Source organism: Lutjanus erythropterus, chromosome 4 (assembly GCF_056507025.1).
Source record: "Lutjanus erythropterus isolate fLutEry1 chromosome 4, fLutEry1.hap2, whole genome shotgun sequence".
Classification (NCBI taxonomy): Eukaryota; Metazoa; Chordata; class Actinopteri; order Lutjaniformes; family Lutjanidae; genus Lutjanus; species Lutjanus erythropterus.
In genome coordinates, this window is record NC_139320.1 from 13,557,048 (window position 1) to 13,629,136 (window position 72,089).

General features: G+C 39.1%; 1 protein-coding gene across 6 annotated transcripts; it reads left to right on the forward strand.

The window, feature by feature from the left end:
* The first annotated feature begins 465 nt into the window (after positions 1 to 465).
* On the forward strand, positions 466 to 40,038 carry pax3b (paired box 3b). Of its 6 annotated transcripts, none has more exons than XM_084717030.1 (9): positions 466 to 927; positions 2,067 to 2,302; positions 2,504 to 2,633; positions 3,152 to 3,295; positions 23,264 to 23,463; positions 24,977 to 25,142; positions 26,144 to 26,358; positions 32,419 to 32,703; positions 38,160 to 40,038. In XM_084717030.1, exons 1-9 carry the CDS (start codon positions 843 to 845, stop codon positions 38,175 to 38,177), a joined length of 1,479 nt encoding a protein of 492 aa, XP_084573156.1. In that variant the 5' UTR covers positions 466 to 842; the 3' UTR covers positions 38,178 to 40,038. The 6 variants fall into 6 exon arrangements, with proteins under 6 accessions (XP_084573156.1, XP_084573154.1, XP_084573159.1 ...); XM_084717028.1 differs by having other exon boundaries at positions 32,419 to 32,698; XM_084717033.1 differs by having other exon boundaries at positions 2,504 to 2,561.
* Positions 40,039 to 72,089: the final 32,051 nt, after the last annotated feature.

Genomic DNA, 72,089 nt, shown 5'->3' on the forward strand with positions numbered 1-72,089 from the left:
AGGGTGAGTCAGTCAGTGCATGGCAGTATAGTCCACAATAAACTACACGAGTCTACCCACTATTATTTTATAATAGAAGATTAATCGATAATATTTATTGAAAAAAACTTAAGCTAAAATCAGGACCAGTGTGGACCAGTGACCACATCAACCAAACAATCATACGTTTGTTGCTCCACTTTCATCCCAGCAGTTGACTCAACACATAAGCATATTTTGAGACGTTCTGGTTAAACAGTACAGTCAGTGACTCTTGCCATCGCTTTGGATTTTGTGAATTGACTCCCCTGTCCTGTCCGAGCACAACTGTGACAGCGTCTCCCATAGGACGAAAGTTTTTTTGCCTCAGCCAATCGTCGCGCCCGGCTGCGTACCGGGTGTACCCTCTCCACCAATCACAGCCGGGAGCGCTGACGGGGAGCGAGAAGAGCTCCGCTACTTGTGACTGTCTCTTCTCACTTTGAACCGGTGTCAACAAACAACAACAACAATATTTTCATCCTAATGCTACGCAGCTTTGGCAACCACATGTCCAAGAGCCTAAACACTGGCGAATAAAACCGAGGAGACCGACAAGCTAACTCTTATTGACGCCCCAAAATCAAATTTTCTTGTTTTTTTGTCGACATATTTGACTCCTCGGAGGGTTGTGATTATCCCGGGACACTGGTGCTCGGCTGTGGCCCGGCTGAGGCTAACCCTGACCGAGGCTAACCCTCCAGGAAACTTCCTCAGAGGCGAAAAGGCAACTTCAGCGACGTCCCCCAGCTATAAACTCGGTGTTGGAGCAGCAAACCTCCCCGTCAGGAGGAGGTATCTGAAGGCAGAGGGGTGGTGGAGGTATGACTGCGTTGGCGGGGTCAATACCCAGGATGATGCGACCCACGCTGGCTCAGAACTACCCCCGCAGTGGCTTTCCTCTGGAAGGTAAAACATCACATTGGCAAAGGGAAAGTTACAACCCTGGATGTTGACGGAAGATATTTGGCTTTCAGGGCTAGTTAGTCAACTGTTGCTTTTATGTACCTTTCATCCAAACCTCGGCTTAAAAACACAGAGCTTGTACTGTTATAAGACCTGAAAGTTAGGCTACAATGTGACTTGACTGGGAGCTGAACTGACAATCTATTCATTTTTTTATCGCTATTTTGGTGGCTTATTTTACTGTGTTTTGCCCATATTTTTTGGTTTAGCAACTTTTAGTGGACTACTTGAAATAATTAACAAATTTTGTAGTTGTTTCGATGCGATAATTGGGTACCACTCGGTACAGAAAGACTTCCCTTACAAATGATTTATAAACGGTTCATAATGAGCTAATTAATTAGGTTGTAAAGACTTTATAAATCATTAATAAGCTGTTACAGCACATTAGAGAAAAGGACAACAGTGACTTTTGCTTGCCAGATAGAGAGCCCGCATTTATCTGTACTGTTCAGCCTCAGATCTCATTGCTTACTTTGTTTTCTCCATTAGCAGCGTTTATATCTTCATCATAAATTTCTTAACATACTACTAACATTTAACCACCGTCAGCATATCTGAACAGCCCAAAAGTTTAATTTGAACAAATTATCAGATTCATACACTGAGGCTCATGCAATACTGTTTACCTTCACATTTTCAGCATGCACCGTTTTACACTTTACAATAAGTCTCCCTGTGCCAAATTTAAATGGTAGTGACGCATTAGATTACGGATCTTGCCAATCGGTGAGCCCACAATGACGTATGAAAACTGTTTTATAAGTTGTTTATTAATGATTGTGTTTACAACCCAATTAATAACCACTTATTTAAGCCATTTATGAGGTTAGTCTTGTTGTAAAGTGTTAACGACTACTGTATAACTTTGTAGCTATAAGTTACTGCCTAAAATGTAATAATCTTAAGATTTACTCTCGGCTCTTTTGGAGCACACAATTATAATATCTTGTTCTTGTTATATTCAGTTGCATCTGGGGTCTGTTAAAACTTCTCCTCCTTTATGTTGTGTAGCCTATGAACAGCAGCATGCACTGCATTACTTTAGTGACACATTCCTCTTATATTTTGATTAAATGTAGTGTCTACCCCGTTGGGTCAAGGCCGAGTGAACCAGCTCGGAGGAGTTTTCATAAATGGCAGACCTTTGCCCAACCACATCCGACATAAAATCGTGGAGATGGCCCACCACGGCATCAGGCCTTGTGTCATCTCGCGACAGCTCCGGGTCTCCCACGGCTGCGTGTCCAAAATCCTGTGCCGGTACCAGGAGACAGGCTCCATCAGACCCGGAGCCATTGGTGGCAGCAAACCCAAGGTATCAGAGACTCCTGTACCAACACTTGTATGTGCAGAATTGTAAAATGTATAAATCATTTGGATCTAAATTCATACATTGAATGCTTAATTGTTAAAATATGTGAAATAGTTTATTTTAAAGTATAAATGAAATGTATGCATTGTGCCCCAAGGGCCACAACAAAGTGAATAAACACTGCGACTCTTCTGACCTTTGAAGCAGGGGACAACGCCGGACGTAGAGAAGAGAATAGAAGAATACAAGCGGGAAAACCCGGGTATGTTTAGCTGGGAGATTCGGGATAAATTACTGAAGAATGGGATATGTGACCGCAACAACGTTCCTTCAGGTAAAAAAAGACAGAAATAAATGATTAATAATAAGAGTAATTCTTATTATATTATTATAGTATTGTATATAATAATAATAATAATAATAATAATAATAATAATAATAATAATAATAATGAATATACTATTAGCAGCAGTAGTAGTAGTACTCTTATTAGTAGTACTATATATTTTTTTTCCACTTAGATTTCATCTGTTAAAATATAGAATTTATTATTTTCTAACTCAACAGGTCATTATATGGCCTACTAAACATGAATTTATTCGATTATGTATTATTAAAAAATAATAAGTAGGGTGGGAAAAAAAAATCACAAATCTGATATATCTACCGTTCCTTTCAGTGTTTGGATTTTTATAGGATTTTAACAATTTTATAACTCTAATTTATTATTCATTTCACATAAATTCCCATTAGTAATATAATATATGAATGTAGTGCCAATTAATACTTTGTGAGTAACATTGGGCTATTTTTTAATTAAGTAATTTCCACTTTCTGAACGAACTTTTACAGTGAGCTCCATCAGTCGCATCATGCGGAGTAAGTTTGGTGGAAAAGGTGACGAAGAGGAGGACGAAGACGAAATCGAGAAGAAAGAGCTGGAGGACAACGAGCGGAGGGCCAAACACAGCATCGAGGGCATCTTAGGAGACAGATGTGAGTGAGCTGCTCCAGTTATTGTGGCTGATGTGGGAGAAAGTAGTTGGCACTTAACTTTAGCTGGGGGTTATCTTTTTTATATCAGTGACCCCACACGCGTTAGAGCCCAGCGGAGTCTTGTTTGATCAGATACCATCTCAGTGAATCCATATGGGAAGATTTTTAGTATTCGATTTCTAATCTGTACTTTAGAAAATATATTTGCACAGTGAAGGTGAAAATTTTGCAGGCTGTCTATTCACACATGTTCTGTAATTGGAACAGTTTAGAGTGAATTAAATTATAGATGAACACAATCCCATTTTGCAGGGAAACCTCCTCAAGAAATCTGTGAAACTCTAGTCCTCAGCCTCCTCCAACCTGTTGATTGCTTTTGAGCAGCGTGTAAAGGAGAATGGTTTTATTTAGTCGTATAACTAGCCTCCATGTGAAGTTTTAGCATGCTGTAAAGTTGTTGGATGGGGGTGGAAAGTGCGTGTCGTCCTTTGTTAGGAATTCTTTATCGCCCATATCTCTCCGGCTAATGCTTTTCCCATGAGGCCACACCGTAAATCAAACAGCAGGTGATGGCTCTTTGCGGGAAAGGAGAGTGTGCAGTTGGTGTGTGTACGTGTGCGAGGATGTGTGTGTGTGTGTGTGTGTGTGTGTGTGTTCAGCAGTGGTTTCAAAGCACTGCAGCATGTTATAGCAAGTCTGCACATTAGGATGCACATATTTTGAAAACTCTTTTATCCTTGTTTACGCAAATTATTGAGACAATCCTTCCACAACATTATAATCTCATCCAATACATTCAAGTGTAAAACATGCTCTTGCTCACACTTCTGTTGCTGTTTGTTTATAGTTTGGCTTACATTTAATGCAACAAATCAATTTTTATGTGTGTTTCCAACAGGCAGCGTCCACTGTAAAAAGTGACCACCTATACAAGCTATCCAGTTTTACATTTAGTTGAAGTTCATAGGTATTTTCTTTTAATTAAGTAAAATAATTCTAAATGCATAGTTATTACTAGTTAAATAGTTATTCTTTTCAGTGCATTTATGTTTTTTTAAACTTGCTCTCTACTGTGTTGAAACGAAACAAATTCATTTTTTTCAAAGTGACTTACATGAGAAACAAGTCGAATTGTCTCATTCCATCAGAGAGTTTATTTTTGAAAAAAAAATTAATGAAGGAAAAGAAAATTTATTTATTTATTTATTTTTTATTTTTTAACAGTACAGGTCCGTCCAGTTTTTGGTAAAAACTGTATGGTGCCGAGTGTGTTGCAGGCCAAGGAATAAAACATGCCATATTTTCTTCATTTCCCTCATTGCAGTTCCACAGACAGAAGCCTAATTGGAGATTTGAAAGCGGTTTAGCTACATTGGGTCTAATTAGCCTATTTTGAATGCCACGACCTTATTTTTCGCCTATTCTTTAGAGTGGGAATAGGACATGCTTGCCTACTCCTTAGATGTGGAACTTTCCAACTCATTTTAACCTCTTTAATGGATACCTTGTCGTTTTAAAGAGCTGGATAACAGTTGTCTCGCCAGTGAGTTTGTGTCTTTGTAGAAACAAATCGCGCTGTCAATGTGCCTCTCGTCATTTCCTCGTTGAAATATATTTAAATATTTTTCTTTTCACCCTGGAAAATGTAATTATACCTTTCCAGGCAAGCTCACAAGTTCCGGTGTGTGCCAGCAAAATTGATCAGGGTCAGAATAATTCCTGGGAAAAACACTGGAGGTGTGACAATAAACCTTTTTCATGGCAGCCATATATATATATATATATATATATATATATATATATATATATATATATATATATATTTGGGAAACACTGATTGACTTTTCTCAACCAACTGATTAATCGAGAAAATAATCAATAGATAGTTGACAATGAAAATAATCATTAGTTGCGGTCTAATTAAATATTTCACGTTTTAACACTTAAGTTTGTCACCTAATAGGACTATTTTAACACCTCCGCTTCTCGCAGCAGAGACTAAAAGCTCCCCAAAATCAGCTGTTCAAATTAGGGATGCACCAATATGATCGGGTATACTGTGCACACGTGCTCATATCCATGATCATAAAACGTATCTGATACTACCACACTCAATATCAATTTCTTAAACACGAGCAATTTGATAAAACTAGAGAACCAACACATGCAGAGTTCAAGGAGTTTGCTAATGTTAACAGTGGAAGACAGCAACAATTCGTTACAATTAGAAAGCAAGGAAAATATGATGAAAATAAAACATGTTTTTTGAAGTCACTGTGAGAAATATAACGTCATTATTAAGTACTCATATTGGTACTCTATATCAGCAAACATAAGCACGTTCTTGGTCTGAAAAATATAGATCTAGCTCTAGTTCAGATGTATGTTCAATACTTTTCTCTTCATTTAAAACAGATGAAATGTCAGCATTTAGCCTGCACCATTTCCCTGTTGGCACTTCTTCGTCCCTGCATCAGTAGAGTAGGGGAGGAGAGATAAAGGACTCTAGTCTGAGGAGACAAAATGTCCCCCAGATGAGTTGATCAAACATTTGTTCAACGGTCTCCAAGTCCTTACAAAGACACGCCTCGCGCGCACAACGGGACGCTCGCGGATGAACTTGGGAGACAAAGGCGCGAGAGTCTATTTGACGCTCACGCTTGGGCTGCGCGCGGACAAAAGGCCAGCTTGGAAACAGCTTTTAAAGAAGAAGAAGAAGAAGAAGGCAACCTGTTTATAATTCAGCCGGAGAGAAAGAAGGGGAGAGGAGAGCTCCTTCACAGAAAAGCCCGACAAAACACACTATGAGGCCGCAATGAAGGATGAATTATTCAGGGAGCGCTCCGGCACGGTTTAGACCGAGAGAAAATGGCCGTTTTCACCTACAAAATGTTTCCTTTTTGGCTCGGCTAAAGAAGCCGACTGCCATTCAGAATGACAATTGAGGCCTCTGAAATCCACTCACGTATTGACCAAGGATACGTGCTCGCCCCCAAACCGTATGTACACGCAGTTACACACGTGTACGCGCACAAATAGTTAAACTTGCACGTAACAAAATGTGGGATCTAATATGAGGAAAGGCGCATGTTTCCTGAGAGTGGACACACGTATTTGACAAGCAGAGAAAAAAACTGACAAGCAAGTAAGAAACATATGACACAATTTTTTCAGGGGTGTCAAACATACGGTCCGCGGGCCACAACAGGCCACGGTCATTATTCCACACCAGAATCTAAAGATATTGTGCTAAACATATTTCACCAACTTAAGTACATTTTTTTAAAATCAGACTTTTAATTTAAAAAATATTGGTGGAGACATGTTGTTACAGCACAGTCAAAACTTTTGTAGCCTTTGTAGTAATTTGTGGGGCAGGCAATAACTTCTTCCTCATTAGCTTCCTCTTTAGTTGATGATGAGTGATGCCAGCATTAACACACAGGAGTGCAGAAGTACAGGAAATTAATTAAATTAATTTCTTGAAGTTGTTCAATTCACAAGGAAGTAAAATACTGTGTTATTACAAAATATATAAATGTTTTGGGGCTTTGTAGATCTTGGACATAGTTGAAATTGTACTTATTTTTCTCAGACATCTCAAGTTTTTCATCATTTGTCTTGTAAACAGATGGTGCATTAATTATGAACATTTTCAGCCTGTACTTGTACTTCTTTACACCAAAAAAAAAAGGGAAAAATTAAGATGACTTAAATTATAGGTTATTATGCAATGGTTTTACTGGTCTGGCTCACTCTTGATATCATATTGGGCTGTGTCCTGTAAACTAAAATTATTTAGATTCTCTGCTGGCTCTTTGTATAAATTATACATCCATCTTGTGGCGAGTCTCTGCTGGGTTTTTATATAAATCATACATACATTTTGTGACTTTTTTTTCTGATGGCACTTTGAATAACTCTTTTTCTATGAATTCTTCTGCCCTGTTGCATTTCTGAATCCAGTGCTTTAAAAAGGAAAAGGCAACATTGTCCGAATGAGCAGCCTGTGTTGAAGCTTAATTGACGTGTGTGTCATAATATTCAGACTGTAACTGCTCAAGAAAACAAAGTGGCCTTCCCCGCCTGGAAGAATGATGTTAATAATACAGCGAGTCTGAAACTCATGATCTAATATTGATTCTTTGATGAGTCCCCGGCCTTGCCCCCTTGAACATTAATAATGTCTCCTAAATGATGTCGATATTGTGCTATGTCACATATAATGACGGACGGAGTGTATTAAAGAGTGTTTTTAGTGAATGGGGACCAATGTTCTCCCCGGAGAGCCTCGCTCTGGCCCGGAGCGCAGCTTCACAATGGGGGCCCCGGCCACCCGTCCGTGCGCTGCGCACAACTCCGAAAACACCCCCCCCCCCCCCCCCCCTCCCTGCCCCGCTCCACCCCCCTTCTCCACCACTTGCTCCCCAAATCTCTTCAAGCAGATTAAATCGACTCTTTTATTTCATCTCACTTTCATCTGGAGAGCAACACCGCCCCTCTCCCTCTGTTTCCTACTCTGTCTCTGTGTTTCTCTCAGCCTGCGGCGCTCAGCTCGTCTCATATCTGGGCTGCATCCTCCGGAGCGCACAAAGGAAAGTCAGTCCACTTCCATAAAGTTTCCAATTAAGTCCTTCACGAACCTCTTGCAGTTCGATTATAAACATATTTAATTATAGTTTCAAAATATCATGCCTAAAATGGACTGCACTGACGACATTAGATTAATAGCAAAGCCTTTTATTTAATTTAAATTTTATTAGTTACACTGGCCACCACCTTTATTTTGGATACTTGTAAAACTGTCTGCTTTGGAACTAGAACTGTAATCATTACTTTTTAATCTGCTATGAAATGAAGCCTAATTATTTTGATAATTGATTTATCATTTCATTTTTCTTAAGAAAAAAAGAATGTCTGATTTCAGCTTCTCAGATGTGAATATTTTTGTATTTTTTTACTCCTGTGTAACAGTAAACCGATTATCTTTGGTTTGTGGACAAATCAAGACATTTGAGGACGGGCTTTAGGAAACAGTGATGAACATTTCTCAGAATTTTCTGACATTTTATGCACTAAACAACTGATTGATTTATCAACAAAATAATTGACAGATTACTTGAAATGATGAAAATAATCATTAATTGCTGCCCTACTTGGAACAACATATACATTTGTGGTAACTTTTTAATACAAGACATCCTGATTTATTCATTTAATTATTTATCAGCAAACTGAATAAACAACACCAGTATATTTAAATTAGCAGATAAATAGGCTAACCAAAACTTTTTCATTTACCTGTTGGATACTTTTCTTGATTAGCTTTCTTGAACGACTGTTTTAAGTTAACGTTTAAAGTTCTGGTTATAATCAAATGTGAGTGAATACAGCCTGTTGATTAATTATAAAATATTGAATTTTAGTCATTAGGGCTGCAACTAACAATGTTTTCCATGATCAATTAATCTGTGGATCATTTTCTTGACCAATCAATTAGTTGTTTGGTCTATTAAACGTCAGAAAATGATGAAAAATGTTGAACACTGTGGCCTTCACCCCAAGTGGATGTCCTAAAATGTCTTGTTTTGTCCACCACCCGAAGTTATTCAGTTTACTGTCATAGAGGAGTAAAGACATCAGATAATATTCACATGTGAGAAGCTAAAATCAGACAATTTAACTTTTTCTTATAAAATGACTTGATGATAAGACATGACATGATAATGATTAATCAATTATCAAAATAGTTGCTAACTAACCGATTGATCGACTAATCTTCACAGCTTTAGTAATAATTAAAATGTTGTCTTTGGCATATACATTTTCTTCCAAATCCTCATACAATAGCCAAAATAAGTTAAACTAGAAAGGAATTCATAGTCAAACATCCCCACCCTCTCTCCCTTTTTGTTGAAATCTTTATATATTTGGCAGTACCGTTGGCCCTGCAGGCCTGTTGCTGGGCTGTACCAAACTCCCAGCGTCATAGTAATTAACCCTGAAGACAAAGTTAATGATTAAAACAGTCACGGTGTCCCCGCCTCCTCCCTCCTCCTGCTTCACATTTTCACAGTGTATCTTTTAGAGTCCATACTTCGTTAGGTGAAATTAGCCAGATAATACAGAGGAGCCTTGTTGAGGGCCAATACATTTCCATTTAGCCCAGCCGCGTGTGTGCACATGCATATGCACACACACACACACACACACACACACACACACACACACACACACACACACACACACACACACACACATACACATTCCACTCTGCAATGCAAACAGTCAAAGGGATAACTTTATTTGGTGAAAGGGGATCCTGGAAAGGGCTAATTGAATAAGCCCGGGATCTTTGAAAAACCTCTACCATGGTGAGCGCAGTCATCATGTCATAATTAGGTTTATTGAGGCGCATTCCTTCAATCTGCCTCCATTCCCCCGGGCTCATTGTATCCAGGGCCCAGGCCAATGGCCAGGGGACAAAAGGGAACCGTGAGCAGACAATACATGAAAGAGCCATAAAGATTTAGCTGGCTTTGTCACAGAAACGGAGTAGGACTTTGTTTGTGTAAATAATGTGAGTGAATGAGGAACTTGGGTTTCTCTGCCACTTGGGGTGAAGGATGGCGTGCTGCAAATGTAATATGTGGGCACACACTGGACCTGTGCCAGGGCAGAGAAGAGGAGGAGGAGGAGAGGAAGGAGAGGACTGAGGGAAGAGAAGTGATAAGAGGAGGAGAGGGAGCAGAGGTGGAGGCAGAGAATGAGCTGAGAGCACAGAAGGTCTGGTGTGTTTAGTGTGTGAAGATGGTGTTTGCAGAGTTATTTGGGTATTTGCTAAGTTCTATACCAAGGAACTTTAATATTTTATTGTATTACACGGAGAATGAACTTTTTATAATCTAACATGTTATGTGAATGATTTCAGTAAGTTGTAAAGCTAAGGTAAATTAATTAAAAAATAATTAATAAATTAATCAGTAAATCAATTGACAGAAAAATAACAGACAACTATTTTACCCTTTAGGTAATTTTTTCTCAGCAAACTGCCCCAAATCTGATGGTTTTAGCTTCTCCATTGTGAGGATTTGGTGATTTTATCCATTAAAAACTTAAGGTATTGGATTCAGACAAAATAAGACAGATGATGACACTTTGGACTTTTTAATCTGCATTTTTAACAATTTCCAAACATTTCATAGACCCAATGATTAATCGAATGATGGAGAAAATAATCAGCTGACTAATTGATAATCGTCAGTCATGTGAATCATTAGTTGTTGCTGTGATAAGCTGCCAGTTTCTGTTTCTGTCTCATCAAATCTGACAAAGACAGAAGCGATAAGCTCTCGATGGATCTTATAATAGCTATTGGCAATTGCTGGCCTGAGCCAAGTGTCTGGTGAAGAGAGCTCTGTCTGTCCGCTGAAAGAATGAATGTGTCACTCAGAGAGTCCCTGGGCACGAGGGCAAAAGGGGGCACGAGGGCCAAGTGGCGAACACCAAATCACTCTCCTCTACCCCGGGGCTCTCTCTGCCTCTCTGTCCCTCTCTCCTCATCCTCACTCCTCCCTCTCTTGTGAGTTTTTTCGAATAAGCTCATGCATGATGACTATTCAAGCATGAAAACATAGTTATCTGCAAATGAATGGCTGCTCTATGCTTCATTAAAGCCTCTTTTTCCTTTCACACTCTTATTGTGACCCTCTGATATCAATTCAAAGGGCAATTAATGAATGCACACCAACTTTGAAGTCAGGGTGATTTCGGAGAGGGAGGGGGCATGTGCGTGTGTGTGTGTATGTGCATGTGTGTGTATGGGGGAGGGGGCAAAGGGGTATTTGGGGTATTCCCCCTTCAAGACCCGCTGTAGCGCCCCAGCCTTCACCCGTGATGGACTAGCCACATTGAGCTGAGAGTGAACGAGCCCCAAAGACGGTTTGAAGGGAGTGAAAGAGTGAAAAGGCCCAGCGAAGGTCAAGTAGAATGGCTCGCCTTAGAATAAGGCCCCTCTTTATCTGCTGCGAGTATGCACTATAGGCACAACAGCTGGGGGGAGAGGAGGGGGGAGAGCTTGTTTTTTAATGTGCATGAGTGTGTTTGTGTGCACGCTTAGAAATAAGGGTTCCAAAAGGGTTCTTGAAGGGCTGAGGTTCAGCACAGAACTAGCTGCTTCTGAAGAACACTTTTTTGAAGAAAGGGTTCGTCAAGGGTTTTTTGTAAGACAAGAATCATTTCCATCCAAAGAACCCTTTTTGTCAGAAAAAGTTCTTTGAGGATCGTGTAAGAACTTTTTCATCAAGGGTTCTTTGTACCATCATCATCATCAAACTCCCGGAATATCAAAAGACTCTTTGCAGAACGCTTTGATACCACTGACACCAATATTAAAAGGTTCCTGGGAGATCCCCCTGAATGTGTTCTAGAGAAAACCCCCGGAATGTAAAAAGGTTCTTGATAGAACCACCTGAGTGGTAACTAGATAAAACCATTTAATTATTATTAGGTTCTCAGTAGAACCTCCCTGGCTGGGTACTTGATAAAAACCTTGGGAATATATAAAGGTTCTTGGTAGAACCACCTTGGTGGGCTCTTGTTATCACCCTTAAAAGGTGGTACAGTTCTGGATAGAATTCCCAGTGTGAGTGAAACCATTACACCATAGAAGGGTCCTCTGTAGAACCTCTCATAGGGGGTTCCAAGAGGAAAGTCATATAAAAGGTTCTAGCGGGAACCAAAAACGGTTCCCCTATGGGGACAAGCTGAAGAACCTTTTATGTTTCTAGTTAGAACTTTTATTTCTGCGAGTGTGTGTTTCTGAGAAAGTAAGGAAGAATGTGAGTGTGTGTTTTCCCCTCATGCATCTGTGTGATTGTGAGCATAGCTGTTTTTAATGTCTGTGTATGTGAGTGTGTGTATGTGTGTGTATATGAGTGTGTGTATGTGTGTGCATGTCAGTATGTGCGTGTGTGTGTTTTGGGGTTAGGGTTGAGTGTCAAAGTTTGCAGAGGCCAGCCAGAGGCCAGTAAATGCACCATCTTTGCTGCTGTTGGGGGACAGGCAGCTGTCAATCAGCTGACTGATGAAGCCTGACTTTCATTCACAGCTTTGTTAACTAATTAGCCCAGAGGCTTTTGTGTCGTGTCGAGAAAGAGGCTTAAAATGTGTGTTTATGCTGTAGTCACGCCATGTGGGAGTATAATAACTGATGCGCACCCTCTCAAGCCTGAACGCATCAGGCTATTTTGATAGATATGTGTTTCACACTTGATTATACTGGTCTTCGAGCTTGACAGCATATAAAGACAGACTGATTTTATCCACCAAAATTGTCCAAATAGGTGTATATTTTGTATGATATGCATTGATATGAAAACTTTTTTTTTAAAACATCATTAGGGTAGTAATATTGTTGAATAAGCTATTCTTTTCTAGACATAGAATAACAGTGATTTGCAACATACAAAAAAAGAAGTTTGCAGGCCCAGTTATATCATAATTTTGACATCATGTCCCAGGCCAGATAGATGGGGAAATGGCCTGTTGCCAGGCAGTTTGAGACCCGTGGCCTAACCTATCATGTAAATGTTTAACTAAACTTTGAGATGCACAAGAGATGTGTCATGAGTAACACTGATGAACAGCATCACGTCACGTGAACAGCAGCTCGGATGTGGTGCTAAAGTAGAAGTATTGCACAACTGAGTCCTGTTGGGGGTTTTAATTTCTTCCTTCAGGGGAATCTTTGTTTCACAGTTTGAGCATGATATTTTTTGGCTAGGGAAGCAAAGTGCATCCACACAAATGTACTATTAATGGCTTACTTGTTTAAGAGAGGGAAAAAGACATTATCGCATTGGTATCACTATCAGCATCGGCAGATAGTCGTGGTTGCAGTATTGGTATTGGACATGAAAAAGTGTTGTTGAGCCATACAGTGTAAACCTGCACAAGTTGGCAGTAGTCAAAAGAATTGAGGCAATCGGTTGCCACAATTTTCTTGAGTTCATTAACTTTAAAAGCTGGAGGTTATCAGAGCTTAAATATTTGGAGTTAGCGTTGAATGTACTCTGTGATTACAGTTTAATTAAAATTATTGAGTAAGCCCATTCAGATATTTTCAGTAAATGCAACTAAGGATTTTCATTCACCCATTTAAAAGTTAACACATTATTTTCATTTTCAATAAACTCTGTATAGTAATAAATAATGTAGTTTTTAATCTTTTAAAATATTTGTGGTTTAGAGACCCTTTTCTCTCATTAATTGTAACTTATGAGTTAAAAATACAAAAGAAAGAAAATTCTGCTGGCACTCAACATTTATAAAATTAGTAGAACCTCTAAACAAATGTTTGCACTGCTTGCTACAAATTATTCATTTGAGCATTTGCCTTTACAGTGTATTTTATAATATAAATCTCTAATATAACCCTGTCCCTGACAACCATCATGTCACTCATGCTTATCGCATCACATTTGCTATGTTAGTGAGGTAACTCGCGAGCTATAGTTTGTCAGTAAAATCAGTATCAGTATAGTCACTTTAGGCTGATTGGAATTTTTACTCCCTATTTTCGGTATCGCATCAGGCTCAAAGATCCAGTACTGGTCGGGCTTTACTAAAAAAATGCAGTGTTCAATGAAAATAATCAATTTTGCTCAGGTTTTTTGAATGAATGTACCGCTCTGTGGAACCTGATTACAGGTATTTCCTTGTTCAAACAGGAATTCACTGCCAAACCAGGAGTTCCTTAGTAATATTTACCTGCAAGTTGAGGTTGAATGTAGGAAAGTCAGATCTACACTCACCCATATAACATGAATGCAGCATTATACAGTACATCGCTGCTATTCTAAATGTCTCTCTTCATCTTATACTCACATTTTTACACTAAAATTTCAGAATTTAAATTGCACTGGATCAAATCCTGTCTTTGTTTAAAGGTGACCACAATATTCAGGTGAAAATACTTCACATACAGCCACAGTTGTTTGTGCTTTTGGACATTTTCTTGAAAATTAACTGTAATTCATTCAAAAGGAAGATTAATAACTGCTGCAGTCTGTAGGGGCAGCTTTACAGCAGGATTAACAGAGATAAAACTGTCAAACATCCCCTCCGTCAACTACAAAACCCGGCAACGACTCCTAACCTGCTAACAGCTCAACTCCTTGTTGTACTTCAACACGTTCCCCACTGACTGCAGTTATGAGTCATTCTGAGAGTTAAAAGACAGAGAGAAGTGCGGGGTCACAAAGCCACAGAGGGTCACTCTCCCCCAACGCTACACAGGAAACAGGGTTAGACACACATTTAGCTACAAATGACAGGTAAGCATTTCCTCATACCCCCCATACATCCTCAACAACCCCCATAATTCTTTGTCAGAGGCATCAGACTCCATCATGCCCTTTGTCATGTCATTTTTTGTCACATAACAAGGCTCTGATTGATGACATCATTGCTCACAACATTTTTTTTCTTGCTAAAAGCCCTCAACAAACACACACACACACATAGCTCTGGCACACTCTTATTTACAGGGCAGCTGTGAAGGTTGAGACTCCTCCTTAGCAAGTCAAGTGAGTTCACCCTCCAAATCCCCCTCCCACACACAAAAATCCACACACCATCTTTTTCTTAACCCAGCAGAAAGAGTCACAGATGGGTCCATAAGCTGTCAGTAAAGCCATTATCCGGCCCAGCATCTGCCTGTCTTGACTTCTATATACTGTTTAATGCAGTCGGCCAGTCACTTAGTCCCTCGGCTCCTGAATAGGAGCAGCATGGTAGGTCCGCCCAAATAAATGCTGCGTTTGTCTCCTCTGCCTTTTGTTTTGTGTTTTTTGAGAAGGGTAGGTGGAGAGAAGGAGGGGGGCAAAGTGTCAGAGGCTCAATTTACCCTCACTATTAACCAAAGCCCCCAGAAGAGTTACTGGGATGTCCGAAGAGGGGTGTAAATAGTCCACATATGGTCAGTCAATTCCCCCATGTGCCAAAAATTCAAGTTTGACACATCCCCTTTCACATACATACTCAATGCATACTGTCTCATGTCTCTGTGGACATATTTAAGCCTTTGTGTCCCCATCCGACTGCCCCCCTGCCTCCACCCCCTCCCAAAAAAATCAGCAATGCTGAAGTCTTTCCAACAGTCTGTTTCAGCTAAATCCTCTATTCTCCTCCTCCTTCTCCTCCTGCTTTTTCTCTGCCCCGGGATGGCGTTGCACGGTGGGATCCATTTTGGGCTTTCTTGGCTCCGAAGAGGTTGTTTTGGCTTGGAGTCCCATGCACTGTGTGCCTCTCAGGGCTTCAGTTTGGTTAAATTAAACAGTTTTCTTTTCTCCTCTAACCCCGTCCGCCCACCCCCTCCAACTGCTCCTCTCTTATTTTGCGGCTTAATGCTCCCCGGCTCCCGGGCGATCTTGCCGAGGCTGCTTTCCCCTCTCCTGCTCAGATAATTTTACCCTTTTAAGGCTCATATTTTCTCATATTTCGATGAACTGACAAGAGCCAGTAGTACCATGTCTGCAAACTCCCCCCTATGCCCGCTCTTTTACGCTGAGGTGGAGCAAAAGTATACAGAGAGAAGTCAAGTGTTTACAGGGGCTATAAATACAGCGTTTTAAGATATAGCATATGTATGTGGGCAGGGAGCGATAGGAAGGTTAGAGTGGATAATTTGATTGGCCAAGGCTATTTGACGGTGCCAAATAGATGTGATCAGATCTTAGGGATAGTGAGGCGATGACGGCAAACAGGGCACTCTGAAACCACAGGTTTACAAGGTTGGAAAAGATCTGGGGAGCAGGGGAAAGGTTTCTACTCTTCCCTTCTCCTTCTCTTCATATATCCTGACGCTGATTTGCCGTTGTATTTCTTTGTTACCAAGATCATTTTAGAAAGTATTGTGTATGTGTATTAAAGGCATGTGACTGGGGTGGGGGGTGGGGGGGTGTTACTGTTAATGGACGCTAAAGTGGAGACGCCTCAGGGCTGACAAGCTCGATTAACGTAGCCTCAAAATGCATGTAGAATCAGGGGAAGCCCAGCGCTGTGGACATGTGTGTACAAGGTCATGTGCTTGGAGTCTTTGTGTGTGTGTGTGTGTGTGTGTGTGTGTGTGTGTGTGTGTGTGTGTGTGTGTTCATGAGCTCCTGAGCCGAGCTGTGGGGAGTAGGGAGCTTCAGGGGTGATTGGGTGGCTGCCCTCCGTCTTGGCAAAAGTTTGCTACCAAAACACCCCATGTGTCACCCCATGAAGCTTCATCACCTGCCACTTTAATTTGCATTACATTATATTTTAGAATTTCAGGCATGTGGTCGATGCTTAAGCAGACATGCGTGCAGCAGGAGAGCAAACGGCTCTGTTTTGTAGGGTCCTTAACAAACATAGTTTGTAGCTCATATTGCAATTATATATGCACCAGTGCACTTTTTTATCTGTTCTAATCCAATTCCAATACCTAAAATTTGATTGCTAAACTGATTCTGATCACAATACTGAAACTTTCTCTTGTGAATATTAATATTATTATCATTTTTGTTGTTGGTATTATGTGTAAGGTTGAATGAAACTTTAGTAAACCACACAGTGCTTCTAGTAAAAAGAACAATAAAATTTTGCAAAAATGCATTAAATTAAATTTTTTCCCAGTATTCCAAAGCAGTTTATTCAAATTAAGTGGGCACAAACAGACACAAGAGTACAAGAGTGCAAATTACAATGGCGGCTGCCTTAATCTTTTGAAAAACTTGAACAAATCAAGTACACAGCAATTGCTCTGGGCTTGAAATTGCATCATTACATATTATGATTCATAAAAACATAAAAACTATGGAATCATCATTCCGATATCCTTTGAGTGAAGTGGCCAATATTGGATTGGGTTGATCCCAATTCTAACTGTAATTGCAAAATATTTTTATGTTGAAAATATATAATTCCGTAGTTGGCAACAAAAAAAATTAAGGATGTCAGAAATGTTGTTATCCATCACCAAAAGCAGGTGCATTTATTACCTGAAAGCCATAATGAAAGTGACTTTTAGTTTTAGTTGTAACGTGTTGCCATATTATGCATTACCGATATATTTCAAATCAGCAGAATCAGTTTTAATTGATTGTCATCCAAATTTTCTGTCTACATAAGTCCAAAAGTGTGTAATGATCTTCTCAAGTTTGAGAAAAATGAGGAAAGTTTCCTAAAACACTTTAAAAGGATTGAATTATACATAAACTGATAAATGTACGTATTTTCCCCAGATGAGACACAAACTAACCTGATAGTTAATTTCTCACTTTTATTAGTGTCATATGGATTGTTTAAACTTGTTTGATTGATTGCAACTATAGTGGCACTGAAATAGAAAAAGAAAGAAATTGAAAAACTAAGAAAAGAGGTAGACAAGATTATAATTAGGGTTATTCCAAAACCAATATCAACACTGGAAAATTCCTCTGATACTGCCTAAAATTCTGGTAGCTGTGAATACGCAAAGCTATTTCAGGCTAGGGTTAGGGTTAATAGTATACAGCTGTTAAATAAAATAAAATAATATACTATATATAGACACACACACAGAGATGCACACACACGTATATATAAAACACATTGGTATCAGAATCTGTATCGGAAAGGAATAACCTTTGACGGGTTAACTATTGGCACATCTCTAATTTTAATCTTTAAAGAGAGTAAAGTAAAGAGAGAAGATGGGGTCACACTTCCTTTCACCTCAGCCAATGTCCATGCATTGAAGAACAATCCAGAAACTGGATGTACTTCACTTCTACCAACAATAACAAAAACAAAAACCAACACAGATGCCCAGGCAGACTATCCCCATGGGTACATTTACATCAGCAACAACAGACCCTGTTGCCCCTCTCCACTGCCCTTCTCGCCCCCTCAGGTGCTCTTACAGTTCCCTCCGGAGGAAGGGGGTGGTTTTTTGGGGGTGGTGGTGGGACGGGCTAGAATGCCCCTGGCTGTGCCCCCATCTCCCCCACGCCCCCCCCCCCCCAATCCCTCTGCGGAGCCTCTTTATGTCCCCCCCTCCAGCTCCCCCGTGGGGCAGGTGACAGCCCTCCACTGTGAAGGGCCGAGGGAGCCATGACGGATTCCACAGATGGAGCGTGGAAATCGCCGGCAAAGACCTCAGCTCTGTGGAGCAACAAAGAAGCCGAGAGTCACAGGGAGAAATATGGGTGGAAAAGAGAGAGATGGGGAGAAAGGGAGACAAAGAGGGGGTGAGAAGGAGGGAGAACAAGAGAAGAGGGAGGAGAAGGTGGTGCTTGTTTAAGGAGGGTGGCGTGCCGAAGTCCAAAGAGTGTGTTTGTTGGGGCGAATTAGGAGTTTGAGGTAAAAAATGTGCAAGTCTGGCATTTTTTCCATGCTTTTTTGTACATGCTGGTAGCCATTCTTACCACCTAGTGTTCTACCTGTCAGCTGTATGATGTTGTTGATGGTCTCATTATGTTGCGCTGACTCAGCTTCCCCACAGACATCGTTATCATTTCGTCCCATCGTTTTATCTTCTTGTGTCTTAACATCAGGTGATGTAGCAGTCTGGCATGGTGAAGTGAAACAAATGACCATGCCTGAGCCGTCTGTAAAGGATCTGATTCAGGATTGTATCTCTACCAGACTCCAAGACTTCAGAGGTGCCACTCTGTCGCTTCTTTTGAAAAGTTCTCGAAACCCCGGTAGCAGTCATAACCGATAGGTAATTCCAAAGTGATTAAGGATTTTCCCGGCCGCCTCAGCTTTCCCAGGGCCCAAATCCCTGTGAAATGCTGAGGAACGTGCATGCTGTTAAAGTCGGGGGGGAGCGAAAAAGCATTCCTAGCTGCCCTCCTCCATACAGGAACTGATGGGGGAGGCTACAAAAGGCCTCATCTCTTGTTTTTCAGTCATCCTGTCCTTAACTCCAGAGCCCCACACACCACCACACCCTGAATTCCTTGCCCACCATCCACATCACAAGTCCTCTAACCCCAGCAGTCACATAAAATGTTGTGCAAAGTTGGAAAAATTGTCGTTCAGTTTAGAACACAGCAGCCATTTTGATTTTTGTCTTCTTTCATGCATATCCAGTTGTTTTAGGGTTGTAGTCTATCGTTTAGGGCTGCAGTCAATGATTATTATCCATTAATCTGCATCAATTAATAATTTAATCATTTAGTCTATACTGCCCTGGCTTTAAAGTTTTTTCACTGGCCAGATTTTGTAGCTACTGCAATATTTAAACCACTTTGCATCTATATCAAAGCGAAATTAGACTCTGAATCTTTGTCACAAGATAAAACATATGAAGAAGTTCATTTTTAGTTGTACACATTTTCAACCAAAATTGTAGTTACTGCAGTTAGCCTTTTGACAGCAGTACGAAATGGCACAAAACTGTAAAAAATGCTCATCACAATTTCCCAGAGCCCAAAGTCACGTCTTAAGTTTGCTTCTTTTGTTCAACCAACAGTCCAAAACCCCAAAACTCTTCATTTACCATCATAAATGTCAACGAAAAGCAACAAATTCTCACATTTAAGAAACAGGAACCAGAAAATGTTTGACATTTTTGCTTGAAGAATGAAAAATATATTGGAGCTAATTTTCTTTCAATCAGCTAATCAACTATCTGTTAAAAGGCCAAACTCAGACACAAGTTGATGAAGACCTAACAATCTATGAGTGAAAAATTGCAATATATTCAGCAGAGGCTTAAGGCAATGTCTCCATTTCTCTCGCTCCCCCTTTGAAAATATTTTACTTGTTGCCTCCCTCATGCTTGAATGTTTCTTTACCAATTTGCTCCTAATGCATGTTAAGTTGACTCCCACTGCTATTGGTGTTGCACGGAGAAAATCGCCGAAGGGGGAGAGGAGGATCAGTTTCACATGAGGGGCCTTGAGCTATTTGGATTCTCTTGTATTTTATTGTTGCTTCTGAGGGGGAACTAATACAGTGTTGCACACAAAACTTCCCCTGTGCTGAGGGGGAATTAATTAAGTGTAACACAAAAAGAGGGCGCATTGGCCTCGGTGAACTTCGAAGGGAGCCAATGGAGTGTTTGAAGTAGTGAGTTGAAAACCAAGCTGCTGCTGGCTTATAGAACATATTCACAATAGTATTAATACTGATGTGAGACAGAGATGAAAAGTATAAAGACAAAAGCTGTCAGGTCACTCAACATCACTGCAGCTCAGTCAGGCTGAAGATCACTTGATGACAAGTCAAACTATATAATTCTCAAATTTAGACTATCAATTCAACTAGTACAAGGGATTAGTCACTTAATCAATTAGTCAATTGATATGAAAAATAATAACAACTTTAATAACGTTGTCATTTATCAAGCGAAAAGGCCAAATGATCTGTTTACAGTCTCCTATTTGTGAGGATTTGCAGTTTATCTCAGTTTTATATAATTAGAAACTTAATAACTCAGGTTTGGACCTTGGATTCTGGAAATTTTTTATGGGCATTTTTCACTTTTTTCTAGAACATATATCTGACAAAATAAATAAATAAATAAATAAATAAATAAATAAATAAATAAAAAAATAAAAACAAATCTAGTTTGAAAAGAAATTCATTTTTAAAGCACTAGATTCAATATCCATTTCATTCAATAGTTTTAATAGTTTTACTTTTTACAAGTTTATTGAGTGTGTTTGGTCAGCTGATATATTGGTCCAATATATTTACCGCAGAACATATGATGCAGAGAACAATGTTTGTGTGTTTCAGATTTAGCAAAACAGGGAACATTTATGTGGACAAGAGGAGCTCCCAGGCAGGTGTAAATAGAGAGAAGCTGCTTCTTGTTTTACATAATGTCCATAACAGACTGACAGTATTTAAATACTGAACAATGGACACTGTACAGTGCTGATGTTTAGCTATTGTTTATTTTCTCAGTGTTCATGCTGCCAGTTGGTTGACCAAATAAAAAATGCACAATCGTATAGAATTATTCCCCTCTAAAATCAGTATCAGTCTGAAAAATCCCATATTGGCTGGGCTCTTGTGTGTTTCTGTGTGTATATCAGACATGAGGGGAGCTGGCATATTGTTAAATCACTGTTTTATTTTGAGTACTTGTACTGTCTATTTGTAATTTTACTCATACTTAAGTATGTATTACACTATGTAATCTACTTAGTTACTTTTTAAAGCATAGTTGTGTACTGAGTACAATTTGAATTAACATCCAAAACTTTCATCTGCATTTTAGTCACCAATCAAACAAACAAAAAACAAAACAAAATGCTGCAAGCAACAGGAGTCAGGATGTTAATGATTAATGATTAATTGTTTAATTACCAATAAGAATTTCACCAATTAAAATGTATTTATGGATATTTCAATCAATAATCATTACAGTAATTGCACCTCATTTAACATTTGTTGAATAAGGAAAATTAAAGTTAGACTTAAAATGAGAAAAGAAAAGTAAAGAGAAAAAAAACATGTTTTGTATCTATACATTTTTAATGATTCGTCAGTTGTTAGTGTTTTCATCTACTGGTTTGTGAAAATACACAAATTTGCAACCCTCGTTTGGAGAGGCGACTGTGACTTCAGCGGTCAAAAGTCATTTATACTCCGAGTAGTTTTTGGAATGAAGACTTTGTACTTTTACTTATGTATATTTTTAACACCAGTACTTTTACTGGTAACTGAGTAATATTTTAGCTTTTTTAACGCACTTGTACATGAGTACAGATTTCCACCACTGGAATTCATTACTGCAAACTCAATCTAGATCCTAGATCTGAAGACTGCAGACTTATTCTGTAAGGTATCTGATTAATCGCCTTCATAGCTGCTACAGAAATCACCCAGAGAGTGGATAAGCCTGGCAACCGCTTCTGGCCATCAAGGCTACTGTCCACACACGCACTCATGCACACACATGCACACGCACACACACACACACACACACACACACACACACACACACACACACACACACACACACACACACTCAAAGAATGGCCCCTGGATCCAAATTAGCCTTTTGTGTGGCTTTTAGTCCACCAGTCCCCCTGTGGTGCCCTGGGAATCCTGTCCAGTGGGATTATTCCTCAGGCTCAGAATATTCCTTCTGAATGGAGGTCTGTTTGGCCACAAGACCATGAGGAAGACCGATGCCTGATGGTGCGTGTGCATGTGGGAGTGTGTAAAGAAGAGAAAATACCCCCCTCCTATTAGCTGTCATATGAAAACTATTTAGTAAATAAGTGAAAACAGAGCAATTCAGTTTACTTTGTACAATTCTGATGGATAGTCAATTTGATGTTATAGCCACAATTAAAGATCTGAGATGTTGGTCTGTAACATCAGCGTGTTTGCTCTTCAACAAGGTTTTAAAAGTCAAGTGGCCACTTGAGGTTTTAAAGAATGACTCTGCTGAAGCTGTCGATGTGAAGTTATGCCCATTATCCTTAAAACAAAAGTCCGCTGCTCTGAAGTTAGACTTCAGCGATTGCCTGCCTTCTGCCTGCCAAACAAATTGCTCAGTTTGTCTGTTTTAAACATCTAAAAGATTATTAATGATTTCTGACAACCCATAAACAGTCACTGACTCAATTGACAAACATTCAGCATTAATTTTAATTCTAATTAATGTGAAAAGGACAAACAATAACAAATGTTATGGGCTTGTATAGATTTTTTGAAACACTATAGCATTCTTGTTGGAGAAGTATTTTAACTTAGCATGTTTCCCTAATCTCTGCTGAAATGTTAAAGTAATTTTATTATTTCGTAAAGCAAAAAATGACATATTTCTCCCTTAAGATGAATATGTGTTTGTGTGAAAATACAGTTATCGTGAAAAAACTTTACTCATTTCAGGAGTTGACTGCATCAACTTTTGCCACACTAAACATTTTATATTTTTAGAAAAACAGATCTTGCCAGTTTTCTTACTTTTCTTTGTCTTGCTTCAAACAGCAAGTCACTCAGACGAGGGTTCAGACGTGGAGTCAGAGCCCGATTTGCCGCTCAAGAGGAAGCAGCGGCGCAGTCGGACCACCTTCACAGCAGAGCAGCTGGAGGAGCTGGAGAGGGCCTTCGAGAGGACCCACTACCCCGACATCTACACTAGGGAGGAACTTGCCCAGAGGGCCAAACTCACCGAGGCCAGGGTTCAGGTACGTGAGGGCACATACACATGCTGTATATCCACTGTCAATTTGCACAAAATATCAGAACAAAAGGGGAATAAAAACAGATTTTAGCCTGTTAAACACAGGAATTCATGGACTTTTGAAAGAGTTTTATTTGCTTGTAAATTTTACCTTACAGAGAACCATGAAATCCTTCAACAGAAGTTAAAACATGAAAATGTTTACAAGATGGCAGCAATACTCACATATTGATTTCTGTCTGACACACTAACATACCAAAATTCAATTGATAACCTGTCCTTAGCACGAACAGCCGTCTCACACACATTTTTATGCACAGACCCTGTGGCTTTATACACTCTCTGATTATTTGTAGGCAAACTGCTGATCTCAGTTTGCTCCACGCAACAGCACAAAAACACACACATGCACTTCTCATCCTCACTCCCAGGGGCCCAATCTGGACTTTCCTATTTCTGATCTGGAGACCAGTAAATTCTCCTCCACAGGCTCCATATGGGAAGTGTAAGCAGGCCCAGCATGAGCCCCGTCCATATGGACACGGCATGTCACTCACACACTCAGTGCAGCCATCCATGATGCACATCTAACCCTCACACACATGCACATTTGCACTCAACTTTCTTTCACATTGTCTCTCACCTTCCTTTTCGGCTTCACACTCTGACAGAACAGAAGTTTTTATTTTGAGTGCAGCATATGTAAATGTGTGTGTGTGGTTACCCCTGAAACAAATGTAATGTTTTATAGTAGCTGCTGTCAGTAGCTGCAGCTTATTTAATTGTGTGTTGTACCTTTAAAGATGTCTGTAATACAATAGATGGATTGTGTAACATTGCGGCATTACAAAATGCTTAATAATATTGGCATGTCAGTGGTATCAGCCAATAAAAGCTTTAAAACAAAACATTGCCATCGTTCTGAAATGAAAATTTATGCCGATATGACAGACCAACGAGATGATGTTTTAATTTTGTGCTTATGATGCAAGTATGTCTGCAGTGTGGTTTTTTTTGAAGTGTAAGACATGGATAGCAAAGTTGTTATTTGCAATGATTGCTCAGAAAACATTTTGAAACCACTGCAATTTATTATGAATACTTTTTGAAAGGCATTGCATCTCATTTGGAAAAGCATTGGATTTTATTTTGAGAAGCATCAGATTTTATTTTGAAAAGAAATGGATTTTATTTTGAAAAGGACTGCACTTTTAAGGGCATTGCGATGTGCAGTGCATTGAAATGTGAAATTTTGTATTTTATGGCTGCATCTGCTAGTGGGCCCTCACAAAAAGGGTAGGCATAATAAAGTGTTTGTTCCTCAGCAGGAGAGACTTGATGTTCTCTGCAATCAGGTGGAAAAAATATGGGCACATATCGGTATTGGCTAAAATGAGTTTTGGCATATTGTATATTGGCAAAAATCCACTATCGTGCATCCTTGTTTTAAAAAAAGAGTAGTCTGAGAGGCGTATAACACACACACTGATCAGATATGGTCGTCACTGTCCTGCTAGGTTTGGTTCAGCAACAGGCGGGCGAGGTGGAGGAAGCAAGCAGGAGCCAATCAACTGATGGCATTTAATCATCTGATCCCAGGAGGCTTCCCACCTTCAGCCATGTCCAGCATCCCCCCCTACCAGCTCTCTGACAGCACCTACCCCCCCTCATCTATAGCACAAGGTAAGAGATGAGGCAGGGTGGTTGACGGTTCACATGTGGAGAAATATACAGCATGCGGTACATTGTAGCAAGTCCAATTTCAGTTCAAAGTATTCATACTATGAATTATTGGGCTTGTTGTTAATGCAAATAATACACTTTTTGGGGGGAAATGAAAGAAAGCTCTGTATTCATATTTATGATATTGCATTTTTCATTTGGTTTGATTCAAATAGTCATGCGTGGTAAATAACTCACCATACAGACTTGAAATCACTCTAAAAATCGTAGTTATGAAACATTTACCTCTTTGATGCTATTTTTATCTAAAAGCTCCTCTCGGTCTCAGTTAAGTTACTATACTAAAATGTAAATGATAAGCACTTTGTGAATTTCTTTTTGAAATCAACAATATTACATTCAGGATGCAAAATTAACTTTTTTGTCCACTGGCCACATGGCAATGGAATGTTTAAATTTTACCAGATGCATGATAGATTACTATTGTTTTTTTTTTTGGCTGGTGAATGAAGCAAATATAACAGCCACTTGTGTATTTTACCAGCATTTGGCTGGTGGCTGGTGCTAATACTGGTGTCTGATTACTTTAAACAAAGTATATTTTTACATAAGTCTTTGTTTTTATTGCATCACCATTGATAATCAGTTCATTCTGGAATTGTTTGTTAAATTTGTATCGAAAACACAAAAACCTCTGAATATTTAAGACATGTTTTCAAATTAAAGATATTGGTTTAAAATTCAGCACAGTGACAAAAAAATTCTGCTTCAGTTAGATGTTTTGTATTTGTTTTTTGGTTTTTGCAATTCTTTTTTTTAATTTTGATATATAATAGCACTGTAATAAATAAACATTCCAAACTTACAAACAAAAGTTAAGCCTTAAGGTTTTGATTGTGCTTTCATTGGTTTCTGCACCAAACACTGAGCAGATATGTTTTGCAACTTTTAACTGAGAACCCTTAAAAGTGTTAAACTTTCACCTGTGATGCCTTTGGTAGTGTCGGAGGCCCCAAGCACGGTGCATCGGCCCCAGCCTCTCCCTCCCTCCTCGGGCCACCAATCCTCTGGTGGTGGAGGGCAGGGAGAAGGAGGCTCCCCCTACTGCCTCGCCTCCGGACGCCACTCCTTCTCAGGCTACTCGGACAGCTTTGTGAGCCCCGGAGGACCGGCCAATCCCATGAACCCCGCCATAGGAAACGGACTCTCTCCACAGGTGAGACTACGGCCTAAAAATATGCCAAAGTCAGACATACAGCTCAGTTGATAAAGCAGCACACTGCGGTGCTGAAAGAAGTAGCATTCAGTACCGTATTTAGTAGACTTTTTTTCTTAAAGGGATAGTTCACCTCAAAATCAAAAATACATATTTTCCTCTTACCTGTGGTGCTATTTATCCATCTAGATAGTTTTGGAGATGTTGCTCGTAGAGATATCTTTCTCCAGTATAGTGGAGCTAGATGGCACTGGGCTCATGGCGCTCAAAACGCTGAAATTATACATTTTAAAAACTCAAAAGCAATGTTTCTTTCAAAATATCATGAACCACTTACTCAAGATAATCCACAGACCTTGTGGGCAGTTTCATGTAGAAACCAACATTTTTTTTCAATACAAATAAAATGTTGCTTTTGAATTTTTCAGATATATTTTTGAATATTTTTTTGCTTGTTGGTATATTGAGTGCCATTTAGGGTCATTACATTCAACAGAAGGCAGCCATCTCTATGGCTGACATCTCCAGATAAAAGGAAAAATGTGTAAAAGTAAAGTTAAAGAAATCAATTCGTGAGATGAGATAACTTCACATGTATTAATAACATTGTCAACTTTGAAGAGGAAATATGATTTGATTCCATAAAAATATTAATATTTCGAAAATTCTTCATTCTTAAACATAAGTGTTTTAGTTAAGAACTGATATAGTATTAATTTGTTTTAAGAAAAACACAAAGGTAATATTAGTTAAAAGATTTAAGTCTGTTTTTTTTCAATGTATCCATTGGACAGGAACAAGACGTGTGTTTGACACTGTACATGCCTCCAGAGACTAACATAGTTTTACTTGCTCAAATATTACCCATAACATGGCAAAGCAGAGGTGCTGGGCAGAATTAGATTTGAACATGATTTCAAAGAGAGAACTCAGTTGAGACATGCATGATTTACTCTGCCAGGCATACAGCTTCGCACAATACATCAAGAACTATTTTCAAGTGATATTTCACCCAGGTGTGAAACACATAAACGCACCGACTCATCCACCCGTCTACTACACGCCATAAATTGTACGCTCTACACTCACGCACACTCCTCTGTATTAGAGGAATGGTCACTCACTGTCAGAGGAGAAAAGTAAGATGACTCCAGAAGGACAGAGGACAATTGAGCGTGTGACAAATGAGAAGTGAAAAGACAATTACAGCCAATTATCCAGGCATGAAGTCCCAAGGTCTCTGCACCTAGACAGAGGGTACAACAGAGGAGACAGAGGAGTCAGAGACCTTAACAGGCAGAAAATGAGATTTCAGCCTGGCGCAGTCTGATTCCTCAGAGAACAGACCACAGCAGTGTGAAGACACTCGCACCGATACACACACACACACACGCTCACAGGTCCACATAATTACAGCAACACACACACACACACACACACACACATGCAGTGTAGATAATTGATCAACTCCATGACATTTTTGAGGATCAGTTAAGGCTTTTGCAACATCTTTTACACAAATATTACACGACATGGTTGAGCAGCATGGCTAAGTCAACTTTCCAACCTTCTGTTTTGATTGATTACTACATTTTTTATGATTTCAAATGTAACGTTAATACAGAAAATAAGGAGACATTTTCATTTACAAGTAATTTCATACTACATTTCATAAGTGTGTGTTGTGAGAGCATATCCTCGTCTGAGTCTGTCCTGCTTTTACTTACTCTTACTTACTTATTTTACTTATCGATTGACCTGCAGATTATTTTAATGATTAATTGATTGAGGGCGTCAACTATCGGTTATTTTCTTTATTGATTGATCTGATGATGATTTACACAATTAATCGATTTGGGGCTGCAGCTGTTGTTTATTTACTCAATTACCTGATTAGTTGTTTGGTTTATTAAATGTCAGAAAAAGGTGAAAAATGTTGATAATTGTTTCTCAAAGCTCAAGATTATGTCCTCAAATGTCTTCAATTTACTATCATAATGGACTAAAGAAACCAGAAAATTTGTGAAGCAGGAACCAGAAAATTTAGACTTTTCAGTTCTTAAAAAAATACTCAATAATTATTGATTATCAAAATAGTTGATTAGTTGATTAATTGTTGCAACTCAAAGTTGATTAATCGTTTAGTCAAGATAATGTCAAAACATTGTGACTACTGCTCATAACAGTTCCAAAAATTACAAAGGGACGTCTTCACGTGGCTTCTTTTGTCCAACCAACAGTTCAAAACCCAAAGAGCCAAAAGAAAAAGAAAATATTTGACATTTTTGCTTGAAAAACGACTTAATCAGTCATTAAAATTGTTGGCGACTAATTTTCTTTTGATTGACTGATCCAGTGGTTTTCAAACTGGGGTCCAGGGACCAACAGCAGGCCTTGAATGGTTCATAGGGGGCCCTGAGCAAAAGGACGAAAGAATATTTTTAACTTTTATCACATTTTTTGGAAGTTGGAACAATGAGAAAGAAATAAGATTACCTGTTTTGATTGACTGTAATTTGTGGCGATTATAGATTGATTGACAGTGAAGACTTCATTATCTTCAAACCTAAAATTTAAAGAAAATACTTAGAGGGGATTCCTTAAAACAAAATTCTTTCAATTTGTGGTCTGTGACCTAGTGTGCATCTATTGTGGGGGTTCTGCCGAATCATTGCAGAGAAAACTGAATATATGTTATAAAGAATATTGTGCACAGAGGCAGCTCAACACAGCATCGTCATAGTCATGTATATGAAGACAAACACTGCTACACACTCCATGCCATGCTCAAGCCTCAAGGGGAAGCTTCTCATGATTGCATTCTTAAAATGTTTGCCTCGACATTCTTCCACGTGAAAGCAAAGGTTCTAATTTATTTGTATATGTTTCATACAGCGGGGAAGGAATGTCCCGTCTCAGATGTTTCCCCCCATCCCGACATTCTTCCCTGCTAACTCCTGGACACTCTGATTTAGGCCGCTGGCAACAGCCGCACTCCGATATGAAACACCCTGGACGGGCCCAGCCTGCAGCCATATCGTGAGGCTGGGAGAGGGCTCAGGAGAGAGGGATGATGGGTAGGGTTTTGGTTAAAGAAGATGAAGATAAAGTCACCAAACTAGAATCTATCAGTTTAATGAGCGAGTATTCTTGCTCACTGTGGTTTGCTGAAGCCAAAGCGTATCCTTACTCTCTTTCTCTCCGAACGCAGGTTAATTTTTTAGGAAAATGTTACTGGGCATTGGAGGAAACACAACTCCCCTCTCCAAATCAACATGGACTCCTCCATTCACCTCCCCTACTTGGGAAATGATTTAAGCAGGACCATGTGTGTGTGTGGATGTAGAATAATATGTCACTTAGAGGGCCAAGAGGACCCAAAGAGCAGCATACCTGCTTCTTATTAGGACAACTAGAGGAGCCTCCGGGCCTTTGCTCTGCTGAGAAGGAGGTGGGATATGATACATTTAGAGGTAGCAGGTTCAGTCAGACTCACTTCATAAGTGATAAAGCCAGTCTCAATTTCTTATTAACGGTTTACTGAGCACTTTGATGATGGACAGGTACAGCGAGCGTTGAAGGGGGGTCGGCGGTATCGAGTCTGTTTTCAAACCAGTTGAAACACTTCGCCCCGTGGCTCTTTTCCGTCCTTTGCTGGCAAAGGGATATTCCCCCAAATTTGATTATCTGGCTGCTAATAAAGACCAGGTCAAGAGCAAACAGATTTCTCAAACTGCAAATCTATTCTGAGGCCGAACAGAGCCGAGCTCACACAGACCTTTCTTTTGTGTTATCTTTGTCGGCATATCTCTCCTGGAGATAAGTTGTTATCTTGTGCCATGAGTTTTTGGAGCAGTGTCAAAAAGGAATTTTAGAATAAGTGGAGCCGTGGATCTGAGACAAATTGCTTAATTCTTCCTCTCTAGTGTTATCTCTGTCTACGATGGGTTCTCTGTGAGCCTTTTGATGTCTGCGACAGGGAGATTTCCTGTGTGTGTCTGAGTGTGTGTGTTTGTCTCGGTGTCTGTGTTGATGTAGCACACTCTACTGTGCTTGTGAGCTAAAAATTAGAGATATTTAACGTATTATTGGAGGAAGTGTTCAGATCCTTTACCTAAGTAGACGTATTTATGCCACACTGTGAAAATACAAGTAAAAGTTCTCCAGAGGTCAAAGTTAACTTTTTACCTCAGTGTCCAGCAACTGTCCCTAATTCTACTTTCAGCTGTCCCAGACTTATTGTCTAGACTTATTGATCTTATTGAAGATCCTTTATTCATTCTACATAATAAATATAGTTTAATACCGTAACTACTTGTTTCACATTATGTCACCAACTGCAGTCATGTCTGAATAAAAAAGTAAATCCCTCTGGGTGTTTGGCTGCAATCAATTTTCATTTTATTCATTTTTTTTAGTCCTTTGTTGAGTTAAAGTTTCTCCTCACTGCAAACTGCAGTGCAAATACAAACCTGTTTCTGATTGGCATACTGCGATTTACACACACACACATGCACACACTTTTTGACCATATGTCATAGTAAACACTTAATTCTTTATTAAACGCAATGAGTATGAGTGTGAATGTGATGTAGCATAGAGCTCGTGCTGGTGTCACCTCACATTTTTCAAATTTGAAAGCTAAGCATTTAAAATGCTATATATTCCATGATGTGATGTAACAATTTAATTTGCATTTGTATCTTTGCATCCCAGGGGCTACTTGTTTTAGCTTTGAGTGCTGCCTACATTGAAAATGTTAAGTATGTACATACTATCAGCAAAATGTACATAAATATTAAAAGTAAAAGTACTTGATGCATCGAAATGTCCCATGTGACTGTTATTATAAATGATAACTAAACCTGTCAGATGAATGCAGTGAAAGGAAAAGTACTGTATTTCCCTCTGAGAAGTACTGGAGTAGAAGTATGAAGTGGCATGAAAAGAAAAGACTCAGGTACCTCATATTTGTACTCATGTATTGTACCATAAAATGTTTCACTTCAGCCAGCATCATTAATTCTTAATCATTTTAAGACCTGTAGAAAATATTTTTAATTTATCTGCAACTTCTTAGACTTAAAAAATAAAAAACAAAAACCTGTTAAAAGTGGCTGTTTCTGTGTCACTCGTAACATGCTCTGTTAGGATATGACAGACTGCCGAGGGCATATTTGTTACGTGCTTTCATGGCTTCACGTGTCTGTGGATGTTGCTCATAATATGTGCACCACTGCAGAAAACATGCCATCCCCTCCTCTTGTCTTATTCATGAAAATATGGTGCATACTTTATTTTACGGTACACTAATAAGATGTAACAGGCTGTACTTTGTATCAAATTACACAAACACTTTAAGTAATATATTTGTTATCAGATAGTATTAGACCTTTTATTAGACCGTTATTAGACTTCATTAAAAGGTAACTTGGGGCACATTACAACAGAAATGTATTCTAAACTAAAGTGAAATCACATATCTTCTAATTCCTCATTAAAAAAACAATATATGAAGCAGATCTACCAAGTAACGACCAAACTTACAGAGGCAGAGCGACATTTTGTCTATAGGTGACTGCAGAGACTGCAATAGGTAAATAATGTGATTTGATCGGAGAAGCAGACATCGGTCTGGCTGTGTGCGACCAGCCAGAGACGGTGTGTCTCAAGTTGCAGATATGTGATTTCACTTTAGTTTATAGTGTACAGCTGTAATGTACAGCTTGTTTCGTCTTATTGATTTACTATAAAATGAAGTATTAAATAACTATGTCTCTTTTTGGCCAACTAGGGTTAGGATTAAAATTTGAGCCAATCTCAGTAATTTTAAAAATTCCACAATTCAGTGGTAGATTTCAGCCTGATTTTTCATAATTTCATTGGTGATGTCTACATGAGCAAATAAATGGGAGGTTTACTGCATTAGCTACCACAATAATACCACAAGTCCTGCTAAGATCAACTCATAGTGCTCTGACAGAATACAAAATGCAACCAAAAACTGATTTAACTTTCAATTCTCTGTCCCTTATTCCCTCTTTCTGTTATTCCAATCAGGTGATGGGTCTGCTTAACCCAGGCGGTGTGCCACATCAGCCCCAAAGTGACTACGCCATCTCCCCACTGACGGGCGGCCTCGAGCCCCCTGCCGGCATGGCCGCCAGCTGCAGCCAGCGCATGGATCACATCAAGGGCCTGGAGGGTCTCACCAGCGTCCCCTCCATGTCAGCTCTGCCCTCCCTGCCCAGCTCCCAGTCCTACTGCACCCCCACCTACAGCTCGCCGGGCTACACCGTCGACCACGTGGCATCCTACCAGTACGGCCAGTACGGACAAAGTAAGGTCAATAGACTTCACCTTTTTATTCTCACTTTTTCTGTACACACCCATACCTGCACGAACAAAGTCAGACAAATACTCCATGTATTAATATTATTCCTTGCTGACACATTTACCCATTTATTAAATAAAAACTACCTGGAGCTTTATAGAATCATAAAACTAAACACAAAATATTCATTTTACATTAAAGCAAGCACATACAAATATATGTTTTGAAAAACAGCATGCTTTATACATTACATAGTAGACTAGTCTTTATTTTTAAGCCTCTGACAGCAAAGATAAAGTATCCAGTACAAGTAAAAGTACTCATTTTGCAGAAGGGGTCCTATAAGTGCTATATTATCATGTTATTGGATCATTGATATTGTTGCAGTACATTAGACGGGAAATTAGCTTATCTGTTAGCTATATCTGGTGAAATAAATGTATTGTGTGTTGTCCCTATTAAAGGAGAAATGTGTAATATATTACCACGATATGTCATCAGAGATTAAGGAGAAATGTTAAGTTGATACACTCCCAACTCTACAGTCGCGGTGTTCTCTTTTGAAATTTCTATTCCAGGCGGGAATAACTGTTTTTGTATGCCTGTTTCACATTAATTAGAGTTCAAATTAATGCCAAATGTTCGCCGAATGAGTCAGTGTCTGTTTATGATTTTTAAGAAATCATTGATAATCTTTCAGAGGGCGTAGATGTTTATAACAGTTAAATTAAGCGGACAGACAGGCAGTCACTGAACTCCAACTACCAAATCTGTATTTTCAGAGCGGTGTGCTTTTATTTTCAGAATAACAGGCTGAACTTTACATTGAGAGACAGTTGACAGATATAAACAGCTGATCAACTTACGGTGTAGGACTCGTCCTCGCTTGTTATTGTCAGATTATAATGTTGCGCTCATCTTGCACTTCTGCAGTGTCCCTGCTGTCTGTCTGAGCTTCTGCAAGTCTGGAGAGGAGGGGGAAAATTTTAACCTATATAACATATCATGTACGGCTCCAACCCACTGTCTGAACTGCAGGACTTTGCATCACTGAAAACACACTGATGTGTTCAATATAAACGTTTTTGAACAGTGCATCAGTGCATTTCACCAATAACACTGACAACAATGATCATGTGGGTCACTATAGTGGAGATATGAAATTTTCATACCATTTCATCTCTAATAGGTATTTTGGTGCCGACATCAACACTTGAATCATTATGTATCTTGAAGGGCTGATGAGCATCATGTTTGGAGGAAGTATTTCTGTCTGAGTAGATTTGCAGTCTGAAAATTTTTGGCTGATAATTGAGATCAGATAAATTATGTTTTTAATTAGTCTCACTGGATTTTTCTCTCAGTTTGATTGCTCTTCGTGCAAAATAGGTTTGAACAATTTCCCCCTGCATCTGGATTAAAAATCTTAATGAACAGAACAAAGAACAAAACACAGACGCAGCCTGATTTTAAAGCTGCAACAAATAGTCGATAAATCTATTAGTCAATTGGAAGAAAATGAGTTGCAGTTACTATTTTGATTAGTTTAATTTTTCGAGCATAAGTGTCAAAATTTGCTGGTCTCAGCTTCTTAGATGTGAGGATTTTCACAGTATGTGAAGAGTCTTTGGGTTTACTGTTTCTGACTGTTGGTTGGACAAAATAAGCAATTTGAAGATGTAATTTTGGGCTCTGGGAAATTAATTGTAAAAATAGATTGGAGATTAATCAAAAATGAAAATAATCATGAGTTGCAGTCCTAATTAATTTACAGACTTATATTTAAAGCTGATGGTCATTATATCAATGATGATTTTACAAACTGTTAACAGTATTTGTGTGACTCTATAAAACTGTGCTTTTGAAAATTTGTTTGTCTCAGGGCTTAGAGAACACATGACCATGACCATTTTTGTAATTCTATGACCCTAAGCAATTTGATGGCCTTTTCAATTTCATAGTGCAAACCACTGACTGGTTTTACAGTGGCCTTTCACTTATTTTTAGTGACTCAATTATTGAAAACATCTGAACCAAATCAGCCGATACAGTGTAGGATTATCTAGCGTTCTGGTATTCCAATGGTCGAAGACACATAACTTGTAACCACAAATTCCTCGCTTTGATTCCAGGGATGGAAAATGCAGCAGACAACACACAAGTTCACTGCTAAAAATCATTCAGGAATTTACTGAAACCAACTTATCTTTTTGTATTAATTTAACGTAAATGGACAAGTTTTATTTACACCACTTAAAATTAAAAGACTTTGTTCTCAGAACATGTCAGAGTTTATAAACGTGAATTCTTCTAACTTGAAGTCTTTTGACTTGAAAAGATGAGTTGTATGAACGTGCGGTACAGAGTTCAATCAAGTCACATTAAATTAAGATCAGCACATTAGCTTTTTTTTAATGGTTTGAAGAAAACAGGGAGGCGCAGGATGCCGACACAAAGCGGAGTGGTCTTGTCTTGAAAGTGTTTATTTCTCAACAGTGACCTGCTCACTTTACATTATCCTGGTTATTACATGGTTACTTACCAAAAAACCTAATAATTTGACACAATATATGAATTTTTAAAATGATTTTAGTGATTCCAACATGATTTGATCTCTCCTCCAGAGTCTATGTCCATAGCAACAGTCTGTTCTTCATAAAAGCAGTCTGCTATTCAGAAATAACAGACGTCAGAATGCTGTAATTGACAAATCAGAACTGAGTATTTAACAAAGCCGTGTAATAATTGTTTATAACATTCATCAAGAGTTGTTGGCTCAACTTAATAGCTTACCTTAACTTCTCTTTTAAAATTCAATCAACTTAAAACTTTAGGGCAGCACTAACACTAATTTTTTAAAGTTAAAATAAATTGTTTTTTTTGGTTTGTTTTTCTTACAGTGTTGTGCAGCACTGCTTTTTAAAGGCAGCAAACATTTTTGCAGGTCCAATCATGTCGTCTCAAGTGTTGAGGTTAATTGTGCAGATCTGATTTCGTCTATGAAGCAACCAGCCCAGCGCTGATACTGAAATCTGCGGTGCGTGATAGCCCTCCTTGACTGTTTGCCCTCAGAGAATACCTACCTGTCCAGCAGTAAGAGGCTCTTTTCACATCACATTACCGTTACTTTAAGGGTTAAAATCAACTTCAAACAAATCTCCACCGAACCTTGGAAGGCAACGTCGTTTTCCGTCACAGCGTGATTACAGCGGCCGCCGTTTCCAATTTTGGTCCACAGGGGGTTGACCAATCAGGTTCATCCACTGACCTTGTGGCAACCTCAAGAGAACCTTCAAAGAGTGTGGCAGCAGTCCAACTAGTCGGACCGCGTGTAGCTCTGTGAGGTATCAAATGAATATCTGACTTAATATCCGAAAGCAGCAAATGTCTAATGAAATATCTCGGTCAAATATCTCGAAGTGAACAGAATAAAGAATTAAAAACCTCCAGCATGTGGCATACACACACACACACACACACACACACACACACACACGCACACACACACACACACACACACACAAGCTCAAAGGCAGCCACCAGGACAGCACACACGCTCACATACACCTCCACAGCGCTACGAGGCCGAGTAGTCCATCTTGATGTGATTAATCAGTGCGACTGGATAGCCGGTGTGCGGTTGGGTTTGGAGCAGCGGAGGAAAGGTCCTTTCTGGGGGTGGACGGATCCTAATAGCCTCTGGCAGGGCGGCTATTAGAAACAGGTGCGAGGACTGAGGTCAGCTGGGGAGGCAGCGCTGCTCCAGGTTCCAGTGCAGGAGACCGTCGTCCACACGGCTGCACATTTTGACAGCATGTAGCTCTCACTGGACTGCCTCACGGAAACTACAGTGGTAATCCACGAAATACTTGTTTGTTTTTATTTAGGTAATGTCTCTGTTGCTAAGCAGTCGCCGCAGTGGTGTTTTTGCACGGTACTTTGCAGGACTCACCTGTCCCAAACTGAGCAGTCTGCGAGAGTTGTTCTCTTTGGAGTTTCTTTACGTGGTCAGACATGACGCCAGTCGAAGTACGCGCTAACCAGTCAAGTCTTCCAGAAATAAGAGACATGAAACACATCAGTTTTTTTGCATCGAAGCAAAAACCTATGATCTGAATACCTTAACATGGACTTTCTTAAAATGATAGTTTATCATTCTGTTTGGGGTCATGGAGACCCTCGACCCTCCTTAACGACTCATATCACAATGATACTTCATTACTTTCCCTAATTGCTTATAACTATCACTTTATGTTTATTTTATTGAGGCACAGTGCACATTAATTAGAACAATCACTTAAGTCCATCATTTAAATGTGCCAGATTTAGCCAGACAGGCCAATTTTCATCTGCAGTCTCTGGCAGGTCAGTGGCATTAAAATAAATGAATAAATAAATAAATAAATAAATAAATAAATAAATAAATAAATAAAAATTATAAGATAATATGCAAAAGCACACAAGCACAAATAGTAAAACAATGACATAACCATATACCCAAAAACATTCAAAATTTAAAAAATGCAATACAAAAACACATAAGCACATAAACACAGACAAAAACATAAACAGTGAGGGAAACCTGACCACTAGTCCACATCATGGCATTTGAGCTGATGACACATTTCAGATGTCTGCTACAGAAAATGCACATATGGATTACTTCTGTTTTAGGGCTTCGGACTCCAGCTGTAAAATCTGGTGAAATACATGGATTTTCATCTACTCTGTACCTGTGATTGGTGTTAACTGTACATTTTACACAGCGATCTCTTATCCCAAATAACTCAATTCAGATTCAGTCTTTTCACTGAGGGTGTATCCTCTGTGTGTCTGGAATTTTGAATTTTTTAAAACAACTCTGTAGAGTTGCATTCTACAATCAAAAACATTACATGGTGGGTATTTTATAAGATGATTCCAGTATTTTGGAATAAAAATAATGTTAATCTTTCTACTTTAAGCCAATAAATAAAATAAAATGCCAACTTTTTTCACCAGAAGTGCACCGCAACCAGTGTGGAGGTTGGGGGGTGTTAAATCAGCATTTAGATCATGTTGGGAAATACGGTTATAGAGGTTTTTTTGGTGCTTGGTCAAGATCCTCTTGGGGTGGAGACTTGAATATTATGTTGTATGTACACTAACGGCATATATTTTGACTGTTACTGTCAGATTGTGCTGCCTCTGGGTGTGAGAAGTCTTGTAGCTGTATTTCTTTGAGGCAACCTCACACCTCTGTTCTCTCATGTCCCTCCCTTGACCTTACACCCCAAACCACTGTTAGCACATGCTATGCTAACAATAGCCATATGTTAGCAGAATGGCATGCTAAAACATATGCCCAAAATTTATTGGGGCCATATATCATTTTTATTATCTTTCCACCTTATATATATTTTTTCTAAATCAGTTCTCACTGACAATGAGTTAACTGTTTCATCCCTTTGTGTGTGTGTTTTTACAGGTGCCCTTCCTTATCTGAGGCCTGAAATCACCTGATCGTGACTTCACAGAGGGACGTGTGTGTACAGCGTTGGAGATCTTTTAATATCTGGACCAAAATTTTTTTACCATTTACCAGGACACATTCTCTACTGCAGGTCATTATGTTATTGATTCTTGTTGGAGAAATGGACAAACAAAAAGAAGGGACCACAAGAAGGAATACCAGACCAAAAACTGTTGATTGACCACGAACATCGCTGCATCAGTAGTGTAGATGACCAGCAGAGATGGCAGCATTTAATGTGGTCAGTTCAGTGGAGTTCTGACCACCTCCAGTGCCACGAAGAGGCACTTCCCACAGACCAAACACCGTTCGTGGACAAATCTATCATCACAGACTGCCAGCCTTTGAGTCGATGCTTGAAGGAGCATGTTTACATATCCTAGAGCCACATGAGTACGTATGAAATTCCATGCATCTCCACATTAATCCCCAAATTGTATCTGCTAAACGGGGAAAAAGAAAAGGGCTTTGTTGATTTTATTGCATTTATTTGAGCTTTCTGCATCCCACACATGGAGAGAAATTCCAGAGACAGAGAAAACAAACGTGAGCACACCAATCTGAGGGTTTTATTGTATCAGAAACTCTAATGTACACCACAGCTGTGCTGCAGAGAAAGTTCATTCAAACATTCCTTCTACCTCCTCCCCCTCTGTCTCTCCCTCTCCTCTCCCCCCTTTCTGTCTTACTCCTTCTGTCTCATTGATGTTCGGGATGGTGAGGCAGGGATCCCGGACCCTTTTGTACTTTTTTGAGAAGAACTCGGAGGAGGTCAGGAGGTGACTTTAGGGAAAGTGACAGATGAGAGAGCAGTAGAGGAAGGCGGTGAAGAAGTGGCTTTAAAGTGGGGGGGGGGGATAGGCAAGATCGATCACAGCGTTAAAAAACCCTTTAAAGATCCTCACCCAGCGAGAAAAAGCCACCAGGTCACAAGTCACGACCGAGAGACACTTGAGAGTTTAGATTGAAGACAGCCATTCTCCCAGCTGACCAGAAGTGCAATATCATGTATCTTAAAAGTCAACCTCACCATTAAAACAATAAAAACGTGCCTCTTAAAGTCTTACGAAACACTTTGGATTCATACTCTGGATCTAGTTTGGGACTTTGCAAAGGAACAACACATGTGCCTTTGAAGGCTTTCTGGATCCAAAACAAATCGAAACATTGTTAATATCGCTGTAATGGGACACTGAGAGGACCACATTTGTACAGACTTAAGTCAGTGTGGTGTCATGAGGAAAAGAATGAATCAAGGGAATGCCAATGTAAACAGAAAATTACAAGGAATGACAAAGCCAAAACTGTATTTTAATTTTTTGTTTTGTACTTGTGCTTGGGACCTTTTTTTGTTTCCATTTTGCATACACAGGTTTGCATTCCAGACATATTTATTGTCAGCGACTGAATAGAGAGACAAGTTCACATCCCTTCTGGTGGACCGACATGTGACCTTACATCAGAAAAAATACAGTATGAATGATAGTCAGTGGTTAGAGACAAATAATCTTTTGATCCCATTTGTCATTAATTACTCATATGATGAATTTAAAAGATAATTTTACAAGTCAAAAAAGTCACTGTTTGTCATAAAAATGTTGAAGTATCAGACTCTGAAGATACATAATTAGAAAGACTACACACTCAGTGGTAGTGTGTGTGATGTCATGACTTTCTCCCTCCAAAAGCTGACGTTAGGCGCCGAAGCTACAATGCCTGTGTATTTTAATACTGGGATGTAGTCACATGAGCGATAGGTCTTGCTTGCGCTTCCTCTTCCCAGCTGTTAAAAGAACCAGGAGTCGTTGGAAAAAAACACTTCAGGTAACATAACGTTACAGGAGACGGCCATGTTGGCGTTGCTGGCATTTATTGTGCAAGACAGGTGATGTACTTCACTGAGCGGTTTCACACAAAACAAAACTAAACAAACCTACCACAAACTGTGACATTTTTGACTCGTAAAATTATCTTTTAAAGTGAAAAAAGTCTAGAGTGACTAGGTGTCTCACTTAATGTGGGACTGCACAGCTTTTGTATCCATTGTCCCACATCCCACATATTGAGATCATGTCCAACATTTTGATTGGTTTTCAGCAGTCACTGTAGGACAGATGCTTTTTTATGCTTTTCTCCCCACAAAATCACAATATACTCAGATTTAGGCAGAGTGATGGAAACTTCCACAATGGAAAGGAAATTAAGCTCCAACAAAGACTGGGGAACTACTTATTTATTGTCTATTGTGTGCTATGGAATCAACCAGAGGGCAACGTATACAGACTTTATGAGCTGAAGGGGCTGAATAAAAATGTTTATTTTTCAATATCAAAACTTTAGACTACCTTTGTCCCACACAAACATACCATTTATCCCACAATTGGCTTGTTGGGATCTTTTCACCCTACAAACGTCATACGTATATTTCAAGGCACAGTTCAAATGGAAACAAAAAATAGTTCTGCTGTCATCGTTGAACCCGTTCATATTTTTTCTGAAGTAAGGTCCATGGGTCACATCAGGAGTGGCGTGACTTCTCCTCTCTATGTCAACAGTGTCATTGTTAAACCTCCCACGATGCACAAGTGAGTGACAATAAAACTACAGCTCAGAATAACTGAGTGCCTGCAGATGCACTCTTGTTTTGTATATCTGTCTATGTTAGAATGAACCAGTCTTTTCATTCCTTTGATATATTTTTTGTATTATTGGACAAAGCGATATGACATAATGTCATGTGTACAAGCGCATTATCACTACTATTTATAATAAAATAAAAATCCTGAAAATAACTGCTGTTATATTTATTCTTTATTCAGCTGATGGTAATTACTAAATGGAGCCTTTGTGTTTAATTTCATCACAAGTTGAGAAAAAGAAAGCGGGCGATTGTGATTCCCTCTACAGAAGAATACAAGTGCTCTTGGAGACAAATATGTACTTTTGAAAGCGCTCATGTGAACCCTCCAACCAAAATAGGCCCAGCCAAATGGGGATCACCAGACATTAGATTTGACACTGAACACAACAGGCTTTCTCACGGATGGCTGTAAATGCTGAAACATCTGCATTAGTGTGTATTAATACCCCCGCTGGCCCCCGCTACTGTAACAAACTGACTTTTGTTTAACAACCTCTTGGATGAAGAGAACAAGCCTTAAAGCGTTTTGGACAAACAGCATGCCCAGCCCCTCGAAAAACCTCTGCAACCCATCGAACCCTGCTTACATACACAGGGCCCGCTCTGTGTGTGTGCATGTGTGTGCACCACATGCATTCATACATTATGTTCATGCTCACATATAGTGTTGTTTCTGTGTGTACGCCTGAGGGTATTAAGCCCTAATTATAACATTCTTCTGATTAATCGTGTCTGCTCGCAGGCCTTGGAGGGGTGGCGCTGTGTGCAGCTCGTGCAGCCGGACCACACATTCTATAAATAAAGTCTAAGTCAATAACAACGTTAAGGATCACTCATAGTCTTGTCAGCTCTGTTTGCTAAGCCTGAATAATTCAGCCAATGAGAGGATACTGAGACACACACGCCAAAAAACACACAGGCACATGCACGCACACACACACACATACTCACACACATACTGGAAAAGTACAAGCGTGAAACATGGTGGTGCTCTAATCATCTGTGGATACACACTTTGGCGTACAGATGTGCACGCACTGGGCACACACACACGCACACACGCACACACACACACTGTTTGCTTTCTTAATCAGTCCGTACCATTAAAGATGAAGACAAATCACACCTGCAAAATTCCAAAGCTAAGACATTACTTTTATTAATGAACCCTCCCCGGCACTGAAAAGGCTATTATTTCTTTAATACACCCCAGAGTGTAGTTAAATGGAACTATTTTAATGGTATTTCATACTGCCAGATAATGACAGATTTTTGGATTGTTGGACCTTTGCCTGTTAGCAGAACTGCCAGCAGGTCTTTTTGCTCCACACATGCAGCTATATTTAAAAAAATCCAAATTAAATAAGCATTTTTTCCAGCTAAAATTATAATTTGTTCCATTTCAAAACAGAAAAACCACTCCATGTTACAAAAACACAAACATAATCCACTGGCACTGGTCAGGTGTACTTGTTAATCTTACAAATGTATTAAATGATATTGATTTCCTTTCTTTTCTTCTTCTTTGTTTCATAGCAGCATTTTTTTTTTAAAAGAAAATCAGTATTTTAAGGGAATCATCTGACTTTTTCTTATAACTTAACATAATTATACTATTAATGTATACAGTAATATTTTATTTATTCAAGTTAAAGTTATAGTATACAACATTTCTGCTTTAGCATGTCTCTACTATTGTTAAGTTTTGTGCTTTAATTAATCCAGTTTCCAACAATGTTCAAACACAGACAAATCTACTTTATTCAAGGTAACTGTGTGTTTCCAGCTATAACTTCCAGGAAATCGTGGTATACTTTGGATATGTCACAGAGCGAGGAAGGAAGTTGGCAACATGACGACACGTAATGTGAATAAAATTTTAATATTACCTCGTCCATGAACATGATTTTAATGTGAGGGAGACTCTTAGTGGCAGAATGTATATTGTGTGTTTGATTAACCTCAAAATTTCTATTTATTTTCTGAACACCTCCAAACTTGTAAACACAAGATCTCTAGTACAGTGTCAGGAAAAGTTTTTTCTTTTGTATTTTAACTTTAGTGTGTTATTTCAGTTTGTTAAAAATAATGAATATAATTCCTAATGTTAACATGACTCAATGATTGCTGGTTTCTTTCAATGAGTTTATAAAAACTTAAAAAACACAGTAACAGTTCAGGTGGGCCATTTTATATCTAACATTATGCATTATTGAAAACAAAATATAACTTTATCTTGCATTAACCTTCGTTCCAAGTCACAAAGAGAAAATGGTGAGTGAACTGCAGGGGTAAAGTCTGGAAAAGAAATGAATGTCATGATGTCAGATGCACAATATCAAATAAAACCTAACTGATGAATTTATACTGACATAAAAATAGCAGGTTAAGAAGCTGGATTCAATTTCAAATTGTTATAATCCACAAAAATAGACCTCTATCACTGAAGCAGAAAGCTAAATGGGTCTAATTCAAAACATTACGTTACTTTAACTGCAACTGAAATCCACTTATTACAGTGTAACTCCACAGGAGCAGCTGCAGCTGTGCGTTCTCTGCATGAAATGAAGAACTGACTTTTTAAACTGAGAAAATGTAAAAGGAAATCAAATTTGTGTGTAATGTTTGTCAGTGTGACTGAAGAGTTAATAAAACTTAATATCTTAAGCTTATTAAACATTTTCTCAAGTACAACTGAATTAAAATCAAGTTGATTTGACAAGGAATGTTTTGTTTTGAATCATTACAAAATTCCCTTAACTTTGCAGCCAGAACACTAATGTTTTTAAGTTAAAAATTTTGTTTAGTTTTACAGCGAGCAGACAAAATAGTATCATCCTTCATTTGTCTGTTGGCTCAGTTTACACCTGTGTGCTCGACAGCAGAGTTGGATTGTTGGCTTTGGGCTGCGGCGAAATGATTTAACAAGGTGTTAATTAATTTTATGTTCTACTGAGTGAGTCAACGGTTTTTAATACTCTCCTGCTGTGAAAAATATGCTCCTGCTGCGCTTGTTAGGACTTCTGACTGAAATAAACATACTAAAACAGAAGAAGTAAAACATTTCTAATGTAAAACCCCCATTACACACATACACTGTAACACACTCTCTGTCTTTGTTGCTCTCAGACACACACACACACACACACACACACACACACACACACACACACACACACACACACACACACACACACACACACACACACTGATGGAAACACTCACAGCCTTGTATAACCATGTGATCTAGTAACTCACATCTTAGACAACCCCCTGGGTTAAAGAATTTGTTTTTTCCTCAGTGTTGTGATCTAACATGACCTCCAGATCATGCCAGCAGCTGCTTCTGTCACTCTCACAATGTTAAGTGTGTGTGTGTGTGTGTGTGTGTGTGTGCACCCATTCTGATGTCTACATCTCTACACAATGAATAACTTAAAAACAATAATTACGTAGTAAGAGAGAAACTTGTTGGCATGTTGACACAGTGGTGCAGAAGATTTTCTGTTTGAATCTGATGACCTCCTGGCTCTCTCTGTGTGTGTGTGTGTGTGTGTGTGTGCGTGCATGTGTGTATTTGCCCCAGATGTTTCGGTTTTCTTCTATGATTCAAAGACATGCAGAACACAGTGGGTAAAATTGAAACTAACACCAGTACGTGGGAATATGTTTGCTTATTTCAGTGAATCCTTAACAGGAAAATGAATGAATAGTTGAGTAAACCTTTGTATAGACCTTTTGATGTAAATCAGCATTTTTAAATACATTTGCTGAGGGAAAAAAATGTGATCAAGCCTAACTCATGGCCTTCTTGTAAACAGTAGTTGTTGAACAAATATCTAAATACTTGAAACTACTGTGAGGTTAAGAAATACAAATGTTTATTGAGAAATTATATTTCTCTCTCTTAAAGTGACACAGTCTGGTTAAAAACCACTATAAAAACTTCCAGTTCACACAATACTTTATAGTATCTGTAACATTGAAGTCTTACAGCAAAATGCAGACTATTAAGCGCAATGAAACAGAGCCAATCAGTTCAATCACTGTTCAATTACTGAGTCCAGTTACTGGCCCAGTGTGTCACTGCTACACCAGAAATAATGTGAGAAGTTAGCTGTTATAACAAGATATTCTTTACATTATAACAAGATATTTTCATGTTTTATCAATATATTTTCATATTATTATGCCATAGAAATATTACATTAATGGTTATGACATGGAACCTTTATTGTTATAACAATATTCTATTTATCTTTTTATAATGTGACACATTTCATGTTGTAATGTGATAACTTTTTGTAATAACACAAAACATTTCACATTATGGCGTGAAATGTTTCATGATGTTATAACAATATAACAATAAGTTATCATGTGATTAAAATATAACTTATCGCATGGTAAAAATATAGCTTATCACAATACAACATTTTCTAAATGTTTTACAATACAATAACTTATTGTTATGTCATGTTATAACAGTTTAAGCTATCACATTATAACATGAAACATTTCATAATAAGTCACAATAAGTAGTATATTGTTATAACAACAAAAGTATCCTGTTATAATTGATAAAATTCTATATTATAATAATGTAAAAATGTCCCGTTAAAATGTGGCAGACAACTAATAAACTTTTCATGTTATAATGTGTTACGCGGTGGGGGGTTTGGTGTGACATACAGTGCTGCTGCTGCTGTGATTTCTTAAAGCTTCAACTCATGTATAGATTTCCTTTAAAATTGCACTTTGACATATTATTAATGTACATTAACCTGCCATGCATAATTGTAAGTATGTCACTCCTCAACACATCCAATCTGTCCTGTTTGTTCTACACAGGAGGTAACCAGGTGGAAGGAAGTGTTCTGGGGGTGTCTCCTACATACCCCAGCCTGCCATACAACCCCTGTACACACACTTAACCCCTGACACTCCCCAGCATTCACACACTCTGTCATCACAGGTCCTGGCTGCTGCTGACCTGAGCACTAACACATGCTGGGGACAACTTAACCTCTGGACCTCCAGACGGAAAAACACATCGGCAGAGGAGAGGGAGAGGGCATCCGAGCCGGAGGGGGAGGAGGGGGTGACAGGGGGCAGACAGAGAGGGATGAGGGATCAGAGTGTGTGTTTATGAGAGTGGCAGACAGGCAACAGATGACACACAACTGTAAATTGATACACTAATTTGTTATTGTCAATACAATATATCTTTTTTTGTCATGTGAAAGCCTCATAAAATACCAAATTTGATGGTTAACAGAAGAAAAGCATAGTGGTTTTACTCAGAAGAAAAAGTTTGACATTTAGGCGGTAGAAGGTTTTCATGCAAAACGAGCAATATGTCTCAGCTATAATTCTTTGTCTGTTTTAGTAAATTCTCCATTCTTTCTTGTACTTTTTCATGGCTTTAACTGGAATGATTAAGATCTTCTAGGTCCAACATATTCATTGCTTTGCTGATGAATTTCCCCTGTGGGAAGCAATGAAGCTTCATCATGATTTATTTTATGTTAACTAAAAGACACACAAAGAGAAATATTGTCGACTGTGTGTGAGAAAAAGAATTTATCAGACTCAGCTTTGCTTTGATCACTGTGAGAAAAAGTGGAAATTAAAATAGACTAAATAGGCTACTTGATAGTGTTGTGAGGCTTTTGGGGCCAGTAGTGTGTAAGATGGTTGTTTCTGGCCATACGCATTAAAACAACATTAGCTGATTTTTTGGGTGCTTGGTGGCAGTGGAAACGAGCTGAAAACACAACTGTCACCTTTTAACTTAACTGGTCACAACTCCTGAAGGAATATTTGGCTGTTTCACTGCTAAATGCTAAAACGGTCACCAGGTTGTCCCTCATGTCTCTGTGCTGTTTGGTTCTGGGTAGGTACTGTACAGGACATGTTTTTTTTAGAGCTTTTTGTCTGAAAACAGCTTCCTTCTGCTGCTGAAAACACTGATGAGAGAAAATCTCTGTATGTCTATTTATTGTATTGCAGAGTTATTTCTGAAGTTAGCATGCTAACCACCTAGTCATAGCCCATCCTGCTCCATAATGCCACTGTGTACCTCAAGTAACGAGGTGAGTCACTGACGCCCCCCTTTTCTGTCTGTTAACACCCTTACCGTAACATTTCTTATCAAAGTGGCTGCTGCGAAAGAAGACAAAAACAAAAGTTAACCTTGGCATTGCTTTCCAGACATTTCTTGGAGAGCAACAAGATGAAACATACAGCTCCTTTAAACATTTTGGAAATTACACATATTATCTTTCTTGCAGAGTTAGATGAGAATATCATAACCACTCTCTCATGTCTTTCAGTTCTGTTGAAGCTACAGCCAGGAGCAGGGTTGCCAGATTGGTTTGATGTTCTCCAGATCAGTAAAGGCATCTGCCTTAAAAATAGGGATAAAAAAAGGTACAACTCAAATGACTTTAAAAAACAGTTTTTTGCCAATTTAAAGTGTACCCCCACAAACAGTGAAAGGGAGTGTAAGAGATAGAGAGAAGAAGGAAAAAGAGAGAAGAGAGAAGTAGGTTACATGCAATGTCATGCTTTTGAAAAGCCAAACAAATAATGATGTTGTAATGTTGCAAGCATAGGGTTAGCATAGAGGTTTCAGTTACAATGGAAATAAAGTTGTGCATAAACAATACAGCTTGTGTAAGCCATGAGTGGATGGATGGCAACTTGTGCATCTATGTCCCCTCTGCAGAATGAATACAAATTGCCATATCAAAGTTGTGCTGAGTGACTGGATGTGTTTGCATAGCTAAGAAATACAATTTATGAATATATTTTAATCCACTAAGACTGGAAACTGGGAAACAGCTGGCCTGGCCCAGAAAGAGTCTGGCACACAATCACATGTGAAACCATAAATTGTCTTTTTAACACTTATGCTAAGATAAACTTTCTGTTGGTTGTAGTTTAATATTAAAGTGAGCAGCATCAATCTTCTAATCTAACTCAAGCAAATTTAAATGAAAATAATCACATAATCTGTAATAAAAAATATAGCAGCTTTAAATGCATTTCATCCTTGTCACTGCTGCCCTCTTGGATTGGGAAAGTTCTGCTCACAGCTGTAAATTTAGCTCTATTTTGTGAGCTTGGCTAAGTGTTTGGAACATACTGAAAATATGGATGGACAGTTCAGAGGCGGTTCATGATATATAGTTTGACAATTTTCTACAGATATTTTGATACCTCTTTTTCCATCATGAAACCTTTACACCTTTGGAATCAACTACCACAAACCAAGTCTAAGCTGACCACAGCTGCTGTTCCATGTGAAGGAGGAAAGACCCTTTACAGCCACGTTCAAGCCAGCGATGGATGAGTGTTTGATACTCAAATGACAAATTTTGCGTGGAGTATCACTTTAAGGGTAATCCACAGCAGCCAAGAGACTGTTTTGACAGCAGTGGAGCAAAAATACCAACAGAAGAACAGGACTGACTCGATTAATTTTTTTAAGGAATCACATGATGAGCGAGAAGTGACGCAGGGGAAGGAGAGAGAGCAGAGGATTGCCGACAACAATATGTACAGTGTTTTTTATGTGTGTCAGCGGAAGCGATGTACAGTATGTGAGTTCCAGCCTGCATGTGTTTCTCTGTCGAGGCAAAAGGACAATTGGCAGACAGTGACGCAGATCAGAGGGAGAAGGCTGGAGGAATGAAGTCAGACAGGAATTTCTAGGAAATGACGGCTAGCAAAACAAGAGCAATGTGACTGCATCAATATGAGCGCTGTGCCACTCTTCAGCTGCGCACTGGCACTGCTTCCAGGGCCCAGACAGAATCACATGTCATGTGTTTGTATCAGGGTTGTGGACACCGAAACGGTTAGAGGCTAAACTGTAACTTCAGGGCCTCCTGTGTGCTGCACTAGAGGAACAATGTTAATATCATGATACAATAACATGCCACAAACAATTTGAACGTGACCAGGTGATGTTATTGAGCATTGATTGCTAGCACAAACAGGAAAGCACCAGAAACATTGGAAGTTAAAACAGACTTCCTGGCAGAGCTTATTTCTTTCTAATCTCTCCCGACAGTCATTTGGACCAACATACAGACATCTGTCAACAAAACCTGCTCATGTGGATTTACTTCTGTCTAACATGACTTTAGCCATGGCTTGTACTTATAGGCTTTTCTCTTAGCTAAAAGGAAAATATCTGTTTAGGTCATATCTGTTTTTCTCCTCCACTCTCCAATAATAATGGCCAGTCAATACCCAGTTTGTCTTTCTCTGCTAGTCTCTCCTTCCTGGAAACGCCTCTGGGTCACAGGAAGTGATGCTTTTTATGTTTGGGATTTGTCAGGATTTCATGACCAGTAACAGTCACTGTTGAGAAGACAAAGACAATGTTTAAAGGGACAGTTCAAAAATTCAAAAGCAATGTCTCTTTCCAGAAATCATGACTCAGTTCCTCAAGTTAATCCACAGAATTTGTGGTGAGCAGTTTCACGGAGGAACTACTTTCTTTCTACAGCAGCAAAGATTATAGATCATAGATTATGTTGAGTAATAGGGTCATGATTTCTGGAAAGAGACATTGTTTTTTAACTTTTCAAATGTTATTTTTTGGGTGCACTGAGCCCCACAAGCTGAGTGCCATTTAATTCCATTATACTGGAGGGAAGGCAGACATCTTCACGGCCAATATCTCCAAAACCTGGCACCTCACACCAGAACAATCTAGATGGATAAATGGCGCTACAGGTAAGAGGAAAAATGTTTATTATTGTGACAAATTTCAGACACATGTATAAAAAACAAACGACAAACAAATTAGAAAAAAGAAGACTTCCTGGGTTATGTTAAATTCAAATAGAATTCATGCTGGGAAACACAGTACATGATAATGATCTAAGTGAGTTGGACAGTGAATCAACTCATCCCTTTAAGTTACAAAGTGAACTGACTTCAGTGAATTCATAATGAGAGGACGGTTTATTACCTTATCTAATATAACTAATGTGATTTTACATGGTAGAGGAATATGTTATAAAGTTAAAATGGATTAGACTGTGAAGGCTCAATAACAGAACAGTAGTACTGATGAGAACTTTCTGACTTTGCAAGTGATCACAAATAAAAGTATTTTCAGAAATAGCAGTTGGACTGATATGTTTTCTACCAAAACTTCAGTTTCTAATTAAAGCTACAATATGTAACACCTCTGCATTAAAATGTCTGAAAACACCAGATATGTAACATATTTTTTGTCAAGTTGTGTACTTGCATCATCCCAAATGTTTCAAACAATGGTCAAACCCAGAGTAATCCACAAATTATTCAAGGTAACAGCAGGTTTCCTACTAGCTGCTGTTTGCCATGGCTTTCGGGAAAACAGGATAACACACATTAGCATGGAAATAAACAATGAATAAGTAAGAAAAGTCAAGATGAAATGCAAAATGCCATTTTAACCCTTTTTTACGTGACATCCACAGTCATATTGTGCAAAATCTATTGCTTTGTATTTTCCTATCTAAATCATTGAAAATCTCTTCATTGTCATCAACTTTTATCAGTGCAGAGCTCAGATTAATATTCATAGGTTAGCGTGTTAGCAACAGTACGGCCTGTTGGTGTGTTTGTTGCTTCAGCCCTTGTTACATTTCCCCAAAAAAGTGTTGTTATGGGCTCACTGACTAGAATTTACTCACTTTGAGGAAGATGGTATCTGTGACAGCAGTTAATGTAGGAGGGTGTTTACAGTGGACTGCTAGAGTGGCTATAACAACATTAGCCTCATGGAGCCTATGATGGGCTAGGCCTCACAGATTAACGTGCATTGTACAAAGACACGACCTTATAACTTGTTCAAAACTACAACTTAATAATGTTATTCGATTCGAGTGAAATTGGATCATGTCTTATGGAGAAAAGGCTTGATGATTTCACCTCTGATGTGCACTGACTCCTTACCTTCAACTTTGGGTCAGAGTTTCTGCTAACTTAGCTGCCATTAGCAGCCAACACAATCATGCATTAGAGACTCCCAGTGAACACAGCTGTGCTGGGACAGAAAACAGCCTCAGAGACCGACAGAGAATACAGTATTAAAGTCAATTACCAAGTTTCCTGATGCTTTCCTGATCATCCTGATAGCTTTACTTGTTGCTAAAGTAGCTGGCTGCAAACTGACGTTAGCTCGGTCAACAGTGCAGCTGAGTTAGCTTACTCAGCCCCAGCTTGCCAGGAGCCAAACCTGATAAGCAAACCTTTGTACTTTATTTCCTGTCACCAAACCTCCGTTACTCTCTGAGGCTGTTAGGTCACAGTCTCCCAGTCCAAGAACAACCAGCTACTTAGAAGCAAGTAGTACTTTGATTTCCAGTTCGTATTGTCTGTCAGGTGTTTCTGAGTATAACTTGAAGTGGGCAGTACTCACAGAAACTCAGTATTTCTCTGTCTCTGTGTGTTGCAGTCAACAGGCTGCCATACTGTCACATCAGCAGACAACACAAGTCAATATCAATATCCATTCATATTTCATGCCTTTGTCTTTTCATGGGCTCTGTAATGTTCATGTACGACTGACAAGGGAGAGCCTGTGAGTGCATATCTGAGACTTTATGACTGCCTCATGGCTGCAGATTGTGCAACAGAATCGCGTACGAGTTACACAGCCAATGCAGTGAGGTTTGGCCGGCAGTCTGGGGACAAACTGGCAGCCTTGTATTTGTGGTTACGTCATGTTGGCGAGTGTGAAAGCTGAAAAGACAAGGGAAAGAAAGTGAGTGATTAAGATGCAGAGTGAATTAAGGGGAAGAGAAAGGAAAAACAACACATGGAGGAAAGTTTGGTTGTAATTTGCACACACATCCTTCCATAAGGGCGTGGCAGCACACAGGGTTTGTGGCATTTGAGGTAAAATTGGTAATCCCTGAGAGAAAGCAAAGGGAGAGGAAAAGACAAAGATGGCTTTGCAGAGTAACTCCCAGATCAAGAACAAGCAGGGATTTTGTAATGCAGATGGACAGAGGCAGATGTAAATGATGGCCACAGAAAAGTTTTTGAAGGATTTTACCTACTCAGAGAAATACAGTGTCTCTGCAGAGCGTGACTGTTGGTGGGAGAGCGGTGGGAGCTGGGAGGTATGCAGAGTGTGTTTTGGAGAGGTATGTGATGTAAAACGGTGGAAGTGGGATAGCAGCTGAGGCTGTCTAGCGCCCATGAATCAGGCTGAGGCACCGTGAAGCAGCGGCCCTCATAGGAGCCAGATGGGCCCTTGGCTCGACACTGGCAGGGATGAAGGAACACACACACACACACACACACACACACACACACACACACACACACACACACACACACACACACACACACACACACACAGGCAGGATGGGAACAAACAGGCTCTTATGTGCACTGCAGATATAAATCTGGAAATGCAGATGAATGCAAATACACATGTATACAACTTTTCATATAACAAAATTAGATTTATATCCATGAAGTGCACACAGTCACACTGACTTTAATATTAATTAATTGTTGTTATGGTAAAGAAGGCACATAATGAAGGTCCAAAACCAAAAGTCATCAGTCATCAGAAAAGTCAAAAATATAATTAGTTAAATAATTAAAATGGAGTGTAGTCTGTTATCAAAGTTTTTATTAAACTCCAGTCAGTTGGTAAAATGGAAACTTAGTTAATTCAATAATAATAATAATAATCTTTTGCCTTAATAAAATGTTTATTTTACCTTTAATTTGTTTTTCACTGACTCATTCTATTTTAATTTTTGAAGATTTTTATGAAATATGTGTGACCCCATACATCAAGGTCTAGTGTGTGTGTGTGTGTGTGTGTGTGTGTGTGTGTGCATGTGGTGTGTGTGTGTGTGTGTGTGTGTGTGTGTGTGTGTGTGTGTGTGTGTGTGCATGTGGTGTGTGTGTGTGTGTGTGTGTGTGTGTGTGTGTGTGTGTGTGTGTGTGTTAGGTTATATCAGGGAATGAGGATCAGCAACCTGTGGCTCTATTGCTCCTTCACCTGGCTACCTGTGGCTTTGACAAAAATAAATGGAATGAGTGAATAACATCTTTTAAAACATTTTTTACATTTTAATTTTCAGTTTTCTATGACACCATGCCTTTTCCTCTAAATGTTGTTGGCAATGAGTTTTTCTAGGCTAGCTATGGATGCCAAATCCAGAAAAAGAAAGTCTCAAAGGAATACAGAGAATTTAAAAGTTGTTGCTCCAGACCTGTTCTTGGGCTAATAACTGCACTTTTAATAGTGAAGGTTGCCAACCATATATCATTAGTGAAGCATGAACAATCAAGACACACTTGTGACTCCCTTATTAACTTAAGCATTAGCTTTTCAGCTAGCTACTTAACTACAACTAATTTTCATTATAAACTACACTAGCCAGTGCAGGTAATGTGTATTATCTATAGAGTTTATACAGTGATGTTACACTGCATACAACCTAAATGCTAGTAGCTAAAGCTGGCAAGCTAACACAAACAAAGTTAACAAACCAACTAGCTGATAACTAGTTAACCTTATAGGGTTAAATCTTTAGGGGTTAGCATTTTTTAGTTAAATTTATTTGATGTTATGAGGAAGACCAGACATGGACCCTAGAAATTACAATATATATAACTAATTTGCGACAGCAAATGCATTTTGTGGGAAACTTGATTCCGACCAAATTATGTTTTCTATTACAAATAATTAAGAAATGCTAGGCAATCTTGCAATACACTATCATAGTGACTATGGGATTATTCAAAAGTCAGCAGTGACTTGAGGCACAATATTGAACCTTAAGCTAAGTGTTATCAAAATATTGATATATCTAGAACAAGAAAACAATAGAAAACACAGTAATTTTCAAGACTTATTTCCAGTGTACAGTATTCTTTCCACTGAGACAAGCGCTTAAAGATGAAAATAATATGAATAAAGACAGAAGCAGCTTTAAACTTCTAGGTTTCATTCAGCTTCTTCATATTCACTTTGTATTAAGCTCAAACTTCAAAAGTGACTGTTTTGATGTTTTTGAAAATATAAACACAGTGAACTAAAATAAAAAATAATATTTTTTTTCCTAGCAGTGATAAGTTGGTTCACATGCAAGAAAAACTTTAAAAAGAGGGGGAAAGCGCAAAGACAAATCGAGGAGGCAGCAGTGAGGTAAGTGCAACAGATACTCTGCCCTCAGATCATCTGAGCAGGTCAGTGTTTCAATGGGGCTTGAAAAGTGTATGTTTGCTGCAATGAATGGTTTCCTAAAGCCCATCATCCCTGTCTGCTTGACTTAAGTTAGACAGACTGTGACTGATTTCAACCCATAGTGAACCCATATGATCTGAGTTTACAGGCTGCAAAGGAGATGGGCCGAGGAGAAAGAGCCACATTTTATGGACTCAGATAATTATCAGGCTCTATGTGATGGTTTTGCTGAGATATTTCTGGAAAATCTACACATTGTAATGGTTGTTTAGTTGCAGATTTTATGGACTAATCATTAACCAATATAAAAAAACTTTCAAAAGTTTAAAAAGTTCAAGCTTGTATAGCTTGAATAAGAAATTAATTTGTTGAATGACGATTATAATACAATCAACCTATTTTCCAAGTCAGCTCAAACAAACATACACTGACAAGAATGTATATCGTATATCTATTTTTAAATTACTGCATGCAGTTTTTGTTATTATTTGGAAGGTGTTAGTAAAAGCTGTTTTCTGGGAGGTCTTTCGGATGCCACATATTTTTCATTTTCCTGAAAATAAGCACACAAACTGCACCGACCACAGTTTGTATGTAAGAAATAATCTCTCCATAAACATCTGTGGCTGCTCGTGATCATGTTCATAAACATTTCCATGATTTTATCCACTGACTGGGCCTCGCTGGGCCTGTCCAGAGCAGTGTGCCACAGCTTCATACGCTGTGACTGACTGCTAATTATAGCCTCCCAGAAGATGATCTATAGTGCTTTGAAATACAGCCGTATTGACATCGATCAAATTTCTGTGGCAGGATTTGGTTTTTGTGGTGTCATACATGCAATAAATCCAATCCTTGTGAAGGCAGAACAAAGGGCGATAATTATGACCAGATAGAAAATGAAACCTTTCAGATGGAAGAGGCTCAGTCATACTGAACAGAGACCAAGCCTCCAAAGCATCAAGAAAGTCTGCCAACAAATTTACATCCCACTACTCCATCAACTACGAGTCGGAGATTTATTATTAGCAATAATATTACAATTAAAATATACAAGTTATTCCAAGTTCAGCTCAGACACACCAAACAAAGATGTGTTATGTAAATTGTGATCAGTCATGATTTCTCTCCAGTTTAATGGAAAAACTGGCTTCATTCAATTAAATACACAAACAAAATTATTCAAAATATTTCCTTGTCGAAGTTTATTCAGTTTACATCCGAGTGTAACGGTTTCCTTCAGCCTGTCTTTTCTCTAGTTTCCAAAGGAATTTCCATATTGTGCTGCTTTCAAGTGCAGTTGGAAACATTATAACTCAGAGTTAAGCGCACACAGATAACCTAGAAATGTCAATCCAACCAGTAGGATGAAGTGACTGGTGGCAAAGTGGGATGAATGTGGTTTGACAAGTGATGTCCAGAAACCACGTAATAGTAGATGTTTTTTCATGATGGCCAATTATTTTAATATGTTGTTTGATATTATTTAGCAGCTTCAATTTTTCCACTGTGAAAGTAACCACAACAATGAGAAGGGTTTTAACTTTTTAAAAATAGTTTCAAATTTCTTTTGTTTTCATGGGCATCATGCAGGACATATTTGCTGAGGAGGAATAAATGTTTCTGTTCATCAGTTTTTAGCTGGTAAAAAAACTGAAAATTCTGATGTTACTTTTTGCCTGCTGAAATGTAAAATAACACAGTGTCAAAAGATTTTCTCAAAATGTTCAAGATATTCTATTCCCTTTCAAACCTGGGAATAGAAAAGTACATTGAGACCTTGAAGGCAGCATTATCCTCAGAAGCCTGTTTCTCACTGCAGTGGCTTTTCTGCTCGATATATTGCTGAACACAGACCTCTGCTGGTTACTTGTTGTAAACAACATTCTAGTGCACTTAGATTCATACGCCCAACTCATAAATTGGAGCGTTTAAATTGTATATATATGGACATAAATTACTATAGACCTGAATCAACCTCAGTTACATTGTCCAATATACTGCAAATTCGGTGGTTACTGTATTATTGTGTTATTGTGCTGAAATGTAATTTTGTTTATGTGGCTCCAGTTGTGGTACTGAAATTAAGTTCTCATCCATTACAGATTGATATGATATCTAATGCACTGGTGTTAAAGGGGTACTAAAGTTACAGGACTCATAAGAGATCAGTTAAAGAGAATGATCAAAACTGAGACAGCAGAGGCCAAGATATAAAATTTAGACTAGGTATGGGTGATGCTCCAAAAACACTGGATCCTACAATTCCCATGATGCAATTCAGTGTCTTTCATTCGGCCCTGCCTAATGAGCGGCATCTTTCAAACGACATGCTTCCAGTCCAGCAGACTTTCTGTTTCTGTTGAATTCTACATCTCAAGCCAAACTCAGATCACCCTGATCACACGATCAGTATTGCCTTCTCAGACTTGACAAAGCTTCTTCAAAAGATTTTATACTTAAGTGTTTTCACAGACTTAGTATTACACCTCATGATGAGAACTAAACTGATGTTTATGTGTAAAATGGAGTAGACTACACAAGTATTACATTATTTACTTATTAAGACTTATTAAAGTATTAAATGTTTTATATCTAAGGTTCTGAAAGAAGACTTACACCACTCTCTCACAAATGCAAATCACCTGTGCCTCCCTAATAGAATCACCTATCTATATATGCATGTCTAACCCTGTCTGGTTGCAGCTCATTTGTCAGCACAGTAGTCCCACACCAAGAAGGTCTCTGGTACAACCTCAACTGTCCCAGGTTCCCTCCGAAAGGACTTTGCTTGTTCTCCCTGTGTTTGAGTGGGTCTCCGCTGGGTGCTCCAGTCTTTTCTCCCTATCAAAGACATGCATGTTTCTCTCTTCTACTACAGGAACCACAGGGGGATGAAGAACCCAAGCTCAATGAGACGTGCCGCTGCTCTGAGTCTCGACCTCTAGGTTCCTAGCTGCTCGCCGAACCTTACCGAAGCCCATTCATCCCCATGGACTCGACCCCCTTCATCAGTCTCCTTGACTCCCATCACCTCTGTTCAGAGCCCTCATCCTTCGTTCCATCCTTCCAAGGTCTTGTGGCCAATCTGTATAAACTACCTTTTATACTGAACATGTTGTCTTTGTTAGCGAATATGTTTGCTAAATTAGCTGTTTCTTATGAAAGCGTTGACACCCTAACTTTCTGCTGCCCCTTAATTGTTTGGAGTGTGAATTTGACAGGTGGTCAATTCTTACACATAGCTCTTTTAAAATACAGCTGAGACACTTTTATTTACTTTAACTTTACTTCATTTACTTTTATTTACTATTTTACAGCATCTACTGCTGGAAAATCTGCACTGAATCGATGTTTTTGATGCTTGCTTGCCAAACCAAGCCAATGTGTATGTCTCTGGGGAGATGCATATACATTTCTCTTTTTGAAAGTTGTACCCATTTGAATGTCACTATATGTCTTTGATATTGTGGTGGGTAATTGATTGTTATTAAACTTTCATGGCTGTCTGACATCTGGTGTGAATTTTAATACAGGGGCGCATGCCCCATGTTATAGGTTGGTTTAGATGTGACTGTAACAAAGCATATTATATGATTCACATCATTTTTACACAAAATGCAATCCTAATTTCTTAGTTTAAATATTACTCACATTACAGTTACACCATCACACAGTATCCACCAGATAGCATGCATGTTCCTCCTGCTTCTGTTTCCAGGTCATTTTGCAGCAGGTTAAGGTCTTACACAATAAGCCCAGCAGGTGGCAGTGACAGCCTGCTGTTAACTGGAGCTGATGAACCGATTAACCCCCACTTTCCACCCCAGAGTGAGAAAATCCTCAACCTCCCAGCACTGTAACACAGATATGAGCCTGTCTTATGCTGTTTTAACTCTGACATGGTGTGTTGCCTGACTGGGTTATGGAATGATTATGTATGTATATGTGCATGGATATGTGAATATGTCTGTAGGATTAAGTCGTCATGAATCCACATGGGTTTCCTTTCCCCCTCCTCACCCCTTAAAACATGCATACACTCCTCTTTGCATACTTCTGGTGCTGCTGCATGTATGTGTGCATTGCTGCGGTCTCCTGGGCGCTGCCACCCTGCCCAGACTACTAATGCCCTACCTGCCTCTCATTAGAATGTCCCGTTTGAGTCCGGCCATCTGCACCAGCTGGTTGGCAAACCCTCTGCCAACCGTTTGATGTCGACGAGGAGCTCAGCAACTCGCTCACGACGGTGTACCAGCACCAAACTTAAAAAGACCTTTTTGCTTTGTAGTTTTGTTTTCTCTCTCTTTTTTTTTTTGGAAAAGCCATAGAAAAGTCCTGATGTTTTCATCTAGGCTGGCAGGTTTATAGGAGACCTAGGTGGGGTTGGATGGCATCAGGCAAAGGTACTTCACCAAGTGTTTGCAGAGTTTCAGCAGCCTTAGATGTGCTGGATTTGTCTTGGCAGATGCTTAAACAGAAAGTGGAAGAGGTGATGTAGTGGTAAACAGAGAGGAGGGGAAACTAGACTGAATGTACAAAATATCTTCTTGTCACTGGTTTGCAGCCTTTTCTGCAAAATCAACATCTCAAAATCTTTCCATAACTTGTCGACATCTCCCATAGAGGTTTAAGGAAAATCAATAATTAAATTAACCTGGAAGTCTCTCAGCACATTTAATACGTAGGTATTTATGGTTTTGCACATTTGTCAGCAACATTAAAGCTGGAGTAGGCAGTTCAGTTTTGGCATCACTGGACAAAAGTTTCTTAATAACCTATAAGCATAATGTAACTCAAGTGGTCTGAGAGAAAGCTAGACTTCTGCTTCTCTGCTTGGCTCTGTTTTCAGCAGCTTGTCCTCACCAGAAAAACCTAGCATCTAGGTTGCAAGTGCGGTTTATTTTGACTCATACTTCCTTTTATTGCTTGGCGGTAACTTCTGGTGGGTGTAGTAGGTATGACAGGATTAGTATAAAGAGTGAGAAAGTCTGGATATGGAGGAGGTGAGTGAGTCCTTTGTGAAATGAAAAGTCAACATGAAGTTAAAAGTTTTTGACTTAAATTTTGTTATGTACTTGATTTCCATTGCTGTCACATGAGTAACATCACTTCTGTATGGTGACCAGATGCCCCAGTTTGTCCAGGATTGTTTCAAGCACGTCCCGAGAAACATCTGTAAAACACTGTAAAATGTCTGAGTTTTTGGGGCGCCCCTATAGCTCAGTTGGCCATAATTTGAGGGTTTAAGAAATCTAGTTGAAATTTGTGTCGGTCAATTAAAAAATTACAGACTAACTCCAGTATGTGCTGTCTTGTTTTGCCTATCACTTCATTTCCTGGAATATAAATGAATTAACTAATTTTAACATATTTACATTCAGTAGATTTCAGTGCGAGTGAGTCCGCCATTCTTATTTGCCATTGGTTTCAAACTGTCTTAACACTTCACATTTGACAGACATACTCATACAGATATATTTATCTACAGAGCGCTACTTAACAAATTACCAACTTAACTTACATCACTATTACGCTTAAGAAAAGGAGCTGATCAGACCTGCTGTCAGGACTGGACATCACTTCATGTTCCTCATGTCAATTCTAAACTAGGAAAGACTGCTTTTAGGTTCTGTGCTCCTGACTCAAAGAATAACTTGCAATGCACTTTAAATTTAGAGTCCCTGATAACTTTGGGAGATTTTAAAAACACGCTTAGAAGTCTTAATGTTCTTACATGTACATGTTTTAACTAGGACTTGTATTAATTATTTGTAGATTTCCTATTGGCTATTTATTTATTATTATTTGTTTCTCTTGTATGTGCTTTGCTGCCTAATGTAATCTCGGCATCATTGAAAATGAGGGCCACCCCTCAGTGTAATAAATAAAGATTGAGTGAATGAATGAAGGAATACTCAGTGCTTTGGATATATTTACTCAGAATGTATTGAGTTTCTATACCCAAAGGCCCTTTGTGTTGAGAAATAAGAATAACAGAAAATCTAATTGAATACATACAAACTGAAAAGTCATTGAAAGGTGTGAGGTAGAGGGAGGAAGAATTGGGCTCAGTATTTCTAAAATCCTGGACATGTCTGCCCCTACCTAAGTATAATGGAAAGGAGAGGAATTCTGTTTGTGGAGCTCAGCCTGGTGAAAAATTATATTTGAAAAATTCAGCAGCGACATAAAGGAAAAGCACCCTTGTTACTCTCGATAATCCACAGAACACAGACCGGACACACTGATTTCTTTAGTAGAACACAGTTCCAATGAAAACTGCTCAGAGTGTAGTGTATGGATTATTTAGAATAGCCCCCATTTGTGGGTGAACTGACCCTTAACTATTCATCTTATTCCCATGGTAACCACTCCCCCTCTAATAAAAAGGTGAGTAAAGTAAGTTATATTGGATTTAGCATCACTAAATCCATGCTTGCAAGATAACAACCATGTTTTTTTTATCACCTGTGTTTGTATCAGCAACTGCTCTGCCCAGAATAAGAAACAGTCGTTGACTACTTTGGCCCGCTCTGCTGTCACGCTGGCCTGTGGGGCATGCTGAGCCGTCTCAGGGAAATACGACGAGGTTGCCTCCGGATGTCTGCGAGGTGGGTAAACATGTGTTCAGAGATACTGGATACGGGTAAATACACCCACAGGCGCAGGCTGACACATGGCCGAGCTAATCCTGCTCTCAATCTCTCCATCTACCTCTCTCTCTCTTCCTCTCCCACACTATTTGAAAACAAAACTGTATAAACCAGGGGATCTAAACGAGGAACAAGTGTGAAAGGATGGGAGGACGATGAGAGGAGTGTTGGGAGGCCACTCTTTAAACATGGTAATGGCCGGCTCTCCATCATGTGGAGCCTCTCAGGGCCTGCAGCCACCAGACCTGTGCTGCTACCGGCCCACCTAAAAACATAAAGATGAATTAATCATCGCCTTTTCTCTCACGCTCCTCTTCACTCTGTGCTCCTCTCCCACGTCCTCCATCCCTGCTCTTTCTCAAACTCCTGCAAATACCCGCTGCTACACTCTCAGAAAAATGAGTTCCAAAAAGGTTCTTCATGAAGGGCTGAGGTTCTACCCAGAACCATTTGCTTCCGCAGAACCCTTTTTTTGAAATAAGGCTTCATCAAAGGTTCTTTGGATATGTTCTTTTTACCATTATATATGGATCTGCTTTTGGACCTAATGGGATGGGTTCACGGTAGAACTGCCTGGGTGGGTTCTAGGTAAAACCCTTGAAATATAAAAGGGTTCTCTGTAGAACCCCCTTGCTGGGCTCTTTAGAAAACCCTTGGAATATAAGGGGGTTCTAAGAAGAATGTTCTGGGTGGGTTTCTGATAAAACTTTTTCAATATATAAAGGTTCTTGGTAAATCTCCTGGGTGGGTTCTTTTTAGCACCCTTAGAAGATAAAAAGGTTCTGGATTAAACACCCAGAGAGGGTTCTAGGTGGAACTATAGACCTTGTTGTAGCAGGTTCTGGGTGAAATCTTTCATAGATGACTCTCAATAAAAGAAAAAAGAAAAAAATCTTGGCATATAAAAGGGTTCTTGTTACAACTTCCTGGGTGGGTTCTAGATAAATACCTTGTAATATAAAAAGGTTCTCAGTAGAACCTCTTTGGTGGGTTTTAGATAAAACATTTAAAATAATATTCTCCCTAGACCCTCCTGCAGGGTTCTTTTTAGCACCCTTAGAAGGTGGAATGGTTCTGGATTGAACCCCTGGAGAGGATTCTGTGTCGAACAATTACACTATATAAGAGTTCTCTGTTAAACATCTCATAGGGGGTTCTGTGTGAAACCTTTCACAGATGGTTCAAGGTCCTTTATGCTGGGTTCTGTGTAGAACTCACTGAAAGGATTCCAAGTCCTTTATAGAAGGTTCTTTCAGGAACAAGCCGAAGAACCCTTTATGGTTCTAGTTAGTACCTTTATTTCTAAGCGTGTCCCTCTTGTCATTCATTCTCTATGTGTAAACATTAGTCTTCACCTCTGTCTTTTCGCAGCACCTTGTTTTCTCTCTGCACTCTGTCTTACCTCTTCCTGTCTTCCTCATCCATCTCTCTCGCAGCTTAAATCCTCCTCTTCCTCCCCTCCAGCGTGTTGTACTGATGTGTAATGCTGACCCACTTTATCTGATGGGAGGCAGGGAACAAGGAAGTGACAACTGAGGGAAGAGGAAAGATGGAAAGAAGGAAAGAAGGAAGGAAGGACATCACAGCTCTCCTCCTCTTCCTCCTCTTCCTCCTCCTCTTCTTTCTTTCTCACTCCCTCCCTGCTGCTGTCCCACAGTGCCATGTGTAAGGTAAATATTTTTACAGCACCACTCATCACAAGGACTTCTGGGACGGCCCTCCCCACCTCGCCCGCCCCTTCCCACCACAAGATCAAATATTCATATACCCTCCTCATCGTCTCCCTCCTCATCTCTCCATCACCCGGTGTGTTTAACCCCCACATCATGTCATTTCTACACCTCTAACTCCCACTCATGCTTTTTCACCCCCTCATTTTTCACATCTCCATACGTCAACTCCCATATCTCTCCGTCTGTCTGCTCATCGAGTAGCATACTCTCCCAGTATAAGGGTGTGTGTGTCATGCATGGGTCACACTTCACATGCAGTTAACACATCAGGTGGGAGTGATATGCACAGTCGATTCTCTCATGTGTATTTCAGTGGGTCCCTGGCTGAGATAACAAAGGAGCACTTAGACCCTTTCCAACATTATATGCACATGATGAGAAAAGCTGAGGAGAATAATATGGGACTGAAGCATACTGAGTGGATGCAAGACTTCTGCTTGTCGTACACTCTCTCCTTTCTCATGTTTTAACAGCCTGCATCACACATGCACCTGTATATTGTTCTTAAAGCCCAGAAAACCATGGAGGAAAGAAAATTTTATAGTGCTTTACTCAGTGGAAACAGGACACATACACAATAGACAGTGAGTAATGGGTGGTCGGGGGTCAATAGGGTTAGCGGCTCAATAGTAAATTTTTGCCCAGGGGCACCGTAACAGTCATACATAGAAATTACAAAGCAAGATACAGTCATAACAAACCCACTGTGAGTCCATATAATACAAGGATTATTGTAGTTATACAAAAGGAGATAAAATATAACATATAGTGTGATATGATGAAGTCATTGTGAATCCCAGACAAAATGACAATATGTAATAGAAAAGGACTTGCATATAGAAAACAGAGACGTTATCAACCTGCACCACTCTGCGGTTTCTGTGGAGTGTTTTAGTGTCTCTCAGCTCACTGTTTTGGCTTTACTGACTGAAACTTTAATATTTTGGATCAGTCTCATCGCTCGTCAATCTTGTTTCCAGCCACAGCAGGCAACAGTTTTCAGTGAAAAGCTCTGAAAAAGCCATTGTTCACTACCTGCTCAGCAGACCAAACAGCAGACCAGCTGGTGACGGTGGTGGAGCAATCCTGCAGACCTCCTTGATGCAGGTGTCAGTGTTCCTATCAGCCTCAGCTAGATCAATGGTGAGGTGCATTTAAATATATATTGCTTATGGAGTTATCTGTGATGAGGATCAATCAACTCAAACAGAAAGAGCTGCAGGACTGGGAGGAAGAAATTGGGACAGCAAAATTTCTACTGTCATATCCCTTAAAAGTCTGGTGATATAATATATGTGTTTACATTTCACATTTATCCACTTTGTGGTTGGATGGAGGAGTGACTGAATAGGTGGAGAAGTGAAGTGGGGTATTCACTTATAATGTTGTGAGTTCTTTCAATTGTCTGTTTGATTTTGATGATATTAAGATTATAAAATCCTAAATATGATGTACCTCTAAGAAAGTATTGCAAATAAAGAATATTATTGCAAAAAAGGAGTTGGTGGAGACCAAAACAGAGGTAAAAGGAGATTCAGCATTGACCTTACATTTGTCATGCAGCCAGAAACTCTACACCAAGGGAATGCTAATGTTGCTGTGTATCTGCTGGGTCAACATGCAATGGTGTGTTAACATTATGAAGGTATAATATGTCAGTGTTGTGTTTACAACTTGTCCTGCTGCGTCCAATGGCCAAAAAGTACCTCTTCTACCAGTAGCAGGGACATAGTGTAAAAATCATATATAAACATATATGTCATACAAATATGATCCAATATTAGGAAATTGTGTATCATAGACACATTTTAAGTCCTTGTAGGAATGTCACTGGAATATTTTAGTGATGTTTCTTTCTGGTAAGGACAGGGAGGACAGGGAGAGAGCCTGTGAGTCAGGGAGATTTAGAGAGGGATGGAAGTCAGATGGGTGGAGGACAGAAGTGCACGTGGCGAACCTGCCTCTTCTGTCTCCCTCTCTATGAATATTTGATGCAAGGGACTAAAATCGGCGCCGTGAACTCTGAAAAAGTGTGACAGCTGAAAATGCTCGGAGGAGAGCGGCTTACAACAGCCATCTAGAAGCAAAACGTAGGGAGAGCTGCTACTTTGAGAGACGTCTGAGGGAGGGAGGCAGGAGACGAGAGACAGCACGTGAGTGTATAGAAGCATGGCAGGGTCGACAGACTGGAAACTGTTGTGTACAGATACACACATATCTGTATGATTAGGGAAATGGTAGAAAAGAAGCAGCTGGCTGAAATGGGAATAAATGTGGAAGTCTACATGAATCCTTTCCTGAAAATACATGTACATTTTTATATTTATGGGTGGTAGTTTGTGAAAAGCAAACAAGTCAGGTTAACTCATTTCTTTTTACAGTGTATTACTACTCCTAAACTCAACATTTTGTGTTAAGACTTTTGGTCATTATAAAATGTACTGGAACACACACACACACAGGCTTGCACACTCTGACACACTGTGGGCAGGCAGGGCCATTGAAATATTGATGGAGGCGCTCTCCTTGCCTTAATGAAAAATCGTCCTCCGATAAATGTTTCATCCCTCCAGATGCATCACCTACCCATTTTTAACAGATGAGGCAATTCGCTGCAGAAACACAAACACTGGGGAAATGGGTCTCGCCGCAATTTGTTGCCCACAGCATACAACTGAGAGGGACAAGCTGGAGGAGATTTTAAAACAGAAAGAGAGGAGGACAGGGGAGGAGGGAGCAGCATTTTACATCATATCCTCGCACACTCTTTAGATAAACAAGCTGTTGGCTATTAACTGTGTGTAAGATGGCGTAATGGCCAAATTCACAAGGCACCATATTGTTTACTGTGAATGTCATTTGGAGATTCACTTATCATTTACCCTTTCAAGATTTAGCTCCTCGTGATCCTGTGAGTTCCTGTTTGTTCCAGTTCTACTCCAACACAGCAACAACGGTACTGACACAAGTGCTAGAGTTAAAGTCTACCAGAGCTGTTTTTGTTTCTTCTGAAATACAAAGCAGTTGCATAGGGCCCCTGACGCCACCAGGGGGCCCCCAAGCAGTGCGTACATTGTAATAAACCAAATTAGTTAAGTAAAAAGGGAAATTGTACCATGAAATGATTTGTTTTAAAATGTCCTTGGACACCAGAGGTACTGCATGTGCTGGATGTAAACTTTTCAACAACAACCGGCAGATTGTGCTCCTTTGAAAACGTTGATGATGAGGTTTGAATATACTTTCAATTATAGGGTCAGTTTGGAAACTATTCTAATTTTGTTGAGTTTTGTGTGACTTCAGCTACTGTTTTATGTTCTTCCAGTGTGGTTTTGGTAGCCTTATTATCAGATTTGATCTGCTGCTGATGTCTGAGTGCACTAACATGCTGTTTTAGGTCAACTCAGGACAATGTTGAATGGGTTGAATGGGTTTGAATTTGAGAAGAAAAACGATGTTAAGAGTTTTTCAATGATCTAGCCTCTTTTCTTCTCGAGGTGCACCTGATGGATACGATACATTTTATACCTGGCCATCTTAGAGGGTCTGGATCCCCCCACCATACTTTATGGCACCATATTTACCATGTTCACCCTCTCAGTTGTTAGCATGCTAAACACAAAGCAAGCCTACCCATTTTGATTTACTTGATTAATCAGTTAATCACTTTGCCATAAAATATCATAAATTTTCCACACATCAACCAGCATCCAAAACTGTAGACTGTATATATCAAATCCATTCCTTGATATCTGAAAAAGCTGAAGGCAGCAAGTATTTGGTGCTTTTGCTTTAAAAATGACTAACACAACTAATCAATTAAAAAAAAAAAGTTGGTCAAAAGCAAAGTTTTGAACAAAGTGAGATTTTAGACCACATATTGGCACTAGATGGAAAGTTAGGGGATTAAAAAAGTTATTACAATTTCTCTGAAGTGGAGCATGAATGTCTGTCTCAAATTTTTATGACAATCCATCCAATAGTTATCAAACTCAAAACCGCAAATGTAAACCTCATGGTGGCTCCAGAGGAAAAGTCAGGGGATCACCTAATTAATAACAATCAGCATATGGTGCCAGGCCCTCTGAATCAAAAAGCAAAGACAATTTTTCTTCCTAAATTTTCCGCTTTACACAGATGTTCAGCAGTCACACAGGGTAATGATCCACTGCAGAGGAAGCTGTGATATCAGCTCTTGCAACAAAATAGCTGATTACAGTGCAGCCACAGACATGTTGTGCTTTGCATTGTTACTTCAGAACTGAAGTAAAAGTAACAAAACATCGCCTGACAGAAACAGAAAATTACTATATGTAATTTCATCCCAGAATAACCCATAAAATGCACTGAATATGTGACAAGTATTATGAACACCATCAACTGCTGAAAGTAAAACCTGAAACGCTCCACTGTAATGAGGGTATCAATGAAATGTATCAGCTACACTGTAGACTGGAGGCTACACGTTATATACCCTTGTTTTCTCTGTGAAACATCTGTACGCTGCAGAAGCACATTTCAACCAATCTGATGAAAAAATAGAGAAGATCCTACAAGCCATTTTAGGGGAAACTTTCTCAAAATAATGATTTCGTATCTGAAAATAATGATTTTGTACCTCAAAATAACCGCAAAGCAATTTTGCTTAGGACACCCAAATGGCCAGCAGCGGCCTTGAGCTGACATGAAGATCTGACCTTCCTGGACAGGAAGAAGCAAACTTTCCTGAGGTCTCTATAAAATGTCACACTGATTGCTTCTGCCAGTGCTTATATCATCCCTAAGCAGGCTCCAGTTTACTGTACGTCCTTGCTGACAAGGCCTCGACAGAGTGTGCTCGTCAGATGATTTGCCCCTGTGAGTGAGTCAGCAAGAACTTCTCTCCTTAAAAACCACAACAGCATCAGGGAAAGGTAAACTTTTTATATTTCAAGGACCCCCGGAAAGAAAAACATGAGTCATTTACCAAGGGGAAATATGCATATGATGATTAATTCCACCTCTTTTGACTTTATGTTTTAATACCTTTTATGTTACACAAGTGAAGGCACAAAAACTCCCTTTTTACAGTTTGAATCCGGCCTGAATTGGACTTGATTTCTGTCCCACCATTGTGTGTGAATGTTTTATTGGCCCTCGGGTGTTGTACGCTGACTCAACATCTAAGGGCTGAAGATAATAAATAAAATCTATACGAGCAGCCAGCGTGTGTGAAAAGTATATGTTTCCTATCAGCGTGAGACTCCGACCCACTAACCCACTTTATAACCATACCAGCAGCCCATGGTTTGGCCAAGCAATGCAGCATCTGCTGTTCAGCTTGCACCACCTGCTTGCCTATATTTGTACACTCTTCATATACTATATATATGTATCTTGCATGCCACATGTCATAACTGCTAAAGTGTCCTGAGTTTGCACACAAGCTGTTTCAACTGTGGCAACACCAACACTGTTAAAAAAAAGAAGTTGAGACTCAAAATTTCAAAGCAACCTACAAGAACTGCAGTATTTAATCCTTTATTAATCAGCTATTACATTAATTGCTGACTAATCATTTTGAGTCATTTCTTAAAATGACTCATGTCACATGATCTCAAATGTGAGTATTTTCTGATTTCTTTAGTCCTCAAGGACAGTGACTTTAGACTAAATAGCTTTGGGCTGTGGACAAAGCAAGACATTTGAGGATGTTCTCTTAGGCTTTGACAAACATTTTTCACCATTTTCTGACATTTTGTGGACCAAACAACTAATTGATCAATCAAGAAATGAATCGACCGATTAATGGTTGAATATAATGTAAAATAATAAAAAGAATTAGTTGCAGCTCTGCAATTTATTACTACAACTTATTGCAATAGATTTGTGAATTTTGAGCCAAACTCAAACTCTTAACTTGAAATAATATAAAAAACTGCAAACCTATAATCTCTAGTTGAGACTTTAATTCTTGAATCTTTGAGTTTAGAGAAAAAAATACATACAAAAAATGTATACATTTAAAAAATTATGAATTGCACTTCAAAAAATAGTTATGGTGAGCTGTGAGCTTTACATATCATTATTTGAGGACCTGAAAATTAAATGGTTTTAAATGAAAATATTGAAATTTTAACCATTATTCACTTTCACTTTGATTCATTTTTGAAACATTTTTTTGGGGGGGGTTTTCTAAAACTCAAGATTATGTAAAGAAAAACAAATGATCTCAACAAAAGATTAGTAGTTGGCAAAACCTTTTCAAAACTTAAGAGTTTAAATTGAGTTTTCTCAACGTTTTGTGTTTTTACAGCGAATATTTGAGTGTATGATAAAAAAGAATGCATGAATACAACCACATGCACCTTCCTGTCTGTAAGTACTGGATTACACTGATATATTGGAAAGATTGATTGATATGTCATCTATAGCATGAAAAATAACATGAATGTTTTGATTGTTCATGCATGGTGTGGCTGGGTGTGGCCGCTCTGGGTTGGATTACAGCAGAGACTTGTTTGGGACATATTTTCCTCCTCAGCGACTGTAATTAGAAAAGCCTTTCTGCTCCCTCACTCATACAGCAAACGTGTACTGTAACTCCTCTGGGCTATTTTCCCAAACTCTTGCCAGACTGTAAATGACTGCAACTTGTTTGATTGGCAGCGCGTGAGAATTTGACATGGAAAGCAGGCTTACATGCGCACAACTGGCCATATTAAAATGCATCCGTCCTTATTAAGATTCTGAAAGGATTGGCTGAATCTGTCTTTATGGTACTCTCTGTCTCTTCATTGTTATTGAACGAAAACCCATTAAAGCTGGGCTAAGACTTGGCAAGCTTGCAGGATGCTGCCAATACAACTCCACTGACATTGTCTGTACCCTTGATACCTCAGCCGTTTGCCGGTCTCACACTGAATGATAGAAATATTGGAATTCAACTGATTTCCCCTGGCAAAAGCCCAGACTTTCCCAGCTGCAGTTAAACACAATACAAGAGGTGAAACAGCTAAATTGAAATGATAAAACAGTTACAGCAGGCACTTTTAGAGACAATAGTGCCAATCAGGAAGGGTCCTAAAGACATGAATAAGGAAAGAGCAATGTCAATGAATTCTCCCACAATATCCCTCAATGCCAGGAGGCTGGGAGGAACATTGCAGCAAAATGGCTTAACAGTGTTCCTTTTAGCACTGCAGTCATGCTTATCCCAATAATCTCCGTCACTGTTGGAAGGTCAATATGACGAGCACTCCAGGGAAGAACACATGAGCCTCTAGTCGGTAAGCCTCACTCTCTGTGCTGTGCTGCATTAGTGTGGCATTATCAACCATATTGCTATTCTTATACAGATTATTCATTTTAATAGTTAAGGGGAGAGTTCACATTATTTGAAGTGGGGTTGGATTTGGTACCTATCAATAGTCAGAGTATCACCTACAGTAGATGGCAATTGGCATGTCCCCAGTTTGGTGAAGCAGTAGGAAGCTAAGATACTGCTGTGGACCATAGATGTACATTCATTGATATAGGCAACAGAGCGGCTGCACCCCCACTATTAGACCTGTGGGAGCAAACGTGTGGTTTTGCATCCCCACTTTTGACAGTTTTGCTTTCTTTTAAGATTTGAGCTACACCAATGCAAAATCTTTGGCAATCAGTCACTTGTACACACATAATAGATGGTCAGTGAAAAGTTGGTGTTCATTTCAGTACATGTCTGATCCCACAACCAACACTTTTTTTTAGTAAGAAATCATATTTTTTCAAATGGACTACCTCTCATTTCCACGGTGTTCTCCAACTAAAATAGTGCCGCTGAGCAGCAGCAAATGATTGTATGTTGAAGTGACAAAGTTCAAAAAAAGTTGAATGGAAATACTCTTTCTATTTATGGACTATCTTGGCAAGAATTCTGTTGACATAATGGCATGGCATTATAAGAGATTGTTATTATTTCATATTTTTTAAAAAGAGTTTGATGTAATATTTATTTTATCTGCCACTCATTGCTGAATCTACAGAAAAGAAACTGATATATTTATATATATAATAGTACAATATAGATATTTTACTGAAAGATCAGTTTCATTGCCAGTGCGTTGTCCTCAAATAATGTCTATGCTGTGCACAGGTCCAACAGCAAAACGTTTAGCCACCTAAAAAAGGCCCACCTAAAAAAATCTACATCAGTTTCAGCATATGCTATATTTATAATAATATTTTCACCACTTTACCTTTCTTTCAGACAGGCCTTTCCAACAGGAAAATGCTGTGATATAAACCAAACATCACTCTCTTCAAACCAAACAGATTCCAACCAACTCCTACTGCCTTGGATCAGTTACTTGTTTGTATTATTGTGTCACGCAATAACATAAACAAGCGAAACAAATGAGACAGAGATGGACCAACAACTCTTGCGTTCTGTAAGCGAGAGAGATATATCCGGCTTATCAACTGGTGGTTTTCAATGAGAAAAGGCTGTCTGACAGCAAGGTAAAGTGGTAAAAATATTTTAAATATAGCATATTCTTAAACTGATATACACATATATATATATATAGAGAGAGTTTAGGGACATTTTTTAAGTTTCTAAAATTTTCCTGCTGACCTTGTCCACAGCAGTACATTGCTTAGCTTCCATGCTGGTACTCCCCTCTGCTTCTCCAAGTTGGTGATGTGCTGACTGCCATCTAGATAATAGTCTGACTATGGATAATTACCTCATACAGCCTCATACCATTTCAAATAATCCACACCATTCCTTTAATTGAATCATTTGCTCTTTGGCTGATCTCTGCAGTCGTGTTCCAACCAAAATCCATACTGTATGTTGTAGTTCAGTGGGCTGGGCTGGCCACCAACACAAATACACTAATCAATGGTGGCGATGGTCCACTATCAGCCAGGCTAATGGTCTGCTTATGCTACCCTGATTTTTGGCAATTGACACAGAGGGCTGTGTATTGAAATACAAAGGAAGTTGTCTGTAGCACCTGCTCTTGTAGAAAAATCCCATTAAATCAATCAAATAACTTTTAAATAATATAATCATCAGATATTGTGGTTATATATACATTTTAACTGGTGATTATGACACTTCAGTCATGAGTTGCAGGCCCAGGGTTATTCTGTTAATCAATAAAATAATGTTAAACTAATAATATTTGAACAAACAAAGGGGGCGCAAATTAAAGGAAGGTTTAAAATAAATGAGTGGAGGAACAAAGCAATTGCAGATACTTCCATATATGGATGAGGGGTCACTAAAAGATTTAAAGAGCAGGCAGAGAGAGTTGTTCAAACCTCTTTTCTGCATCTCAAAACCGTAACCAACATAAAAATAAATATAAAATCTTTCCTGACTTTCAGTGATCCAGAGAAGGCCATACATATTTTTGTACTCTAGGCCACTTTCACACCTCCAGCTACTTAAGGCATCATTACACTGACTTCCTGCACATTTTAGAAATGTTTTTCAAACACAACACAACATCAGTGTACCACAGAATGTGCACTAACGTGTTATAGTTATGGTCTGAAATCCTCTATACAGTTATTTCTTACTGTTATTGGCATACAGGTAAAAAATAAGGCAGGATGCACTTTGTGATAAGAAAGTCACACACAGTAGCAGCACAA

Bases quoted from the DNA above. Each gene is read 5' to 3' on its own strand.
- pax3b (XM_084717028.1), top strand. From the start codon at position 843: ATGACTGCGTTGGCGGGGTCAATACCCAGGATGATGCGACCCACGCTG. The intron at 2,634-3,151 runs GTAAAAAAAGAC...GAACTTTTACAG, and splicing joins CCGCAACAACGTTCCTTCAG to TGAGCTCCATCAGTCGCATC. The intron at 23,464-24,976 runs GTACGTGAGGGC...CTGTCCTGCTAG, and splicing joins TCACCGAGGCCAGGGTTCAG to GTTTGGTTCAGCAACAGGCG.